The sequence below is a fragment of the Cornus florida genome, unplaced genomic scaffold (assembly GCF_030987335.1).
Source record: "Cornus florida cultivar Cherokee Brave unplaced genomic scaffold, ASM3098733v1 CherokeeBrave_3.0.0_Hap2_Chr02, whole genome shotgun sequence".
NCBI lineage: Eukaryota > Viridiplantae > Streptophyta > Magnoliopsida > Cornales > Cornaceae > Cornus > Cornus florida.
Genome location: NW_026775572.1, coordinates 13899181 through 13971269, shown reverse-complemented (window position 1 = coordinate 13971269; position 72089 = coordinate 13899181). Strand labels below are relative to the sequence as shown.

The 72089-nt window shown below is 36.1% G+C and overlaps 5 protein-coding genes and 1 long non-coding RNA gene across 7 annotated transcripts; 4 read left to right on the top strand and 2 right to left on the bottom strand.

Moving 5' to 3' along the window:
- Window positions 1–11242: 11242 nt before the first annotated feature.
- LOC132293761 (uncharacterized) lies at window positions 11243–12195 on the bottom strand. Its single transcript, XM_059791372.1, has one exon. It carries the CDS (start codon window positions 12031–12033, stop codon window positions 11608–11610), a length of 426 nt encoding a protein of 141 aa, XP_059647355.1. The 5' UTR covers window positions 12034–12195; the 3' UTR covers window positions 11243–11607.
- Window positions 12196–21570: 9375 nt separating this feature from the next.
- Window positions 21571–27377, top strand: LOC132293760 (uncharacterized). The gene is made up of 4 exons (XR_009477910.1): window positions 21571–21776; window positions 22369–22420; window positions 24883–25080; window positions 25359–27377. It is a non-coding gene; the product is annotated as an uncharacterized LOC132293760 (long non-coding RNA).
- A 9146-nt stretch (window positions 27378–36523) lies between these two features.
- Window positions 36524–40928, top strand: LOC132293758 (cysteine protease XCP1). Its single transcript, XM_059791370.1, has 4 exons — window positions 36524–39756; window positions 39872–40107; window positions 40263–40403; window positions 40536–40928. The coding sequence occupies exons 1-4, from the start codon at window positions 39300–39302 to the stop codon at window positions 40749–40751; spliced, it is 1050 nt and encodes a 349-aa protein (XP_059647353.1). The 5' UTR covers window positions 36524–39299; the 3' UTR covers window positions 40752–40928.
- LOC132293759 (uncharacterized) lies at window positions 40853–44280 on the bottom strand. The gene is made up of 2 exons (XM_059791371.1): window positions 43842–44280; window positions 40853–41665 (listed from the first exon to the last, which is right to left on the bottom strand). Exons 1-2 carry the CDS (start codon window positions 44022–44024, stop codon window positions 41492–41494), a joined length of 357 nt encoding a protein of 118 aa, XP_059647354.1. The 5' UTR covers window positions 44025–44280; the 3' UTR covers window positions 40853–41491.
- Window positions 44281–46125: 1845 nt separating this feature from the next.
- LOC132293757 (pentatricopeptide repeat-containing protein At2g03880, mitochondrial) lies at window positions 46126–48444 on the top strand. Its single transcript, XM_059791368.1, has one exon. The coding sequence runs from the start codon at window positions 46500–46502 to the stop codon at window positions 48438–48440; it is 1941 nt and encodes a 646-aa protein (XP_059647351.1). The 5' UTR covers window positions 46126–46499; the 3' UTR covers window positions 48441–48444.
- A 2718-nt stretch (window positions 48445–51162) lies between these two features.
- On the top strand, window positions 51163–71191 carry LOC132293756 (brefeldin A-inhibited guanine nucleotide-exchange protein 1-like). 2 transcript variants are annotated; one of them, XM_059791366.1, is made up of 11 exons: window positions 51163–52446; window positions 56226–56543; window positions 58208–58541; window positions 58833–59255; window positions 59785–60074; window positions 60430–60703; window positions 61298–61800; window positions 62502–62823; window positions 68281–68632; window positions 69022–69701; window positions 70390–71191. In XM_059791366.1, exons 1-11 carry the CDS (start codon window positions 51407–51409, stop codon window positions 70990–70992), a joined length of 5139 nt encoding a protein of 1712 aa, XP_059647349.1. In that variant the 5' UTR covers window positions 51163–51406; the 3' UTR covers window positions 70993–71191. The 2 variants fall into 2 exon arrangements, with proteins under 2 accessions (XP_059647349.1, XP_059647350.1); XM_059791367.1 differs by lacking the exon at window positions 51163–52446 and having other exon boundaries at window positions 56367–56543; window positions 58198–58541.
- The last annotated feature ends 898 nt before the right edge of the window (window positions 71192–72089 follow it).

Sequence of the window (72089 nt, the reverse complement as noted above, 5' to 3'; positions counted from 1 at the left end):
ACCTGATCCCTAACCCGAAACTCCAAAGCACGAGTGCGACGATCAGCATAGCTCTTCTGCCTACTTTGGGCAGTACGCATGCGATCTCGAATAAGAGCAATCTTTTCAGAGGTATCCTTGATGAACTCAGGACCTAAGAATCGATCTCGAACTTCCATCCAACAAACAGGTGATCGACACGGTCGACCGTATAACGCCTTAAAAGGTGCCATCCCAATAGTCTTCTGGAAACTATTGTTACAAGCAAACTCCACAAGTGGCAAATATTCCTCCCAGTGGCCCTTGAAATCCAGCACACACGACCGAAACATATCTTCCATAATCTGATTCACCCTCTCAGTCTGTCCGTCGGTCTGAGGATGATAAGCAGTACTAAGGTGTAACTCCGTACCTAAAGCCTGCTGAAAACTCTTCCAAAATCCAGATACAAAGCTCGAATCCCTGTCCGATATAATAGAAAATGGAATGTCATGTAGCTTCACAATCTCTGAAATGTAAAGCCTCGCCAACTGCTCCGAAGTGTAGTCAGTGCAAATAGGCAAGAAATGAGCTGACTTGGTCAACCTATCCACAATTACCCATATGGAATTATGCCCCTTGAAAGAATTTGACAACCCTTCCACAAAATCTATAGATATGCTCTCCCATTTCCACTCCGGAATTGGTAGTGACTGTAGAGCTCCTGGTGGCCTCTGATGATCAATCTTAACCATCTAACAAGTACTACACTGAGAAACAAAAAGAGCAATGTCCCTCTTTATACTTGCCCACCAAAACTGCCGCTTCATATCTTGATACATCTTATCGCCTCCTGGATGAGCAGAGAACTCAGAGTGGTGAGTCTCAGTCATCACATTCTTCCTCAAACCATCAGCAGAAGGTACCACTAACCGTCCCTTATACCTTAAACTTCCATCAGCCCCAACATAGTAGAATGGAACCTCTCCGGAAGCTATCTCTGCGACTTTGTCGACACACTGCTGATCGGTGAGTTGTGCTTGTAAAACCTTGCGAATGATGGAAGGTGTAACCACCATGCAAGCCATAAAAGCATCCGATAACTCATCCACACTCTTCAAAGCATTCCACTCAGTAGTGAATAGAGCAGAAAGACTACCAACAGGTCGGCGACTGAGTGCATCCGCCACCACATTCGCTTTCCCTGGATGGTTCTGTATAGAAAAATGATAGTCTTTTACAAACTCCAACCACCTGCACTGTCTCATATTCAGCTCCCGCTGAGTGAACAAGTATTGCAGACTCTTGTGATCACTGAATAATCTGAAGGACTCACCCAACAGATAATGCCTCTAAATACGCAAGGCAAAAACCACTGCTGCTAATTCCAAATCATGTGTTGGATAATTAAGCTCATGAGGCTTAAGTTTCCGAGATCCATAAGAAATCGGTCGTTCTTCATGCATCAATACACATCCAAGACCTTGTAACGAAGCATCCGTGTAAACAAGATACTCTATCCCGCTCTGTGGAGTAGCCAGAACAGGTGCAGAAGTCAGCTTCCTTTTCAGCTCATCAAAAGCTCGCTAACAGTGTTCATCCCACACGAACTGTACACCCTTCTTGGTCAGATGAGTGAGTGGTCCTGCTATCTTGGAAAACCCCTGGATGAATCTCCTGTAATATCCTGCCAGACCGAGAAAACTCCGAATCTCAGTAGGTGATGTAGGTTGTCCCCACTCAACCACCACTGAAACCTTGGCCGGATCCACTGCTATCCCCTTTTCTGACACTACGTGACCCAGAAATTTCACCTCCCGCTGCCAAAATTCACACTTCTCGAACTTGGCATAAAACTGGTGCTCACGAAGCGTCTGCAAGACTATGCGAAAATGTCTAGCATGATCGTCCTCCGACCGAGACTAGATCAAGATGTCATCAATAAAGACAATAATAAACTGATCCAAATAAGCCCGGAAGACTCTATTCATTAAGTCCATGAACACTGCAGGTGTATTAGTCGTCCCAAACGGCATAACGCGAAACTTATAAGAACTATATCTCGTGAGAAATGTTGTCTTAGGAACATCCTGCTCCCTAACCCTCAGCTGATGATACCCAGAACGCAGATCAATCTTGGAGAAGTATGTGGCTCCCCTTAACTGATCAAACAAGTCATTAATCCTGGGCAAAGGATACTTGTTACGAATCGTAACCTTGTTCAACTCCCTGTAATCTATACACAGACGAAGCGAACCATCCTTCTTCTTCACAAACAGAACCGGTGCTCCCCAAGGTGATATATTCCTACAAATAAAACCCTGGCTGAGTAACTGTTGAATCTGATCCCTCAGCTCTCTCATCTCTACCGGTGCCATCCTATAGGGTGCCCTAGCAATAGGCGCAGTGCCTGGAGCTAAGTTTATCACAAAATCAATCTCGTGACTAGGTGGCAATCCTGGAATCTCCTGAAATACATCCGGGAAATCCTGTACAATTGGTATGTTATCCAATGACACAGTAATCCCCTCATCCTTTTTCTCCTCCACATGGAACAAATAGGTGCTACAGCCTCCTTTAGAACGTGGCATAGCTACTACATACATATCCTGACCAGGTATGGTAAAAATAATAGATCTATCAAAACAGTCAACTTGGGCATGGTAGTGAGATAACCAATCCATCCCAAGTATCACATCATAAGTGTGCATGTCCAGGACCAGTAGATTGGCTAGAAATCTGAGTCTGCCAATATCTAGTGTCACAGGCCCATCACTCTCATGTAAAATAACTGTATCACCCAATGGTGTAGAAATACCCCGAAGTCTAGTGCATTCCCTCGTCCTCATCCCAGATAAAACAACAAAAGTCCTAGTTACAAATGAGTGTGTAGCACTTGTATCAAATAAAACACGTCCATACAAACCATGAATAGGAAACTTACCCTCAATAGTCCGAGGTGCCTAAACATCCTGTGGCATGGGGTTATACACCCGGCCATAGTGCAACTGCTATGGTGCCTGTCCCTAAGTCTGCGGCGGTGCTGGTAAAGCCAGATGTGTCTGTCCCTGAATCCGTGGAACCTGTGGAGCTGGTAGAGGCACTGGTGCCCTCTGTCCCTGCTGCACATACTGTCCCTGTCCTGTTTTAGGACACTGCCTGGTGGTATGACCACACTCTCTACAAGTGTAACAACTACCCTGGAAAGTACCAAATGGCCTCCTTTGTCGGTTCGCCTGTGGCTGACCCTGTCCTGCCTGTGGTCCTCCATTCTGTTGCCTCTGAATAGGTGCCCCATTCCGGTGAGCATCTGAACCACCCTTGTGCTTCTTTCAAGGCTGTTATCCCTGGAACTTGCCTTTGTCATTCTGCCGGTGACCATTGCCGTTCCCCTTTTCAGCTGACTGATTAGTAGAGTCTTTATCATCCCGCTTCTCACCACGAGCCTGTCTGATGTCCACAGTCAACTAATACTGTTGCAGAGCGGCGTCTACCACCTGAGCATAGGTAGTATAGGCTGGACTACCTGTAATAGCTCTTTTGATAGACCACATTAGTCCCTTAACGAAACTGTTACGCTTCTTCTCCTATGTATCCACCTCCTCCGGTGCAAAGAGAGACAAGCGTGTGAACTGTTACTCATACTCTGCCACTGTCATGTTTCCCTGCTGCAGATTTAGAAACTCGGTCTTCATAGCTGCCCTGACTGCATAGGGAAAATATTTCTCATCAAAGCGAGCACTGAATTCATCATAAGATAATGTCATCCTCTCCTCTGGGGTGATAACTGACTCCCACCACTGTAGTGCATCCCCAACTAACTTGAAATTAGCAAGCATCTGCTTTTGAACCTCCGTGTATTGAACCAAACGAAGATGACGCTCAATGTCCTGTTTCCACTGGTGAGCTACTCTCGCATCGGTTGAGCCTGAGAACACAGGTGGACTCCCCTTTGTGAAAGAGCTCCTAGCCTTTCCCCAAGAATCCGTCTGAACCACTGGTGCTGGTACAGGTACCTGCTGAACCTGTGGTTGGCTTCGGAGTGCAGCTATTACCCCAGCCTCTATAGCTCGAGCAACAAGGTCATTGAGGTGTGGAGGAATCTCTGGATCTCTGACCCGACCCTGAGCTTGTTGAACTTCCTCCTGCTCCCCCTGAAACCCTGGCATTTACTGCTCTTTTTCCATTTGCCGACGTTGTAGACGTTCCTGCTGTCTACGTGCCGCTCTCCTCTGTCGACTGTTCATGTTCTGTCCTCTTCTAGTGTTAACCATGCTGTTAACATAGAAAGACAGACATCAGTACGAGTTTAAACGAACTATAAAAGAATTCAACGAATCCTAAACATGAGCTCTATATATACAAAACAATACGCAGAAGTCTTAATACAAAACGTCCTAGAGACACTTGAACCCAGAGTGCTCTGATACCAACTGTGATACTCCTCGGATCCGAGACACGGGTTGATCAGGCCCAGGCCCAAACTCGAGGGAATATCAAACAATTAAAGTATTTTAAAACGAACACAGATGACAAAATGAAATAATAAAGATGGAAAAAAACTGAAAGAACATTTAATTATAAAACCCTCCATGCATAACTGAAAAATAAAACTTCAATCCTCCAAAACTCCAAGGTTACAACTTGGGAATCCATTGGTGGACCCCTAACCAAAAAATTTAACTGAAATTGAAAACTGGAAAAAGATAATGCTAGAAACATCGAGAGAAGTCCTACGTAGTCAGATGGATGTGAGACTGTCCTCGACAAGCACGATCAAGCTCTAAGGCTGGAACCGTCCTGTACCTGAAAAGAATAATGAAGGAGTGGGTCAGACCCACGAGCAAGTTCTAATCTAACTGCAATCCATACAGTGACCCGATACGCAGATACACCGTAGATACCTCACAATATCTATCTAGTCCATACGTATAAATATATCCACACTAAGGGACATTCACTAGTCTATAATAGGGGTCTCAACCTGAATAGAAGGCAACATGCGAATACGCACCCAGAGGTGGGCATGAGTACCTAGACCTAACAGGGTACACCTCAACCTATTATAACCAGCTACGCATCCACTGCATATACGCACCCTAACCAACGAGTCTGAGACTCAAGCTTAACTCGTGGTACCATAAACATATATATAAAGTCCGTCCAAATCCAGGGTATGCAGTTCAACTATTTATTAAACTGACATACAATACACCAACTAGTTAGTCACTCAACTTATGCAGTTGATATGACTTAACTACCATCCGTTAATCCAGGAAGTCATCCAACTTGGTTACAGCTGATCTGACTTAGTCACAGTTAGGATTCAATATCTTTTAATCCATTCCATTAATCCATTAGGTTAGGTTTATGCGTTTTGAGCTAAACCGTCCCTAGTATGTCACCATCCCATACCGATACATACAATCCTCCATATCCATGTAAATTATAACTTATATAATAGTTCAATAATTTACAGACCCAAAAACCACCACCCAAATAATTGCAGAAAAATATTTAAAACTTCAGCAATTTAAATCCAAGCATTTAACCATATAGTTGCAGGAGACGATTTAATAAATCAATAACTAACATCCAGAGCATGCATAAACCAAATTTAATATGTCAGGGACTCCATCATGCATGTGAATAGGTTATATAATCCTATTATTATCCAATAAATTGCTAAAACAATTTCAGAAGTTTGTTTAATATTTCAGCAATTTAAATCCAAACATTAACCATATAGTTGCAGGAAACGATTAAATAATTCAGCAACTAGCCTCCTAAGCATGCATAGATCAAAATTAATAATTAAATGACCTTATCATGCACTTGAATGCATTCTAAAACAAGTTTTATAAACACATTATATTCCATCAAATTGTTGAAATTTAATTCAACAATTAATTTATCTTTCATTTGTTAACAACATAGGGAGTGTCTTAATTTTTACACTATTTGTCCCGACAATTTAGAATTAAACCCTAATCAATTTAAGGTCCTAATAACACCCAAATTCAGCCTTCTAAACTCTCTGTGGAACCCCAGACCCAACAGATTTAAAACCCATGCTCCAATAGTAAGCACAGTACGTAGAAAATTAAAAAAAAAAATTAAAACAAATCATAAAATAAAAAGGGAGCCTGCTCCAAAATTTGGAGCAGGCTCTTTTTAGAGCATGGAGCCGGCTCTAAACATCATAGAGCCGGCTCTTTTAGATGGGGGAGCCGGCTCCTTCCATTGTGGAGCCGGCTCTCTCCTCTTTGAGAGCCTACCGTCCGTCTGTTCTTCGTTTCAGTTTCCCTGCTTCGTCACTGGGTTACTCCTATCACTCTGTGGGTTATTAGAACAAATCAAGAAGCCTTATTTAAGCCTAGAATCATCTCCAAGATTTGTTTACAATATTGGAAACAGTTACTGAGTTTAAACCAAACCATTGAACTAACATGCTTGAAGAGCAACACTGTAAACAATTTGCAATATCAGTTATGATCCAACCCATCTGTTTCTCTTCACCCCTGCACCCAGGAGTCTTATATCATCCCAACAACATCTCCATGATCCGTTTACAGAAGATAAAAACAAGTATGATAATTAAAACTACAACAGAGTTTAACATACTTTACTGAATAGAATTGAAACAAACACGCACAACCTGTAAACATATTTGATTTTCAAGCAACCAGATCACCAACAGAGCATATAATAAACACGTAAGTTTCAATTATTAATTAGTTCATCCCTAGAGATAATCTAAGTGCACAGAACACGAGCCAAGGGAAGGAGGAAGATAAGAACTTGCCTTTGAGTTACAGACTTGAAGTTCTAAATTCCCAGTTTCTATAGTCTTCCTTGAACTGCTCTGCCAATTCCCCAGTTTCACGCTCTGTTTCTTAACAGCCCTTGGTGATACAGACGTAGCTTTACGTTTTCTAAAACCCTAAACCCCAGTATGTTCATATATATATAGGCTTTAATTTACCAAACCCTATTCCAACTCTGATTATAAATCGGCCAACGATAAATCCTAAAACCCTAAATTTAAATAAATAAAATAATTACACCGTGAAAAATTAAACATTTAAATTAAACCAATTAAGTTAAATAAATTAAATAAGTCAATTTAAAACAACCCATTAAAAAAATAAGAAACAAAATAAAATTCATAATTAAACAATTAAAATTCATAATTAAACAATTAAACACTTCAACAATAAATGCCAATTAAATACATGTCAAATAGATAAACAATTAAATAAAATCATTAAACCAAATAATCACGCAAAAATACAATAAAAATAATAAATAAATGCCGAGACTATCCTTTTAAAATTAGGAGTATTACAGGGGGTGAGAACCTGACGTGGCTTTGCCACAGAAGATTCGGTCGTTTTTTCGGGAATACCTTTCGGTTCCCTTTTCACTGCTCTTTTATATAACATCTTCAATACTTCAATTAACACATTGAAGTGTAAAACTTCCAGTGAGTACACTCACTTTAACTACTTTGCAAATTATTTATTTGTCCTTCCGTACCATAGATGTAGCTGTTTGCGTCTCCGTGCCTAAATATTAATTTAATCACGTCATATTCATTTATAAAGAGTATAAAATAATATTATTCATTTTAATATTAAATCCTCACCGTGGTACATAAGTGTAATAAAAATTTTATATAAGATTTCTTGATAATAACTCGAATCAAGTCAGAACCATATTACTTCACCCAATTTATTAATTCAATTAGAAGAAATTTAGTGAAAAAATGATATTAATTAAGAACAGCACAATAACTCAATTATTTGAAGAATTAATTTTTTTTTTTGAAGAATTAATTCAATACTTATAATATAAAAATCTCAAATACAAAAATCTCTTCCTTTAAAGTTGGTATTCCGTAATTTCTCTAACTTTATTTATTTATTTCCTCCTCTATTCCTCCTTTCCTCCCTTCTCTGCCGAGCCCACTTCTTGGTTCCCCACTGATTTCTTTCCCTTTTCTATTCCCGTTTTACCAAAGGCAGCCTAGTTGAAAATCTTCTAAAGGAAGTTTTGCTAATAAAAATACATACTCATCTAAAAGTACATGTGTCATGTGTGTGTAAGTTTATTAAAATTGTACTTCTATATGACCAAGCAGTCGGCCACCAAAGCTTCTAGAAAAAAACTTGGAACAAATACAATTCCATATGTATATGAAAGTCTCCAGCGCGCGCTCTCTCTCACACGCGCACACACACAGAAAAGTCAAAGTCCACAAATTTTCCAAAGAAACTTCAGCATGATATAATATCTGCTGTAATATATATATATATATATATATATATACACACACATATCCACTTATAGGTGGTTCGAGTGTAGTTTAGTGCTGCTCATACAAAATGTTTATATATAAATAATTTTAAATCAAAACTAAATTATGCTAAATAAAGTGATTATGTATTGGGCTTACAATAATTATTCGTATTAAGCATTAAACACCAATAAACAAGCTATAATTTTTATTTGTGTTTTTTTCATTAGTGTATATATAATTGATGAAAATATGTAGTTTTATATAAGCAAAGGGACTACCTGTTTCCATTATAACCCTAATATCTACTTTCTATTAAAGTAAAAAATAATTAAGAAACACTTTCCTAGTAATTAATTATAAAAAAAAGGTAATATCTACTTTCCATGTTAAAGAATAAATAGGACACACTTTTGGGAAAATTATATTTTGGTGACCAACATTAAATATAATTACTCTATAGTGACCTTAAAGTCAAGAAAAGGTGAATAGTGATTAAACTTAATTGATACTATTAAGTGACCATTTGATGGTTTATTACCTAAATAGTCTTCTTATAATATATTATTATATAAGTGACCAAAGTTACCCTCTACATTAACCTAAATAAATACTTACTTAAATTGATTAACAAAAAGACGACATATTATTAGGGTGAGTTTCTGAAGAGAAGACTAAGATAGGAGACAACTGAGGACGGATATTCTACATCATTTTCTTCAAGGTTCTAAGAGGTAGGATGAGAAAGTTGTAAATTTTCTTCTTATTCATTATTTTCAAGGTATAGTTATTATACTTTACGAGTTAATTTGTTTGAGAGATTTTCCTTAAGATATAATATTGTAATTTTTAGTACTTAGTTATAGTTTAAGAAATAATGACCATTGTTAATTAATTTCATAATTTTGCCAACTATTAATGGGTGTTTCAAAAGTATGATTTGCCACTGTAAATGTTATGAGATCTTAATTTTTAAAATTGGTTAATTATAAATTAAAAAGGAAAAAAGAAAAAGTTGAATTAGAGAAAACGTTGGATGAGAGAGAGAGTAGATTAGAGAGAGAGTAGAAGGATGACTTCAATGACTTATTATTTGTATTTGATGGTAGTTTTGTCATCTGAAATTTATTTTTAAAATGTTTATCAAACCTTTGAGTGTTTTTGACCAAATTATTCTCAAATGGTCACTTAATATCAATTAAATTTCAACATTAGTCACTATTCACCTTTTTCTTGACTTTAAAGTCACTATCGAGCAATTATGTTAAATTTTAGTCATCAAAATATAATTTTCCCAACACTTTTCCAGTAATTAATTATAAAAATAATAAGTCACTATCGAGCAATTATGTTTAATTTTAGTCATCAAAATATAATTTTCCCAACACTTTTCCAGTAATTAATTATAAAAATAATAATTTAGAAGTTGACCAAATAATATAATATTAATCTGATCGATATCATCTGATATTTATTTACTTAACCATCTGAAATCTATTTACTTAACCGCTAACTAATAAAAATATACCACATGTTCAACATAGGACACATTAGTCAATAAAAATTTAAAAGAAAAAATGAATACTCATAATAGTGTAGAAAAAATTGCACACATTACTTCAAGGCTACAAAGCATCCGTGTTGTGTCGTACACCGATACTCGTTCAACACTCTTTGAATACGCGTTCATAAATAAAAATAACACTTTCAAACACAAGCCTACCGATAATTCCAACACTTTCAAACATTTCTGACAAAACCTACCGGTAATCTTTAGAATAATATGATCACAATCAAAACATTAAATGATATCCGTTCATTTAAAATAAAAATATTGTTATAACAAAGTGGTGAAATAACTGTATACATGATATAAAAATCATTATAACTATCTGTATAAAAATAAAAATAAATTAAAATTTTATAATACTATTACTCAATACATACATATATATATATACATACATACATGTATATAAATAAAAATTTATATTTATATACAGGCATATTATAATACCGTGTCCACACTAAAAATTATAATATGTTGCAACACATTACTTTGACCTGGAATAAATGCGTGAGAAAATTCGTACGCGCAGCAGTGATTTTTCATGTGCTGAATGGCATGTATGTACGTACATTGGTATAGACCATTGGACTCCATTTTTTTTTTCTCACCAGCACCGAGAATCAACTCTATACCCATTTTCTCGCTTTGAAAGTTTGAAGCCACCAATTTTTCATCGTCCAATTTTGACTTGCCACAACTTTGTCACGTTTTATTATATATTATATTGTCTGTTGCTTGGCTGTAATACAATGAAGCCACATCACATGGTCTCCTATGATTCGGGAACACATGAATCTCCATATCATCACCATTTGACCATACAACTTTAAAATCATTTACTTTGTCGGTCACCATAATGCAAATCATTGGAATCCATGTACGCTACTAATATATATATATATATATGTGAACTATATAAAATGCACCGACACTTTGTGATTTCTAATATATAATTGTTGGAGTTAATAAAATAAAGAGCTCGTGGGACGTATGGTACCATTCAATAAATTAGGTGATAAGAAACATCAAATTGCTTTGATAAAGAGTTTTCTCACACAAAAATAAACAAGCACCACCAACCTCAAACTCAAAACAAAACCATCTGAAAACTACCCTATAACTAATGGCAATACTTACATTTTCCTGTGATCCTTTTTAGACCATTTTTAAAAAAAATTATATATATATATATATATATATATATATATATATATATAGCTTACCGTTGACGCTTAGCCCCACTTTGGAGCATTAATTCTTATTGATATATATATATTAGGTTGGAAAGTTGCTGTCTAACAAGTTTTATTATGACAAATGAGAATAAAAAAGTTACAACTGCCAATAACTTATAAATTACAATTGCATAATACAATACATAACATACTTATACGTTGAACCAAACACCAAAAAAATAAAAAAATAAATATAATCATCATAATAATGCTAACAATTAACAAATGATACTAGTTCACTGTATACGATGTTCACCCAATTAATATCCCCTTTTCCAGCTAACGGCTCACATTAGCATGCGACATTGACATCCTCACAATCATCTAAACAAACCCACATCATACATACACACATATGACATAGTCTAACACATAACATCATCAACATGACAATATAACAATAAGAAATAAAAAAATAAAAATAAAAAAGTGAAAATTTTACAAAAAAGAATTGAGCTTGATCTGAGATCATTGAACCATCTTTCGACACGTGTCACTTACACACTTCATCTTCTTTCTTCAATTTCTCACCATTTTTTCTTGAATCAAATTCTGTCTTTTTTGAATGAATCGTACCTGAAAGTTTGTGGAAGAGTCAAATTATCAGAGCCCACGAGCCGTCTGATCTCTGATCTGACCTTGCAGAACACGTGTCTCAAGCTGCCCTTGTCATGGAAGCCCAGAGCGGCTCTTTCTTCCTCGTTCATTTCCAGATCTCTGGCGAACGTGGGCTTTCTGGATAGGATCCAGGCCCAGCCCCAATCCCACCATTTTCGGATCGAACTGCCGGCGTATTCGCCCATGGAGGAGACAGATTTGGAGCGGCGAAAGGCCCATGAGGCGGCGGGGGAGGCGGAGATGGGCTGGATCTTGAGAGAGAGGGAGGAGAGTCGCCGGCGGATCAGGCCCTGGTCTTGAGAGTCCGGTTGTGAGACTGGAAGTGCTGTTTGTTTGAATATGGAACTTTTCATGGTGTCGTGTGAAGAGCGAAGAAAGAGAGAGAATGAATGAAGAAATGTCAGGGACTTAAGAGGTGTTGTTTGCGTTAAAAGGTAGGAGGAGAGAGAGACTTGAGGAGAGACTAGAGAGAGAGAGAGTTGTCGAGGTTTGATATCTACGCAGTGTCCACAGCTATATTACAGGCTGTTTTATTCGCCTTTTAGAGAATAAGAAGGTGGTGGGTCCAATATATACAAGAAGTGGTCACCAATTAATAAATTGCAAAATTATTATTTTTTTCACCGATTATTTTCTTGTTACATTCTTTGTTATTTGATGTGCTGTGGGTCTTGCTTTTCAATTTCTGAAAAATTTGAGTTAAAAGATTGATCGGCCATGTAATAGTTTAAATCATTAATTTAACAATTTAAATTGATAATATAATAACTATTTAATAAATATATTAATAATATAATGTATAATATTATTAAAGATTAAGTGTAAAAAAACTCCCGTTATATAAAAATATACAAAAAAATAATATTCTTATTAGAAAAAAAAGATGTATATAACCCCTGTATTATCTATTTTTTTAGTAAATTATATCTTATTGAATAAATATGTTAAAATATAGTTGTTGGTGATGTCAATTTTTTTTTTTAAAAATCCAAAAAGTACCTCTTTTGTTTTGTAATAAAAATGCTCCTACCAATTTTTGTATATATTTGAACAGTCAATGAATTTGTTTGCACGTGCTCAAAGACCTATCCAAAAAAATCTCTCTCTAATATATGTTTTCTCTTTCTAAAATATTTCTATGTTGCCGTTTAGCAACCGGTTACCAAGAAGACGTCCTTTTTTTTTTTTTTTTTTTTTTTTTTTTTTTTATATATATACATATAGAAATATAATTTTTCTTGCAAATATTCTTTTCTAATTATATAAATTCTTTATATTTTCCTTCCATTCATAAAACTCTCCTTTTATAAGAATATATAATATATATCTTTCTAAAATTTCTCTGCAAGTCGTTGATAGTATCTCTCTAAAACAGCTCAAAAAAAATCAACAATCCAATTCAAATCTCTTTAAAACTATTAAAAGAAAAATTAAATTAAGAACCAGTTACAAATTTTTGGTATATATAGATAGAAATCATAAAAAAGTGATATATGGATAATAGAGAGACAATTAGATAAAAAATTACTTCTTGTATTCAAAGGAGGCCACATAAAAAGCAATATTACGAAGTTTGGATCAATTCTATGAGTATTTTTATTTGTGTGTACTTATTTATAAATAGTTGGATTTATATTTGTGTGGACTTATTTATAAATAGTTGGATTTATTTATGGGTATGGAATAGCATGGAATAAAAGATAAGGTTGATTGTGTATGAATAAAGTGTACATATACATGAAAGATGGATTGAGATTGAAGAGAGAGACCGTGTGTATATATATTTATATAGAAGAGAGAGACCGTGCGCGCGTGTGTATATAGATATAGTATTGTTAAGTTTCGCAGGTAGAGAAGGAAAATTATATATGAATTTAAGGTTAATTTTGACATTTTGTTTTTTATTTTATTATTATGATTAATTTTGGTTATTGATAAAGTAATTTTATTTAGTAATTTTAATGCCAAAATTATGATTTATCCTTATTTGCACAAATTGATAAAAGTAAGAATTTTTTTTGAACAATAGAGGATAATTGTACATTTTGTATATTATGAATATGAAAAATGATTCTTACACCAAATAATTTTTTTGAACAATAGAGAATAATTGCACAATTTGTATATTATGAATGTAAAAAATGATTATTACATAGAATAATTGTAGTGAATTGATAAACCTGTTTTTTTTAATTGGTCAATTATATAACAAATAAGAAAATAAAATTTTTCATTTAATTATATTTGATATAAATAACAAATTAAAAATTATTCGATTAGATCATTCATTACATTTATTCTGTCTATGAATATTGATTCGAATTCTTTACACGGTTCACAAACCTCTCATGTTTTTTTTAAAATAATGTGAAAAATTTGTGAGTCATCAGATGTAGGAAAACACACACATGTTCCACCCACATAACCATTACCTTTCCTTGAAGCATGGAAACCTCTTCATTCACATGGCGAGGCAGGAAGTCATAAATCATCCCTTTTTCCGCCAAAAGACGTGGATGAGAATCAAGCCATTGATGCAATGCCTTTAGAGGGTGGGAACCACATTTTATATACTCCGAATACACATATATACCACATTTTATCATTTTTCTATGTATAATTGTTGTGTGTGTGTGTATATATATATATATAGCTGTCGCTTGTAATGTCCGGGTCTACCTTCGTTTCCCGCTGTTTGCCGACAATGTAATCGAAGTACAACCCAAGTAATTTAATTAGAGGCTTAATTAGGTGTGACTATGGGTGTTAAAAAAATTTGATAAACTGAAAAATTAGACCAACCGAATCAAACTGAACTAGGCAGTTTTACCTAGTCGTATAGCTATTTGTTCCGGTCCTAGATTCAAAATTATGAAACCGTAAATTTTCGATTCGGTCCTGGTTTGGGGTCCTGTTGGACTGCCCTGACCCGGACCGAATAGTTATGTAACTTATATTATATATAGAAATATATATTTTTAACTTCATAGTGAATAGTAAACTAAGTCTATATATTTTTATTAATGACAAGAAATAATTATGATAGCTGGGGACTTCAAACATTAGCTATTCTGTACTTGATCTCTCTTGTTTTTTGAAATTTTGTCATAAATAGTAAACATGGAATGTTGTATTTTTTTCCTTGTGGTCATTTGGTCACTGTCTGTTTGTTTCTTCCACAGGTGCCTAATATTATTGATAATGTATATGTGATTGTCATTTGGTCAGTGTTGGTTCCCTGATGTATTATATATAGGAAAAAATAAAAGATTTTGTTTTTAAAAATAAAATAAAACAGACAAACCGAACCGAACCGAACCACGTCGGTTTTTCACGGTTTGGTTTGGTTTGGTTCCATAGACATTATGGTTCGGTCTGGTTTCAAAAATAATGGAACCGTTATAAATGGTTTGGTCCCAAAAAACTTCCAATCCGATCAAAAACGAACCGTGTACACCTCTATGTGTGATAAAGGGGGTTCTAATCTTACAATTTCTAAAAAAATTCATAGATGGCAAAAAAATAAAAATTAATAGATTTTAATAATCAAGATCTTGTGATTTAAGTGATATTTTTGCTACCTTTTAAATAAATGGTGAATGTTCAAGTATTCAAAGTAACAAAATGATTATGTATAAAATTCTTGCTAATAATAACAATAATAAATTATAATATAGAATATAATTCAAAGTTGAATAAGTACATATGTGTGTGAATTTCTTCTCAATAATAAAAAATAATAATAAATTTTAATATAGAATAAAATTCAAGGCTGAATAATGTATAATACTTAGAGCCAAAAATAAAATTGCTCACCTTCTTGGGAGCTGGTGTCAAAAGAATATTCCATTCTTTATCGAATTTGTAAAAGAGAGTGTGACGCCATGGGATGGGAGCAAAAACGGTTCTAATTAACATTTGCTTTTAGAATGCCCAATCCATTTAAGTTTGGATGTTGCCGTTACATTATATTATGTATTATATTTTAGGATTAGGGTTAATCGTTTTCACTTACTTTTATTATTTCATACAATATTACTTTATATAGTATATAAATGACTTGCTCTCCTGACCTCTCCTATTTTATTTATAAATATGTTCGTCTTTGTTCTTTTATTGCTGTATAGTGTGAAGTAGTGCTGGGAATGCCTTTAACATGTACATGGAATCTGCTCCTGTACAATACTGATATTTGGAAAACAGAGATCCTTGTTGAGATATTGAGATGAAATTAATTTTATTCAACGTCTGTCTCTATATGTATGTGTTTGTGCATTTTTTAATCCAATTATGTGTTGGAAAATACTGGGACCTGAGTTTATCCTTATCATAAAGTAGTATTACATGATTTATTATTATTATTATTTTTCTTTTTCTTTCCAACTCTCACCATTTAAGGTCAGGTGACACTTTTTCTTGGCATGCAGAATGTGGGATAAATGATTCGTTGCTCTGAGACAGCACTTGCAAATCTCAAAGATGCTGTCCTTGTTTAATTTAAAGGCAAGTGTAGGTTATGGATAGCTGACTATAGAGCAAAAAATTCAATTTCAATTAGAGAATTGTTACCAAAATAAAGCCGCAACAGCAGCGATAGAGTTCATTTTTATTTAAATTAATTAAAATCTAAAAAATTCAATTTCAGTTGGAGAATTGTTACCTCACAACGGCACCTTCATTGTAAAAGGTTTAAAATGTAAGAGAGGTTAAGGAAATCTTTTGATGTGATTTAATTTAGTGAGAACGTGAATGTAAGAGAGGTTAAGGAAGTCTTTTATCTAAGTAACAGTCAGAACATGGAAAATAAGAAACTATAAAAATATTTAAACATTACCATCCTTAAACTTTGTCTCCAAATTACACACTACATCCAACTAAAAAGAACTACCAATCAACACGGTAGTTGCTGCTGCCGCCACAGTTTGGTTTAGGAGAAGACGTCCGTCCCTCCTCATTGGAAGTAAAAGAAGTTGACACCCTAGGAAAAGACATTGCCGCCACATCTGTAACAAGTGGGCTCTGGTGTATTTTCTTGTTCAAATATAAACGCATGCCTTTTTTTTATAATGATTATGATGAAATAGGTGTAATGCTGGACTCTAATACCCATTCATTTCTTCTGTACATGAGCCGCAGGAACATGTACATACGGAATACGAGAATTTCCACCTTGTTGAAGATCTAGTGGTGCTACCCGAAGACTTAAATGAATAGCCATCGCTGTTAAGAACAACCGAGATCCAATGAGAATTTGCGTGTAGCTTCGGGTCTTTGACATCAAAAAAGAAGGTTGTAATAACGAAACGGACATGTGAGAATTTGGTCCTAGCTAGTGGAACAAGAAAGACATGGATCTATATTCAATACGCAATCAAAGGATTACATCTCCAACATTCCATTTCCTTCAAAGCAAAGTTCATTGTCAATCATACATACGGTGAATTGGTACCTATGATCGGATATCATACATACGGTGAATTGGTACCTATGATCGGATAGATCATAACCGGTGACTTCCATTCCATGGTGACCGAGTTGATTTTTTTCTTCTTCCTTAGTAAATATCCTGGAAATGATATTAAACTGGTGCTTATTAAAGTGGAGAGTTTCTCCTCTCTCTTGAGTACCCAAAAGTTGATCAATGCGGAGGAGGTCTCTTGGGAGATGAATGCCTCTTGGGAGATGAATGCCTGCCATAGTTTATTTTGAAGGGGTGAGAAGATATATGTGGTAGTTATATATAGGACTCATTCACATAATTCTGGGTTTATCTCACACTTCTGTTTTTTTGGAATGCAACACATGACTAAAGGTACATGGACTATTAAGTTTTTTTTGGACTAAAGAAGGTAATGGAATTATAAGTTTGCTCCTAAAAATTCGAGAATAATGTCGTTTAGAAATTGGTAGTTATATACAAGTGAAAATTGGTGTTTAGATATTGTCTCATAAAATAGGATTAAATTAATAAATCAGCTGTCAAACAAATAAGAAAGATGTCTGTGGTTAATAATATATTCAACTGTACTAGATGTGAATTTGGATAATATTTGAAAGGAATACGGTAGAAAAATGTGACTTTGAACAATAATTGAAAGGAATAATTTGTCAAGAAAAAGAAATTTTTTATTAAGTAGTACTAAACTCTGCATGTCTTTTGTGTGTGTTGGGAAGTACACTATTATAATACTTGATGATACACATTAAATATATATGAAGTCTTGTTCTTTAATGATATATATATATATATATATATATACCATTTGGTAACTTACAGTTTTGGCGTCTCTGTCCAACAAGAAGTTAGATTGGTTCCTTCGTTTCTTTCTATTTTCATAACCAATAATTTTGGCATGTTTGTCCAACAAGTGTGTTACTGATTCCTTTCTATCCTATAAGTAAATTGTAGAAGTTATGTTAAGAATACTGCATATAAACATAAAATGCAAATATAAATAAAATGCAAAAATAAAATAAAATAGTAATAATAATAATAATAAAAGACGACTTAACCCAGTGTTTTAATAAACTCTTATATACTCTTGTATATAATACATATCACATCCATACAATATACAACCTCTCTATCTCTCTTTCTTCTCTAACAATTGAGTCCCCTAACACTGTTACTTTCCGAGTTTTATCATTATTCACATTCTTCTTGTTCCTAACAATTAAATTAGTGAAAAACATTAGACATTCCATCTTTTGAAGTTGACACTTTTAATGTTTATTTAACGTAGAGTAATATTATGCATCCGTGGCGCGCAACAAGTATTTTATGTAAATTTAATCATTTGATGACCAATCATTCAATATTACATTCTTTAATATTGACAGTGAATTTTCATAAGCTGGCATAAAAAAAGGGGATATTCTCTTGAAATTAATGCCGAGTTACATATATCTGCAACGATACAGATATAGAGAGTAATATGTTCCTTTTATGCAATGGAGGGCTGAGTTTGAAGAGAGGATTTTGTGACTTATTTATGTTGGAACCAATTGAGAAGAAGAAACAAATCTTTGATTTAGGGGAGGGTTATGAAACAGATGAGATAGTCTCTTGTTCCTATTATCATTATTATTAGTAGTTAGATTAACACTTTAACTAGGTATTTATTATAATGCCAATTTGAATCATCTAGAAAAATAAGATGGCCAATGTTGGTTCATCAAAAGCTTATGAAAATGATGGATTAACAGGGGAGTAATTGAAACTTGTAGATCAAAGGTTGTTGACAATATTATTATTATTATTATTTTGCATGAATGAATTTTCAAATTTAGACTTTATTTTGAATAAAAGAAGTTTAGTTATTAATAGTGAGTTAGGGATTGAATTAGTTAATTACCGAATTCAATTTACGTTTGAGGGGTACGTGGTGATTTTATCACATAATGTAATAATGACATTATACAGTGATCCACCATTACACTCTCGTAAATTGAATTATTAGGTTCTTAAATAATTATTCTTAGGTTGTGTTTGGTTGTATGGCATTAGAGTTTTGGAATTGAAATTGGTGAAATTTGAAAAAATTTTGATTCAATTTTCTTAATTATATTTCTAAAATTTCATAAATTCTAGTTCTAAACTATAATTCAATATAACTGAATATACCCTTAGTTATTTTAAATAAAGATAAATTGGATTTCTTAGGAAAATATAGTACATTATTTTTGAAACATGACAAATATTAGAACAGCTAAGATGAATATTTTATATATATATATATATATATATATATATATATATTATCACAATAGTAAAAGGGAGGCTATATTTACACTCTACTTTTGTACGTTTGCATTCTAATCTTAATGAAATACACCTCTACCCCTAATTTTAAATTTTAATAATTATTTTTTAAAAATACCACAATTACCCATTTTAGTTGTGGTAATATATTTTTGTCTTTCTCTTTTTCGATTATCGTTTTTGGTATCTTATGTGTTTTTTGTTAACCCATTTTTTTTCCTCTTACTTCCTATATCTTTAAACTCTTTTTTTATTTTGTATTAATTTTCTCTCTCTCTCATTAGAGTTTGATATTTGATCTTTGTAAATAACAATGAAAGATTTCACAAATGAAGAAATAACATAATTGAACGAAGTAATTGATCTTGCATAAAAAATATTAAATAACTATTAAAACTTCATGAACCATTAAATTTCTTTGAGATGAAAATGGTAATTTGTTTCGTTTAATTTTATTTTCTTGTGTTATGCTCTGTGACTAGGTTTAGATTTTTTTTCCTAATGTGATTTTTAAGAATTAATTTAGATGGTAATGGGAATGGTAATCTTTAATGGAAGAGGTCAGGTATTGCAATGGTGTAGAACTGAGAATGGAAGGTCTTTCATACATGCAATTGGTGTAGAACTGAGAATCATTTATGGCTTTAGGTCCTGATTTTCAGGAATGAGCTAAGTTACTCTGTTTGGTGACTTTGATCTGAAAACCTTCCTTTATTTGCGGTTGAGATGTGATCCTAAAATCAGTGTTTTAATCTCACTACATCAAAGCACAACATACTACGTCACGAGATACAACACTCATGCAACACATTTGCATTGTATTGCAATGCTACAACATCATACTCCTTGTTGTGTTTATAATATGAAGTAGTGCGTTGATGATGTAAATGCGTGTAACACAGATACAAAGAGGATTCAAGAAATGTCTTAGTTGACGGTAATTGGACTATAACATTAAGGGTCATGATACAAAGTCCAACAATTGGACAATTTCGACTGTTTTTATGTGCACTGATGTGATCATAATGTCAGTTCTTACCCATATAAAATAGTCTGATTATTAGACTACACATCATTTTCCTAACATCAACACGCCTTCTACCATTGCCTGGTCCACGTTCTATTCCTGTAATGTTTAATATCGGAGCAGCATCCGTCAGTAGCAATACAATTATCCCCAAAAGTTGAAAAACAGTTTCAATTTTAAGTATGAATTTATTAATTAGATACGATATAAAAAGTATATAATGGAAGAAAATTAGTTAGAAAGACAATACTATGAAGTACCAGTTGCTATATAATATGCAAGATGTCAATTCCATCAATATTGGGGCTTGTTCCCGGGGCACTTAATGTAGAGGTTGAAGATGATTGCCCCATAACAATGGAGATATGGTTCTAATTATTCTCGTTAAACAGTCTTCCAAAATCCATTTCAAATTTATTTTGTGAGATATGGTATAAACTGTCAAGGAATAAATTGAGTTTTAATCATAAATCTAATTCAAATAGAGTTCATTTACTAGGTTAGCATGATTTTGAAACTAAATCATGAATCTATTTAAGTAACATATTCAATTATAGAAGTAACATTTTAATTTTTAGCACAATCATTCACAGTAAATCAATTTAAACAATTTAATAATTTATAGATATCAATATTAAATTTAAAATATTCTACAATAATTTTCAACTATAAATCACCTCAATATTTTACAACATGAACCAAAAAATATTGTGTCCCCTACTTACCAAAAAATAAAAATAAAAGAATATATACCTCCACATATTTAGCTCAACAATTCACAAATAAAAATAAATTCACATTATCTTTCATTGGATCACCTATATGTGAATAATTATTTCTTTAATTATATATTATTAGATATAAAGTAAAAAGAATTAAAAATACTTATCAAAAAATAAAAAGAATTAAAAATATTGTATTTATTAATAATGAGTATGTACAAAATATATATACATATTCTTAATTAAGAAAAAACCACTCATTATTAGCTTTAAAAAGCGGATAATCCTATATTAACAGTATTAGTTTTAAAAAAGAAGCGATAACCCTTTTCAGCTTAAAACGAACGCAGTTTAATCCTATATTTAAAGTACCTGAGTCGATTAAGCTATAGACAGTGAGAGAATGGAAGCCCAAAGGTGCGATGCCTAGGTATGCAAGGAGAGGGATTCACAAGCCCTCTCTTCCTCAATGGCGATCGCGGCCTCACCCTACTGGTTCTCTCTCCACTCTTCTACCGGCGCATCTTGCTATTATCTCTTCTCCGAACGCCTGTCGTTCCTAAATCCATAGAACGAATCGCAAAGGTAAACCCTAATGACCACTTGTGTGCCGTTTATGTGTTTTATAGCCATTCACTACCAACCCTAACCCTCCTAATCACAACTACAAACGCCACCCTTCAACCCTAACTTTAAACGCCCACCACAGCCACTGGAAATTGGTCGTTAATGTTAGTGTTCCCCTTCTTTTCTCTCCCTATATAGACGCATACACCACACAAATCTGAATAGGAAGATTTTTCTGCTGATTTTTTGAATTTATCTAATACTTTTTTAGAATTTTTAGTGGCCATTTATCATGCTTGTATAGTAAGTTTTTTTCAAACATGTATTTATGTATGTATGTGAATGCATGTACATTTATAAGTCTAATACTTCTGGGTAAATTTTCCATTTTAGGTTGGTGAGATTTTAATCAGATTTGAGAAAAAGGATTTCTCATTGAAATGTATGATTAATTTTTGATTGTTTATATTTTTTACTATTTATTTCCAATGATTGATTTTGAAAATTTTTAAATTTCATGGATTCATTTTTTCTTATTGCTTATTGTTGGAACAGTAGAGGGGTACATTCAATCCTTGTTTGTTTATTAGTTCTCAGTTTTTCTCTTCAGTGCGGAGTTGAGCAATTTGGTAGCTTGCAAGGCCATCACCTTGAGATCACGGGTTCAAATCCTGTCTCCGCTACATTTTCATTTTATTCTCGGTTTTTTATTTATTTATGGTGATTGTAAGAATTTCATGCAACAATGTTGATTCTTAATTTTTTTGATGAACATTGGTTAGCTTGAGGACATTAATACTGTTTGGTTTAAAGTATAATTATTGCTACATCATTTGACCACTCTATCTGGAGGAGGTGTTGGCAGTTTTCTAAGTTTTGTTTGCTGTTTTGATAGCTGGACTCCTGCGTGGAGAAGGTATTGGGATTGTAGGTTTTGTTGTTTGCAATTTTTATGACTGGTGGAAAATATGTACATAATCTCCATTAGCCAGACTGCTAATTTGGTTGGCTTCTAAAAAAATTGGATATTTCATTCTCTGCAGTTATATTTTGCAAAGTGTTGAATGGTCCTTGATAGGTCCTTATGCAGTCTTGTTTCTTTTAGTTTTCCCCAGCTGTTGCTATTCAATGATCTTAACATATTTAATAGTTTGAAAGGAACAGTGGGGTCATTTATTTATTTTTATTTTTTTATACATATTCATCTCACGCGGACTGTGTACTTCCTAGATTTACTTTCTTGTTTTTTTGTTGGACAGTGTAACGTTCTTTGAATGCGTTGTAGTGCTCTTCTTGCTCTTGTTATATTATATAAATGTGAATAAAAAAATAAAAAATATATATATATATACACACACACAATTGATGTTCTATTTAGAAAGCCCTCCTCTTACACATCATTGATGATTTTAGACTATCCTAGAAGAGTGGCTGAAAAAATCATTCTGAATCTTATCTCTTTCCATGTCTAGTTTCCTTGTAGGAGAGACATTGGAGATAGTTTTGGTGGTTTAACGAATTACAAAGTCTGAATGCTTTAGAGTGCCTGCTGTCCAGCTGGATGTGAACCATGAATGCTTTCTTTTTCATTCTTCTCTTTTGATTTCTTGGTTGTAAATAAGCTCTTGACTATAGTTTATAACATTAATACGGTACAAAATTAATGAATTTTCTGCTTTGTAGAGTTCCATATGAAGGCTTCGTTGTGATAGAACTCATGAATGGTTGTGCTTTGAAAGGTTTCTTGCAAAGACTATGCTATGCTCTATTATTTCTTTCTTTCCTTTTTTTCTTCTTTGTCAATTCTCCACTTACAGTGCCATTTCATGAGGTAATTCTGTGTATTTTGGGCTTGATGCATTATCTTTACACTAGCATTTCCAAAGAAGAGGGTTGTAGTAGGTGTAGTAGCTTGACAACCCGCGTTTATCTTCTCTATGACAAACAGTTTTCTCTTCTAACATACTCATGAAATATAAAGGAACATGTTTTTGCATGTTGGAGAGTTGTTGGTGAGGCGAAGAATAATGATTTATTTTCTTGGGAGGTTGAAATCTTGTAAGAAGCTTCTTATCATTTTTTTGTTACTTTTTTTCTTTTTGGAGTTGCTGCCAGATTGCTTCCGTTGTTTGCTTGCATCTAGTTATTTGATTATGTTTTTTCCCCCTCTTTTCCTTTGTGGCATTACTGTGTACTTCAACTTTTGAGGTTGTTTGCAGTTTATTACAGGTTTACATATAGACGCATAAGTAAAGCTCCTGCATGGATGGTTTGTGAACAGTTAGGCAAAACATTTTGAAATTAATTCTGCATGGTTTATCATAGAGAATAGATTTGATACTTCTCTGTATTCCCCCCACCCTAGACACAATGAAGAAACTTTGAATTAGACTGGGGATAGTTATATGGGGCCACTTTCTATTCAATCATCCTAACTCCTAGTATGGGTTGGTATTTTAGTATTGTTGATTGAATTCCATAATTTTAATGTTATACCCAGGCAAAGAATACTTAGCAACATTTGGAATGCAGAATGAGGATCGACAGTCTTTTGTCATCTTTTCTTTCTTTACTTTCACACCCCCTTCTGTGTTTTTTTTTTTTTGGGGATCTATCATCCCTATATTTGTCATTAGCTGTTCTCTTTCTCTGATAGGTCACCCTGGCATATCAGCTGTCAGCTTTGGTAAATTTCGATGTTTGGTATATCAACTCTCCATTTTTGTAAGGTAGGAGGAAGGAAAAATACTAATTAAGAGCTTTTGATTCATGAGTTTTTGCAAAATCCAACCCCCAGTTGATCCAGTGTTGGGTATTATATATATATTTTTCTATTGTATATGGAATTTCGGTATTATAATGTCTGTTAACATTTTTTCTTTCTTCATTTTTTTCAAATTTTGATGGGGATATCATGATTTATATGTTTTAACAAATTACGAAGGCTGAACTTTTTGGAGTGCTTGTTGTTGAGCCGCCAGGCGTGAACCATCAAATATTTATACATGATATATTATATATTTGTATTTTTGCAAGAATGTGGCAATTTACAGAAATCTTTTGTTACCTCATTTGACGTCATCATGTATTTAATGCTGTAGTCATTGACATATTAATGTTGCAGAGTTCTGAAGAGGCATCATCATTGCACTTGGGATTATGAAAAGCTTGTAAGAACTCTGGTGTCCTTTTTTATCCTTGGTGGAGCTGCTTAGCCTTCTGGTGTTTGCTTGCAGCAGTTGTGTGCTAGCTGTTTGTTGAGTTGTTGACACAACCTACTGCATTAACTTCTATTTTTCAATTGAAAACTTCTGCATAGTTGGTAAGAAAGCATTTCCTGTTTGGTCTGAGCTGGACTTTTGGATGATCGACTTCCGTTTCATGTTGTATCATTTATGAAATTAGGCCATTTCAGCAGCTGAGTTGTTTTGTGTGAGTGTGCATATATATATTTGTCCTTTTGTTCTTGATAGAATTTAGGCAATTTACATGCATCTTGGTTGACTAGTTGTTGCCATTTGCCTAATTTATTTATGCAGCAATCATTTATATATACATGTTGAAGTTTTGGTGTTTAATTGCTTGTGGTTTCATTTCCAGGATTTCAGTGGTTGCTTAGTTTTTTATGGGATCTGAAGAGTCACTATACCTGCACTTGGAAATATTAAGGCTTGTCAGTCATATTGTCCATTTTGTGGGTGGTGGAGCTTCTGCTCGCTCTTTGCTTCCTGGTGTTTGCTGGCAGCAGTTCTCTGTTTGCTGGTAATGCTTTCCTTTTCTGGAGCATGCTCCCTAGTCCGTACTTTTTGGGTGATGTGTATTCTACAGTTTCTACTTTCAGACTGTAAACAGTTGCCAACTAATTTTACCCAACTGCTTGTACAGTTAGCAACAAAACAGAACTAGTTCATTGAATATTTCTTTGTGTACTAACTTTTTTATTGCATTTTTTCTTTTCTGCTCTTCATTCTAGATGCAATGGAGCAGACTATCGCTAAAATAAGTGGGACTTAAAATACCTCAAGTTTTGCTGTTGCCATGTGTCATTTACATACATACACATACACATACATATATATATACAGTAGATCTCCTTTTGTCATATTTGTGCGTGTCTTTATAATGATTGTCTTATTATATTTGGTGCTGGAGGCATCATCTTTTTGGTGCATGCGTATTGATATTCTATTTTAAGATGATCCTTCGTCATTGTTGGGGTGGGGCCCTGGGGCTGGTCTTACAATTTTGTATTTTGATCACGGAATAACCATGGAATACAAAAAGCACCATCTTCTTGGGTAATCGTCTGCATCTTGTCTAAGTTTCTTAATTGGTTCTTTTGCTAAAAGTGGTTTTGAGTTCTTCCTTTTCAACCTTGGCGATTTGAACTGAACGTTTAATTAACTTACCCTGTTTTTGATGTAGCATTGTTTATGCACAACATGTTCTTTGGGCCATTATGGGTGACCTTCACAGTTAGTATTGAGGTGAAAATATAACGCTGAACAAAATTTCTAGAACCCTCGATGCAACTTAGATGAAGTGTGATACTTGTCTCTTTTAGTACTGAGTCACGGTGAGCACCTGTAAGTTTATCCTTGCTTATGATTGGGGCTTGTTTTGCTTCTTATTCTTTGCTGTTTGTAATATGACTAGGAGTGGATATAAGAAAGAAATTTATAGAGTTCGTGCTGGCCATATCTGTGTGTTCTTTGTGCAGTTAATAACTTAATAATGATACTACTGTATTTGTCTGTGAAGATTGTAGACTTTCACCAATTCAAGAGGAAAAATAAAAAAAAAAAAACACTTTCCTGCTCTTCTCTTTCCTCTTTTCTTTTCAGTCTTCACTTGTTCTCTTCCTTAACGTAACTCTGCCTGTGTAGTGCTTAGTGTCATATCTTTATATATTCGGTTCCTTCCAAGTAGAATGTTATTCCAGGTACAGTTGCTTGATGACAAGCGTAGAACTTGTCTATATGATTTTTCACAATTTTCTTTCCTGACATGCTCGTGCAATAGCTGGGAACATGTCTGTGCGTGTTGGGGTGTTGGTGGTGACGTGAAGAGGCAGTGTTGTTTACTTGGAGGATATAATATTGTGAGAAGCTTCTGATCCCTTTTTTTTTGTTTCTTTTTTCTTCGTGAAGTTGCTGCCATTCTCGTTTGACCTTTCTTTTTTTTCCCCCCTTTTTCTATCCATTTCTATTTTTTCCATTGTTTAGTTGCACCAGGTCTCTCCTTTTTGGAGTTTGCTGTCTGCATTTACTTTTAAGATTGGCTGCAGTCTATTTCATGCCGATGGGATGGGCAGAGCTTATGCTCCTGCACAAATGGTCTATATGAACAATAATGAATTGTTTCTATTATTTTAGTCTTTTGGTTTTTTGATCTCTCATCCCTGTATTTGTCTCTAGCTCTTCTCCTTCTCTCTTAGGGCACCTGGCATAACAGCTGTCAGCATTGGTCAATATCGATGTTTGGCATATCAACGTTCCATTTTTGCAAGGTACAAGGATAAGAAAAATGCCGATTTAAGTGTTTTTGAATCATAAGCTTTTGCAAGATAGGAGGATAAGATAAATACCTACTACGAGTTTTTGATTCATGAGTCTTTATCGTAATAGATACTTGTAACTCACTAGAGGCCCGGGAAACAAAAGGAAGACTCGTACGAATGTGATATCCTGCAACAAAAAGAAGTAATATGATTGAATAGATGTGTACGAACCACCTTGGAGACAGTTTCGGATTAACAGATGGAGCAGGGGATTTCTTCCGCCCCCAATTGATCCAGCGTTGGGTATTCTGTTTCTTTTCTATTGTCTATGAAATTTCGGTGTTCTGATGTCTGTTAAACATTTTTTTTTTGGTAGGGATATCATGATTTCTATGTTTTAACAAATTACAAAGGCTGAACTCTCTGGAGTGCCTGTTGTCGAGCCGGGCATGAACCATCATATATTTATATACTCCCTCCGCTCCAGATTAATTGTCCATCTGTATTAGAAGTTTTTAAGGGGACATGCAATTAATTCATTTTACCCTTTTAAATTTACCAATTTCTGCTTTTAAGTTTAAATATGTATAATAACAAGTTGGAAGATTATCAAAAACTTGGAGGGTAATGATGGAAATATAACATATTAGTAGTAAATGGACTACTGATATGTGACAGGGAGTATGATATATTATGTATTCGCCCATTTGCAAGAATGTGGCAATTTACAGAAATCTTTTGTTGCCTCAGTTGACTTCATTCTGTATTTAATGCTGTAGTCATTGACATACTAATGTTGTAGAGTTCTGAAGGGGCGTCATCATTGCACTTGGGATTATGTAAAGCTTGTGAGAACTCTGCTGTCGTTTTTAATCGTTGGTGGAGCTGCTTAGCCTTCTGGTGTTTGCTTGCAGCAGATGTGTGCTAGCTGTTTGTCAGTTGTTGACCCAACTATGCAGATACTGCAGTAGGTAAGAAGCATTTCCTGTTTGGTCTGATATGATCGACTTCCATTTCATGTTGTATCATTTATGAAATTAGGCCATTTCAGCTGTTGAGTTGTTTTGTGTGTGTATGCATATATATTGTCATTTTGTTCGTGATAGAATTTGGGCAATTTACATGCATCTCGGTTGACTAGTTGTTGCCATTTGCCTAATGTATTTATTCAGCAATCATTTTCGTATACATGTTGAAGAGTTGGCTCATGGTTTCATTTCCAGGATTTCAGTGGAAGCTTTGTTTTTTATGGGATCTGAAGAGGCACTATACCTGCACTTATTTGGATGTTAGAGTTCAGATATGAACATATGGAGCAGGGGATTTCTTCTTCCCCCCAATTGATCCGGCATTGGGTATTGTATTTCTTTTCTATTGTATATGTAATTTTGGTGTTCTGATGTCTGTAAACGTTTTTTTTTTTGGTAGGGATATCATGATTTCTATGTCGTAACAAATTACAAAGGCTGAACTCCTTGGGGTGCCTGTTGTCAAGCCAGGTTTTAACCATCATATATATATGTACTCCCTCCGTCCCATATTATTAGTCCATCTTTGGTATTAGAAGTTTTTAAGGGGGGCATGCAATTAATGCATTTTCCCCTTTTAAAATTACCAACTTCTCCTTTTAATTTTAAATATGAATAATAACAAGTTGGAAGATTATTGAAAACTTGGAGGGTAAAGATGGAAATATAGCATTTAATTTACTTTGACTTTTCAAATGGGACAACCAATTTGAGACATCCCAAAAAGGGAAAATGGACTACTAATATGGGACAAGGGGAGTATGATATTTTATGTATTTGTCCCTTTTCAAGAATGTGACAATTTACAGAAATATTTTGTTGCCTCAGTTGACGTCATTATGTTCTTAATGCTGTAGTCATTGACATATTATTGTTGTAGAGTTCTGAAGAGGCATCATCATTGCACTTGGGATTATGAAAGCTTGTGAGAACTCTGCTGTCCTTTTTTATCCTTGGTGGAGCTGCTTAGCCTTCTGGTGTTTGCTTGCAGCAGTTGTGTGTTAGCTGTTTGTTGAGTTGTTGACTCAACCTACTGCAGTAATTCTATTTTTCAACTGCAAACTTCTGCATTGTTGGTAAGAAAGCATTTCCTATTTGGTCTGAGCTGGACTCTTGGATGATCGACTTCCATATTGTGTTGTATCATTTATGAAATTGCGCCATTTCAGCTTCTGAGTTGTTCTGTGTGCAGATACATACATACATACATACACATATATATATATATATATATATATTTGTCTTTTTGTTCTTGATATAATTTGGGCAATTTACATGCATCTTGGTTGACTAGTTGTTGCCATTTTCCTAACGTATTTATGCAACAATCATTTACGTATACGTGTTGAAGAGTTGGTGTTTAATTACTTGTGGTTTCATTTCCTGGATTTCACATTGGTTGCTTGGTTTTTTATGGGATTTGAAGAGGAACCATACCTGCACTTGTCACTATATTGTCCATTTTGTGGGTGGTGGAGAAACTTCTGCTTTCTCTTTGCTTCCTGGTGTTTGCTGGCAGCAGTTATCTATTTGCTGTTAATGTTTTTCTTTTCTGGAGCATGCTCTCTACTTTTTTGGTAGTATGCATTCGGCAGTTTCTACTTTCAGACTGTAAGCAGTTACAAACTAATTTTGCCCAACTACTTGTACATAGTTAGCAACAAAACAGAAATAGTTCATTGATTATTTTGAGTCCAAAATCTTAAATTCAAGTCCCTTTTTTGGTTTTTCTCCGTTCAATCACTTCATCAGTTTTGGATTTTAGTTTGAGGTTCTTTTGGCACAACTAATTTTATGAACCCTTTCCTTTTTACTTGTAGTTGTTCGGATGTGATAGGAACCCTTTAGTCAAGTTTCATTTTCTTTGTTAAAACAGGAGCTTTCATCTATAATTTTATTTGTGCATTTTGAAATTTAGCTGTGTGTCAATGGATTGTATATCTTGTATTCAGAACTATTTGAATTGCAAGGTTGATTACTTTGATTGGATATAGCTTGCCCTCGTGTTTCAATTAATAAATGTAACTTCAAAGACAAAGATGGCTTGCAATTCGGGAAAATGTATATATCTTTCGTGGGAGAGCTCTTTGAGGTGGCACCTTCTTCTTAAAGCTCAACCTTTATATTTTATTTATAAAAAATTCTCCTTGATATAGGTCAATTGTCCCATTTGCATTGACCTTTTTTTTTTTTGGTGAGTTCACAATCTATACTTATTGTCTGGTCAAAGAGAGCTGGAAAATACGAGTTTAGTGTTACAACTGCAAATTTCTTGGTGAGAAATAGTATTCTGTGATTGAGATAAAATGAAAGGCGAGAGGTAATCTATAAGAGTAGTGATATGACAGTCTCAAAATTTTTAAATCTACAATAATCATTCATGTTTCAATACTAAGTTTGTTACAGAATCGATCTTAATTGAATTTTATATTGACCTTCAGTTTCCTCCTTTTGCATTTAGGTGGAGACTTTGAAATGTGTGTGCTCTCTCTTGCAACCTTGGGAAGAATTTGGAGAAATGAAGGTGTTACAGATGATAACAGGTTTCTTATATCAATTTTTTATTTGTCCATTTGTGCTCTTCTCCATTGAGTTCGCAGGATACAGTGAAATAAGATGCTTTGACTAAAAAATTTGATCTAACATTTAGGATGACATGGTTTTATATATTTGCAAACCTATGATGGACTAATTAGATTGTGGTCTAAATTTTAGACAATTATATGCTGGAACAAAGTTTCACCATCGAGTATATTGTCTGCTTCTTTGTCATGCAGGTTTCAAGGGACATCACATCACACGGTTAACACTGCATTTCACATTTATGCAAACACAAAACAATTTAGGCTTAAAATCCTATTGGTTAGAATACATCATGGAAAAAATTCTATCATCCTGTGATTCCAACAATAGTATACTAAAACTTTTTTTCTTCCCTGCCTTGCGCTCCATATTCTTTATGAACTTGGAAATAAGCTAAGAAGCACGGACACGGATACGGGACACGGATACGACACGACACGGACACGGCGACACGGCAAATCCAAAAAAATTAGGACACGGACACGGCGAATAGTATATATATATATATATATATATATATATATCAGCATTAATAATTTTAAAAAAAAACACTGATATGTTTAGGTTGGAATATATATATATATATATCACTGATATGTTAGTATATATATATATCAGCATCTTTAGGGTAGTACAAAACAAAAAATAGAACATATCAGCATTAAAAAATTTAAAAAAAAAAAAAAAAAAATTAACATATCAGCATTAAAAATTAAAAAAAAAAAAAAAAATTCCAGAAAAGTGTGTCCGAGCCGTGTCTGAGCCGTGTCCGAGCTGTTTGAGCCGTGTCCGAGCCGTGTCCGAAAATTAAAAAAAATAAAAAAATTCCAGACACGTTTTTTGGCATGTCCGACACGTGTCAGGGCGTGTCCGACGCTTGTCCGTGTCCGACACGTGTCGGACACGGATTCTTCGCCCATTTTGGAGTGTCCGTGCTTCCTAGGAAATAAGCCATCAAATGAATGGTGTTACTGTTTTGAGTTGCATTATCACTGTTCTAGGAGTTCAGAATAGTGGGATTGTTCTTTTGTTGTTCCATCCTTGTATATCTGAATTACATTGCAATTTTAAACTCTGATCCAGGTTCACTATTTTATTAATTGTGGAACTGTTCATAAATTTAGATCTTTTTTTTTTTTTTTTTTTTTCCTCTCATGTGTAACTATTATGTAGGTTGAGTACAATGTTTACTCATTCCTGCTGCTTTTTACCTCGTAAAAAACTTGGTTAAATTTGGGCTCTTCTTTGCTTTTTTCTTTTTTCAGGAATTAATTACTTTGCCCCTCTTGTATTCTGAAACATGACTTTATGTGGAAGTATTACATCTTTGCATATGTGGATGCTCCTGGGTACCAGATACTGAAGAACCTGACTTTATGGGGAAGTATTACATCTTTGCATATGTGTTTTATACTGAATTATCCTTAAGAAGAAGTCCTTCCACCATTTACGTTAGATATATATATTTTTTATGCTTATGAAAAAATATGTTTGATATGTTCCTGAGACAGTTCCTCTATGCATTGTTTGTTTATGAGGAAAAGTTAAGAACCTTTCAACAAATGACTTCTTGTAGCAAAGGAATGTGATATTACATGGCTGTCCCATTTGTTCTCCTTCCGTACAAATAGAAACAATTTTTTTTTTTTTTTTGGATAAGTATAGTTTTGTTGTTCTTTCCATCAATGTTTGACATTTATAATTGCATCTGTGGATCTTGATCATAATCCATGAATAAACCACGTAGTAGCTGTGTTATTTTCATGCTATTTTTCCAAATGGATGGTGAAGTCAACTACTATATAATCTGGAAGAGCAATTATTCAAAATTTTACACATGTAGCATGAAGTAACTCCTAACCGAGCAGGATGTAGCAAGATTTTAGATGTTTGCTCTGATTATAATTTTATTTTTTTCAGGTTAAGTGAGATTCAGTGGGCTGCTTTCGTTCTATTGTGTACAGGGTGCACCACAGCACAACCTAATTGTTCATAAGAGTGATAGTCAACAACTTCTATCGCATTCTTGTGCAAGCTTCATTTGTTAATCTAAGCTGCATTGCTTTCACAATAACTTGGAAATTTGAACTATTCATCAATTTTTCTAGTCATGATACTCTGTATAAGAAGAGAGGAACATTGTCCCTCACTTTCCGACTTTGATTGTTTTCTTTCATTTAGAATTTTATATATATATATATATATATATATATATATATACATATTTAAGTACATATAAATATTACAGAATGACATTGGTTGTTCAATTCTGATCATGTTCTTCAAACTTCTTTTCAAGGTTGGGTGATGGCCATTGTGAGCTTTACTTATTTTGAGGCTTGATCTGTTAAGTTGAACTGAGAATTGATCTTATAAGATACTGCTTCTTACTGTAATAATCAGTAATTCCTTTGCAGGTCATGGCAATTCGGAGTGGCTTTCCCGGAGTGTACATACAGGTAAATTCTTAAGCATGTATTCTGCTCTAACAACTTAAAGTATCAATTGCTTACATGAGTTCTACATCACGTATTATATACATTGTTAGGCCCATTCTCTTACAGCTTAAGCTTCTGGAGCAATTGGTGATCTAACATGGTATCAGAGCCTTGATTCTGGGATGTTTTGAGTTCCAAGTCTCCATCTCTGCAATTGTTCTCGGTTTGGTGCAAAGTTTGCACTTGTTATGATATTAGATTTGGTTTGTTTGCCTCATCACGTGCAAGATGGGTTGGTCGAGCTTGATATACATTGTTGGGTTCATTCTCTAACAGCTTAACCTTCTAGAACAATCGGTGATCTAACAATCAGGATTTGGTTTATTTTAGTCATACATAATTCTGTTAGAACTCCCCATAGACGATTTTGGTTGACGCAATATAGACAGTAGACAATCTCAACCGAGTTGTCTAGATATTTAGTTCTGTTTACAAGTTTGTTAATGCATTCTGCAGGCTATAATTAAAAAGCATCCTTCAAGGAACATAAATGTGCAAAACTTCTAGTTGGATTTTTTTGGAATAGCCTTTCAATGCAATTGCAATAGTAATTCACGATTTTAATGATGTTATGAATAAGTAATTTGAAATTATTCTTTGCTTCTAATTTTCTCATGTTTGTCTATGGTGAAATTTGATTTACAGATGATTGAACTTGTCTTCAACATTCATAAAAAATGGATGATGTTAAAAGTTGACCGTAGTTGCATTTGCATCATATGATTCAATATGGGTGATGATTGGATATTGATGGAAATGTACGTATTTTATCTATGTCTGGCTACATATTTTTTCTATGTGGAAGGCGCTCCTCTGAAATCAATTAAATTAGCTCCCCACTGCTTTGTATATATATATATATATATATATATATATATATATTTTGTAGTTTCCCAGCTTTTAACTTTTAGAGATGATAAGAAGAGAAACTGATTTGTCAATTCCTATTACAAAAACAGGATAAGAGTTTTAAATTTTTTTCCTTTGTTTGCAGATTCAATATGTTTATTGAAATGGAAAGCTTTATCTGTCATTGGCTTTTTATCTTAAAAAATCTTGCTCTCCTCTAGAGTTGTTTGGATGATTTCATCATCCTGTATCTTTTACTTGCTGTCTTTTCTTTTACAGGGGCCAAGGATCCTCATTAAGTACAGTCCAAATGACTCTAAACCATGTGCTTAGGTAATTTATTTATCTTGAATTTATATAGTTCAGCAGCTTATTTGCTTGCAACTTCCTCATTTCCTGTTTTGCAAGATATTTCACTTATAACAATGTGAAATCTTGTAGAGTTATGTTGGTTTGTTTGATCGTGCTTCAAACTGTGTCATCCTAGCCATACTTCTTTCAAAAGGTGTACAAAGTATCTGAAGTGTTTCACGACATGTTTGTCAGTTGCATCATGTGCAAGGTATCATTGTCCTTGATGATGTTCAACAAACTTTTTTCACGGCTGTGTCAACAAACTTTTTTCACCATTGATGTATGATGTTCTAGTTAATCTCAAGTAATAATTTCACTTCTAAATTATTATCATTTTTTAGTTTGCGGTAATAGATGAGAGTCAAATTGGTTGCCATGTAGATTAATGGTTTTACATCTTCAAGGAAGGTTAGTGTCGGAGTCGATTGGAATGTGACTAAAGTGAATAACCTTTTCCCCCCAAACACGTCCGAATTAGTTTGTATTACAAAGCAATGCCTTTTAATAAATTGGTAGGTATATGATGAATCAAGTGTTATAAATATATATATATATATATCGATGTTTTCCTTCACATATCAATGGTAAATCTAGCAATGTAACTTTTTATTTGCTCATAGATGTTACATTGCTAGATTTACCATCGATATGTGAGGGAAAACATCTAAATCATGCTTGGGCATATTTCAGCAACAAATTTTTTTCTACTGAATCAAAAAGAAGAGCCAAGATGTTTTGGCAGGGATGTATATACAATTTATTACTTCATCTTATGTCATCAAATGATATCTTGATATCAAATGTGGACATTGTTTTATTAATTAATCAAAGGAGGAACCCGAGGAGATTTAAAAATAAAAAAAAATGAAAGTATTTTATAATAAATGGTATTATTTTATGTAGACCACACTATCTGCAAGATTTTTTATTTTGAAAACTAGCTACTTTTTCTCAACATTTTTGTACAAACAAAAATAGAAATAAATAAATAAATAAGAAAATCAGTGACAAGGACATTGGCATTGCTATGCTATCTGGTACTGTTCAATGCAGCAAAAAATTGAAAATCATAAAGTTGGTGTTGTTTCTTAGAGATGGTGTTCAATCTGTGTCAGCATTGATGCGCTAATATAGCATAAATTGTTACATTGGGATTCTTCATGCTTCAAGGATGCTTATGCAATATAGAAAATGAAAAGGAAAAAGAAGAAAGGATAAACTAACAAAGCAAAAGTCCCATTGGGCACTCATTACACACTTCATAAAAGGTATTAAAATTCTTATTCAGCTGGGCAACAATTTGCAGGTGCATTCTACTTCTGAGGCAATGTTGCTGACTGCAGTCGTTTCTGTGTTCCGATTTGGGTTTCATCTCTCGCTTGCTTTCTTCTTTGACTCCATGTAAGTACCTTCAGATTTATTTTCAGGTCCTCTTTTTTTGCTGTTCAATAGAATTTGGGCAAATCAGGCCTTCCTGCCTGTTTGAATAGCATTGCAATTTTGCAGTCGTGGACTGTGTAGGGTAATATCTAACAGTGCTCGAATTACAAGTTAGATGTTTGTGATGAAATTTATACATCAGTTTGCCCACAATTCTGCCCATGAATCGTGTTTGACATGCCTTTTTCATTGTGTAAAGGCATCCAGAAAAATGGTTATTTCCAATTAAGGTCATTACTCAATACTGAAAAGAGTTGGCATAGGTATGTTTACATTTACTTCTTTCACTGATTTGGTTTTTGCATGTGTACAACACTGTCTCTGTCTCAATATTTTTACACTCAGTTGGAAAGTTGCAAGGATAGTGATGACATTTCCATTCATTAGTTAGTTTCTTTAACTTTTTTCTATAGTATATCTGCCACAAATGGGTTATCTTTTTCTAGTGAGCAAAAGTTCAATATGATTAACATGTAAATTAATTGATATGATTGGTCTTTATTCATAAAACCTTGTTCAGTTGATTTACTAGATTTGAGATTTCTGATCTCATTTTGCTGGTTTAACTGATTGAACTGTGGATGTTCCTTTCATAAAAAGCATCCCCTTCGCTGCATCAAAAATTAAAGTTTGTCTTCCAGCCTCTCCGGAAATTATCCAATCGTTCACTAACATTTCGTTTTAGGTGGATCCTACTTTCTTGTCATTGGTGTGTTGTGCTTTAGAATTATTAATGATATACGATGATTTCCCCGGAATTCTTCTTACTGACTGGAAATTGCTAGCTGAACTCGGAATGATATATGATGATTTCCTCGGAATTCTTCTTATCTTCAATGCAGTATTCAAATAGAGCACTAAATCATAAGATGAAGAATAATCCATCAGTGGCCCCCAATTAGGTCTCCTCATAATATTTGCAATGTCGGGTGAGATACTCAGAGGTCTTAAAAGCATGTGGTAGATGCCCATAATGCTTAAAAGTCTGCTTGCTTGAAGGTTTATGGTAGGAAACTTCTCATGAACTGACAAATTAAAAAAACAAAAAATCATGTGGGAGTTCCCTTAACTAAATATATGGGCATCTACTCTGGTCTTGTCATTTCAGTTCTTCATGCTTTAAGGGTGCTTATGCAGTACAGGAAATTAAACAGAAAAAGTCCCATTGTGCACTCATTACACATTTTTTTTTTTCTGGCTGTACAATGATTTGCTGGTGTATTCAACTTTTGTGGCAATGCTGCTTACCGCTGTAGTTTCTGTGCTCCTATTTGGGCTTCATCTCTCGCTTGCTTTCTTCCTTGACTCCACGTAAGTACCTCCGGATTTATGTTCAGGTCCTCTTTTTAGCTATTCAATAGATTTTGGGCAAATCAGGCCTTCCTGCCTGTTTGAATAGCATTGCAATTTGCAGTGGTGTACTGAGTAGGCTAATATCTAACAGCGCTAGAATTAAAAATTAGATATTTATGAATACAATTATACACCAGTTTGCCCTTAAATCTGGCAACGAATCATGTTTGACACACCTTTTTCATTGTGGACAAGTGTGTCATGGTGCGAAAGCCATCCAAGCATGGTAGCAAAGGCATCCAGAAAAATGGTTATTACAGTTGGTCCAAAAATAAATGCATCCATTTAGGCATGGCAATTTTCAATGTCATTTCGGATGTGATTTCTACTTCTTTCATTGATTTGGTTTTTTCGATTTGCATGTTTACAGCATTGTCTCTGTCTCAATATATTTACACTCTATTGGAAAGCTGCAAAGATAGTGATGACATTTCCCTTTTTAGACTATCGAAGCATCTGTGTAAATGCAATATAGGCTAATATTCTGTAATTTTTTTTGTTTTTGTTTTGTTTTGTTTCTTCAGTTGATTATTTTGAAATTATTAATTCACTAGTTTCTGTAACTTTTCTCTGCTGTAGATCAGCCACAAATGGGTTATCTTTTTCTAGTGCGCAAAAGTTCAATATGATTAAACATGTTACATTAATTGATATGATTGGTCTTTACATATAAAACCTTGTTCAGTTGATTTACTAGATCTAAGCTTTCTGGTCTCATTTTGCTGATTTGACTACCTTAACTCTGTGGATGGTTTTCTCTCGTAAAAGCATCCCCTTCGCTGCATCAAGAATTAAAATTTGTCTTCAAGCCTTTCTGGAAATTATCCAGTCGTTTCACAACATTTCATTTGAGGTGGATCCTACTTTCTTGGCATTTTTGTTCTGTGCTTCAGAATTCTTAATGATATATGATGACTTCCTCGGAATTATTCTTACTGACTACAGATTGCTAGCTGAAATTTCGTAATTCTGGGTGATTCAGCTTCAGAATTCTTAATGATATATGTATGAATTTCCTCGGAACTATGCTTACCGACTAGAAATTGCTAGCTGAATCCGCCGGGAGTTTCGGGTTTAATTCTCGCAATTCTGGGCGATTCAAAATGAATTTGTTTCAGTAATATAGTTGGCCAGCTTCAATGTCTGATGAGATGCTCAAAAGTCTTATTTTTATCACTCACATGGTATATAGAATGCTCAAATGTCTGATTGCTAGAAGGTCCGTGCTAGGAAATTTCTCATGAACTGCCAAATCAAAAAAAATAAAAAATCATGTGGGAGTTCACTCAACAATATATGCCAGAATAATTTTATGGTTATCTATCTAATCAGGTCATCTGGCCTCTTTTTTTCATTCTAGCCTTCGAATTCTTTAGAATGTATGCCATTTATGCCCTGTTAAGGCCGTGTGTCCGATTCATATGATTTCATTCTTAACCTTGAAGTTTTTAATGAAGACTTGAACTCTCGACCTTCTACTTTCAAGAGCGAGGAAGAACCAGTAGACTACATCCTGGATGGTTTCTTAACCTTGAAGATGACCATATACGAAATGAGAAAGGAAATAGTAATAACATTTGTTCCAATGAATGGTAGTGTTATTGGTGCACCAAACATTTTAGGAGAGACAGTCAAATCTGGTGACCTCATGCTGATTAGGCTGCATTTTGATCAGTAATGCATTTTACAGATTTTTCTCTCTCATCTAATACTTTTACCAAACACCTAGGTTAATTCCTCTCCAATAAACAAATGAGCATGCTTGGAGCAAAAGCCTGTTTAAAACAACCCTTGAAGACTCAGTATGCTAGAAACCACTTTACTTGAAAGCAACCTATGAAACCAAAACTATATATAAACTTCCTCATCCCTTCTTCGTATCCACCCATCTTCTTCTCTTCTTACCTTTGTCACAACCAAATTCCACAGCAGAAATATGGCGGTCTCCACTTTTTCCAAGATTTCCATTCTTACCTTCTCTCTGTCTCTCTTCATTTGCTCTGCTCTGGCTCATGATTTTTCAATTGTGGGTTATTCTCCGGACGACTTGACTTCGAGAGATGGACTCCAATATCTCTTTGAGTCATGGATATCAAAGCATGGTAAAATCTATGAGAGCATTGAAGAGAAGCTTCATAGGTTTGAGATCTTTGTAGATAACTTGAAGCATATTGATGAGAGGAATAAAAATGTCAGTAGCTACTGGCTTGGGTTGAATGAGTTTGCAGACTTGAGCCATGAAGAGTTCAAAAGCATGTATTTAGGATTAAAACCTGTGTTTCCAAGGGAAGAGTCTTCTGGGAGGTTTAGTTACAGAGATGCGCCGTTGCCCAAGTCCGTGGATTGGAGAAAGAAAGGAGCTGTTACAAACGTCAAGAACCAAGGTTCATGTGGTAAGCACTACTCTCTCTCTCTCTCTCTCTCTCTCACACACACACACACACACACAATTTGCATCTTCTTGGGTGATGATACACTAAAATGATGTGATGGTATGGACGAATGCAGGCAGTTGTTGGGCATTTTCAACAGTGGCGGCTGTTGAAGGCATAAACCAGATTGTCACCGGAAATCTAACTTCCTTGTCCGAGCAACAGCTGATTGATTGTGACACAGCTTTCAACAGTGGTTGCAATGGAGGTTTAATGGATTATGCATTTGCCTTCATAGTCTCTAATGGTGGACTCCATAAGGAGGATGACTACCCATATATCATGGAAGAAGGCACTTGCGAGGAACAAAAGGTATACCACATCTTCATGCGTAAAATATTTGTATTTGGCAGTACCATACAAAGATCAAAAAGAATTTCAAGTCCTAGCCAGAATATAACAGAACAAGTTTTAAAGCCCAAATTATGAAAATTAAGTTTTTTTTTTTATTTGTTTGCTGCCTATAGGAAGATGTGGAGATGGTGACCATTAGTGGTTACGAAGACGTGCCACGGAATGACGAAAAGAGTCTCCTGAAGGCTCTAGCACACCAGCCTATCAGTGTCGCCATCGAAGCTTCTGGAAGAGACTTCCAATTTTACAGTGGGGTAAGTTGTTTTCCGAACAGCGAGTTGTTTTTCATTTCAAGCCCGTGACTTTCAGGTTGTATTGCAGACTTGCAGTATGCATCCATATATATGGAGGACTGTACATATAACAACACTGTTGTGGTTTTACAGGGAGTATTTAACGGGCATTGTGGAACAGAATTGGATCATGGAGTTACAGCCGTTGGATATGGATCATCAAAGGACGTGGATTACATCATTGTGAAGAACTCCTGGGGTCCGAGATGGGGAGAAAAAGGATACATAAGGATGAAGAGAAACACAGGAAAACCTCAGGGAATATGTGGTATCAACAAAATGGCTTCTTATCCTACCAAAAAGAACTGATTTATGGATCTCCGTTTCTCTATCAGATGTCATGCTTCATTCTTTTAGTTGTGTCAAGCATACTGGTGTAACATTATCCTCAATTAATAAGGGTACAAGAATAATCAACAAATCTTGTAGTAGCTTTTTCATTTTGTAATGTTGACAACTACTGCATTTATTCGCACACAGAGACAACGCATGTATCGAGAGACAATGGAATTAAATAAAACATAACAAAAACTGAAATTATGCATTCGAATTTGCTTGCAACAGCCCAAAGTCAAACTCAAGCTCGACCTTCCACTGCTAGACAAATCTGTCTAGACTAAGACTCGATTGGTTGATCTTCAATCCTATAACTGGGAGACATTGTGACTCCTCTCTTTCCAACACAATGGAAGCACACTAGGTTTCTCGCATGCAGATCAATGAAATTATTACGCAAAGAAGAGTATAAGAATCCATAGAGTTGCATTCCATTCAATCAAGGACCCTTCAGTTTTTGCTATGATATTGCAATGAAAAGAATAATAGCTAATACTAATTTTTTCCATCGAACAATGCTCGTCCTTCTGTGTGAAATTGGATTGCAAGCATGGGCATCATCAGTTCATATTTTAAGGCATTGTACGCCTTTATGTACATAACCAATGCACTTAATGTGAATGAAGATTTAATCAGAAAGTAGCCACCGCATGGTTCAGAAGGACCAGTATTCAAAACCATGTTCACTTTGCTAAATCCATATCAATAGAACCTCATTTCTTTGCCTTTGCAAACCTGAGGCATCGGTACTTTTCGCCACTTACAGTGATTTCAAGCGCTCCATCTTGGTTATCTTGATTGGATGCAGTTCCCATTAACACACTTTTTTCTTTCTCAAGATTCTCTCTTTCCATCTTCAGCCTTGCTTCTTGCCGGGCAATCTCTGCCTGAAAGATGGGTGCAAGGGAATAAAATTGTAAATAATAAATATAGATCACACTTTACCTCCAGCAAGGCAGGAACAAAATAAAATTCAGTTAACAGATGGAAAATTTTGGTAAGCTACAACATTAAATTGCACAGGAAGCTGTTCATTGGTATCCATGTTAGCCACATCCAAGCTTAAAGATACAATTGTACAGCCAAACCCCAGTTGAGTCGGTCCATCCCCAGCGCAAAACCATTGCATTCTCTATGGGCAGGAATATGCAACTCAGGTATGAAAACTCAAACACACACTCCCTTAAATCTGTTTGAATATAATATTTTTTTTACGACATGGAACTTCCAACTTCATTTCAAGTTTTTTGGGATCATCTCAAGTTTCCCCAATTTAGCACACATTCTATTTAATGCTCACAGAGTTTCAGAATGCGCTCATAAGAAAGCACTAAATTCCCTACAAGCTTCTTTCTCAGAGAATGTGCAAGAATATGAGGAGGAAGAGATGGGCCTCGAACAAAGCTTTATGATTACTTAATGCTTTAAAAAGGGAGGAGGGGGAAAGCAGCAGAGAGGAAGAAGGCACTTTCTAAGGCCTCGTAATTGTGGATCTCAAGATCCAGAAGGAAGGCCACACCTGCCATGATTGATACTGTGGCCACCAGTAACTTTATGTTGGGGATCAAATCAACAAGATTGCACTTGAAGTTATAGAGACCAAGGCTACATAGAAGTGTTGAGCTTGAAAGTTCAACCAATAATGGAATAACGAAGTCCGTACCTGTTAAAGTAAGAATTCGGCAAGGACATGCCAACTTCATTGTCGTTCCCATGGATTATTTCCAAGTAATTTTAAAGATGTTGTTCTTACGGGAGACTGAAGGCCATCCCAGTGCCTTTTGCTCTCTCTCTGTATATTCAATTGGTGAAAACCCATGCATTATCCTATCCTACTTCATAGAGGATAGAAATTTCTTGCAACTAAATGAATTGTGAGAGTCAGGCCTTATTAGGTCATTAAGAGCACCTTTAGGGAGCCCCATCGCTATTGCAAAAGAAGCAAGATGAATGATGAAGACTGTATGAAGATTACAGCTTTCCCAATAAGGTAATGCAGCAGAGCAAGTACCCCATTCAGCTCACAGTGGGCCTTTCTGAATAACGAAGTCATACCAAATACATACAAAACTTAAAGTCGGGCCTGTATCTAATCCTCATAGCATAGGGTATGAAACAAATACAACGTGCAGCTAGCTATGGGTCCAAGTTTCTCGCCCAGGAACCTTTTGCACTCTAATGAACCGAGTCTTCCACAACTACCCATATAAGTTTCATGATAGTATACCTCAATGATGTGGTGGTGCATAGCTCAAGTCCAGAATAGACCCTTAAGCACTTGAAACTTGTATTCCAGAAGCTAAGAGAAAATCATCATTTTGTGAAGGAACAAAAATGCTCTTCACAAGACCACATTATATTCCTGAGACATACTGTTAAGTCGGGACATGAACGGTGGGTACGAATTCGTGCACCAAATGTGGGCCATTTAGACATGGAACACTCCCAACAATGCCATTGTGGGTGCTCAAGCCAGTATGAAGCTTTCCCGTGCGACTCTTACGAGTTTCTAATTTGAATATACAGGGAAGGTCAACAAAAGCAAGTTTGAGTCCCCTGCTTCGAGTTTTTTTTAAGCATATTTTAGCTCTCATACAATTTTAGTCTGGTACCCTAGTTAGATTGCCTTATTTGATAAAAGTGATATTTGTCCTTCATTTGTTCTTACTTAGCAAGGTATTAAAGTTCTTGCTCGGTTATCATCCAACGCAATCACAGGCAGTCCAACATTTGTCCTTATTATGCAACAGGAGCAAAAACCAAATCAATGATTTGTGGTGAATAATCATATTTTCTAAAATTAAGAGTATGAAATAACACAAACTATTTGCTACTGTGGTAGGAATAGGACGCTCTCACTTCCACCAATGAAATGAATATTCATAAGAAATAACAACACCATCAAGCAAGTCAAATCAAAACCCTAACATCGACAGAGACGATGGAACTCTAACTCAAGTCTATGCTAATGATCGAGAATACGAACAAGTACAATTGATTTCTGATAATTACAGTAGATTAAAACATTGAATGAAAGAATCGTTGAAAGAAAAAAAAAACTACCTCGCGACGAGAGAGGTCGGCTTTCCAGGCGGCTTCACGCTCGGCGACTTCGCGTTCGCGCTCCTCGATGTAACTCTGCATCTCTCTCTCCTTCATCATCCTGTCCTGTATGTCGGCGTCGAGCGCTTCCTTCAACTCCTGCACGAACTTCTCCACCACTGCCTTTATTCTCAGCTGAGACATCACTCTCTCTCTCCACCACCACTGCGCAAAACCTAGAGTTCTATCTTCAGTACAAAACAATGTCAATAAAGGGTTTCAGATTTAGTAGAATTATATCTGAAAGACTCCATTTTTGATCGGAGAGGTGACGATGGCTCTCTCTCAACTCGTTCGGTCCCAGTATAGTTCGTATGCACGGAAGGAATTCGAACACAGGGGAAAGAGAAGTCCTTTCCTTTCTTGTCACGCGAAAGAAGAAGAATCCGTGAAGTAAGGGAAACCAAACTAGGCCTTTTATTATTCGATAATTAAATATTGACACGTAATTAGTACTACTGTGTGATATTTTGGCATAGTGCACATGTGAAGTTTATTAATTTATTAACAATATTTGAAATTTTTTTGGAGAGAAAATTTTCATGTCAAAATTAGCCGTTGACCAAGCAGAATTTAAAGTATCAATTAGAGATGCTCCGGCTTTCAAATTAAGTTTCGCTTTGTCCTCAATCCTCTGAATTTTAGTTTTCCCGTTCCTTTAATTGAGAATAACAAGGTTACGAATCCAGCTAGCTGAATGTAGTAATTTTTTTTTTTTTTTTTCCCGCTTAATGTGTTGAAACATGTATTATTGGTGTTGGATTATGGCAAATAGACATTTCAAATAAATGCAATTTTATTTATACACAAGATATAATTAGTTAGTGACATGTATTACCATTTTATTGAAGCTCATTTTCTTCTTGTGATTTAGTTAGAATTAATTTTAGCAGCGTATGATTGATTTTTGCTTCTTAATATCTTTGTCTAGCACAAATGTATTCATTTAAATGTGTTTGACAAAACAATTTGAATATTACTGAAAACAGTAAACACAATTTCAAATTTACTAAAATTTTAAGTGATATAAACCAACATTGAAAAATCAAAAAAATTATAAAAAAATATTTGTTTTTCAATTATCACTTCCAAACTTGGGTACTTAAAATTCAAAAAATTAATTTTTTTAGTACTTAATTTTCAATTTTATCAAACATCACTTGAGTATTATTTTTCTTCTGCCAAAAATTTAATACTGGGTTAAATGAAAAATGTTAATAAGAAAAAGACATGAGATGTAATAGTGAAATTAAACAATTTTTATCCTTTCTTTTTTCTAAGTATTTAACGAAACAATTGAATACAATTATAAAAAGAATAATGATACGGCAATTGAATTTAATCACCGAATAACACCCGAAATTGTCACATCACTCACTCATTCATTAAATGGAAAATTCTACCATTTTAAAAAGATTACTTTATCCTCAAAAAATCATCCAAACCCTTCCACATTTTCTCTCTCTCAAATAATCATCCAAACCCTTCCTTATTTTTCTCTCAAAATTCCTCCATCTCTGTCACACTGTCCTACCCGCCTCTCCACCTCCACCGTCACCATCTCTGTGTTGCCCTCACCCCTCCACTGTCACAATCCTTTAACTTCACATCTCTCCCTAAAAGTCTTTCAAATTTGTTCATTCTCAATCACCCATCAAACTTTTCAAATTATCTATTAATTTCTATTGTTTTCTTCATTCAAAGAAGACCCAAATCAACAGTACACCATGACATAGATGAGTAGAGCCATTTTCCTTCACAAAGCCCTAATGAAGTTAGAGATTAGGGCATATATGTGAGAGATGCGAAATTGAAGAGAGAGAGAGAGAGAGTCAGAATCGGAGAGAGAAGAGAGAAGAAAAATTATGATTTATTTGCTGGTTTGATGGGGTCACCATTAATTTTTCTAGTGAATTCTTAAATTGAATGTTGGATGATGATAAAGTCTTCCTTGTTCATCGCTTGACCCAATCGGATTAACTAAAGATTGTAGATCATGGAAGGGAATTGCATCCTTATTGATGAGATAATGGGATTGTGGTTGATATATATATATATATATATATATATATATAGAGAGAGAGAGAGAGAGAGAGAGAGAGAGAGAGAGAGAGAGTCATTTTGAACACAAAAATACTGGATGATTATTTTGAGAGAGAAAACGTGGAAGGTTTGGATGATATTTTGAGGGTAAAGTAGTCTTTTTAAAATAGTAGAATTTTTCATTTAATGAATGAGTGAGTGATGTGGCAATTTTGAGTCTTAATCGGTAATTAAATTTGGTTGTCGTATCATTACTCTTATAAAAATGATTGAGTTCAAACTCTCAACCTTCTCTTTTTTATTTTTCTCTTTTTTTACCATTTAGAATATGGAGGGTGTTCAAGAACAAAGTGTGTTTACCACAAAACAAAACAAAACAAAACAAAACAAAAAACCTTCTCAAAATTAATTGCACATTCTCATTCATTCCCTAGTCCCTTTCCTTCCTTAATTCATTTTACAGTTCAAATCATTTTAGAACCAAACAAAATAATACTCGTAGTATTTCTTAACCTTATTTTCTCTTGTATTTTTACTTTCTTTTTCTTCCCTCTTTTCCCATTGGTCTGGTGAGCCATGAATGCCATTTCAAGGTTGAAGCGCACACCCCCACCATTCGCTGGACCTCTACTCCTTCCTCCTCTGCTACCTTTTCGTCCACACTCGTCCACGCCCGCCTGCTCCAGCATCGTCACAGATTCATCTTCTCTGGTTGATGAATTCACCAAGTACTGTTATCAAAGAGATCTCCCAAGAGCCATGCAAGCCATGGATTCCATGCAAAAACACAAAATATGGGCCGATTCTATCACCTATTCCGAGCTCATCAAGTGCTGCTTGGCTCGAAGAGCGATTTCACAAGGCAGACTCGTCCACAAGCACGTATTCTCTAATGGGTACGAGCCCAAGACGTTTCTGATTAACATTTTTCTGAACATGTATGTTAAATTCAATCTATTGGATGAAGCGCAAGCACTGTTCGATCAAATGCCTGAGAGAAATGTTGTGTCGTGGACGACAATGATAGCGGCTTATTCTAATGCTAAGCTCAATGATAAGGCCTTGGAGTTCTTGATTTTAATGCTTAGAGATGGAGTAAGTCCTAACATGTTCACTTATTCTTCGGTTTTGAGAGCCTGTGATGGGCTGCCCAACCTTAGACAGCTTCATTGTAGCATATTTAAGATTGGGTTAGATTCTGATGTCTTTGTTCGGAGTGCTTTAATTGATATTTACTCAAAGTGGGATGAATTGCAAGAAGCTCTGCGAGTTTTCAATGAGATGGTGACTGCAGACTTGGTTGTTTGGAATTCCATCATTGGTGGGTTTGCTCAGAACAGTGACGGTCATGGAGCTTTAAATCTTTTTAAGAGCATGAAGAGGGCTGGTTTTTGGGCCAATCAGGCAACGCTTACCAGTGTTTTGAGAGCTTGTACTGGTTTAGCACTGTTGGAATTGGGGAAACAAGTTCACGTTCATGTACTAAAGTTCAACCAAGATTTAATCCTTAATAATGCACTTCTTAATATGTACTGCAAGTGTGGCAGTTTGGAAGATTCGAACTCTACTTTTGCTCGGATGGTGGAGAAGGACGTGATCTCTTGGAGCACCATGATAATAGGTTTGGCCCAAAATGGTTTCAGTCTTGAAGCACTGAAATTGTTCGACTCAATGAAACTCTCAGGTATAAAACCAAATAATATCACTATTCTTGGTGTTATGTTTGCCTGTAGCCATGCAGGGCTTGTAGAAGATGGACAGTACTACTTCCAATCAATGAAGAAGCATTTCGGGATTGACCCAGAAAGAGAACACTACGGCTGCATGGTGGATCTCCTTGGAAGGGCCGGGAAGCTTGATGAAGCAATTAAGCTAATTCATGAAATGGAATGTGAACCAGATGTGGTTACCTGGAGAACTTTGCTTGGCGCGTGTAAGGTTCATCGTAACACCGATATCGCTATATATGCTGCCCAAAAAATTCTAAACTTGGAACCCCAAGATACAGGAACCTACATACTTTTATCCAATATTTATGCAAATTCTCAAAGATGGGAAGAAGTTGCAGAAGTGAGGAGGACCATGAGGGATAGAGGAGTCAGGAAGGAACCAGGATGTAGTTGGATTGAAGTAAATAAACAGATTCATGCTTTCATACTGGGAGACACGTCACACCCACAAATTGGTGAGATCGGCAGGGAGCTGAGCCAGTTGATTTGGAGATTAAAGGAAGTGGGTTATGTTCCAGACACAAATTTCGTCTTGCAAGATCTTGAAGGGGAACAGAAGGAAGACTCCCTCCAATACCACAGTGAGAAACTGGCAATTGTGTTTGGCATGATGAGCTTGCCAAGGGAGAAGACTATTAGGATCAGGAAGAACATCAGGATCTGCGGAGACTGTCATGTTTTTGCAAAACTCTTGGCAAAGATGGAGAGTAGGAACATTGTTATCAGGGATCCAATCCGGTATCATCATTTCCATCATGGAGTTTGCTCCTGTGGCGACTATTGGTAGCAGAATACGATTATAGCTATCCTTTGCTGTGCAGAGGTGAAGGCAGGTGAAGAGGAAAAAATTAGATGGAATCATGATTATAGTAGTGATGAGTGTATGCTCAGGGTTCGTTAATGGTGCAATTGAAGGAGTTGTTCTGTGTATTGGCTGGTGGTGGTGAACATGCACAAAACTGTGGCAATGGCTGTGTTTAATTGTGGGATGCAGTGATAGACGGTGGATGGGGTTGTGTTGATGGGTTTCATGGTTTGAGTGGAAGTGCAGCTCGAATTCGGGTGAGGAAAAGAGAAAGGAAAGAAGAGAAGATTCGTTGGTATTAGAATGGTGAGAAGAGGTGGTGGTGTCATATAATGGCAAGAAGGTTTACTTTCCTCCATTTAACCTCTATTTTTTGGTGACACCTCCCCACCATCCACTTCTTTAGAAATTTTGTGGTCATGGAGCTGTGACAATTTCTCTTTCTTTTGGGGTACAATTTGGAGGCAATACTAATAAGTGTGTTTGAGATGGAGAAAGGAGTAAAGATTTGAAAAGAGAATGTGAGGATCCTCCAATTTGGAATCAGTGGCATGGTGGTGACTGGTAATAGCAGCGTCCTGGTTTATAGTGGAGAGAAAGTGAGGAGAAATGGGACTCAGAAGGCTTTTTCCAACCTGGTAGAGGCCTGAGACAGGGCTGCCCATTATCTCCACTTTTATTTACTTTACTAACTGAATATTTCTCTTCTTTAGTTGAAGCTGAAGTTAATGCAGGTTATCTTAAGCCTATTGCAGCTAATGCAAAGATAAAGTCCAATCTATGCCATCTCTTTTATGTTGATGACTTGCTTGTGGTCACCAAGGCTGACCTGAGTTCCGTTTTGGCCATTACAAAGATTCTTGCTGAGTTTACTGATTTATCTTGGTTGCATCCCAATGAGAAAGTCCACTGTCTATTTCTCAAAAGCTGTTCGAAGGAGGCAATGTATTCTTAGAGTTTTACAATTCAAGGAAGGCACTTTTCCTTTCAAATATTTGGGTGTCCCTTTGAATTATAATGCTCATCTCTTTCAACTATCTTCGATCTTTGGGATAAGGTAAAAGTAAACTAACTACTTGGTCAAATCTTAGCCTTTCTTTGGCTAGCAGGACTGAATTAGTTAGCTCTGTTATCTACCCCCTAATCTTGTATCGGTGTTCTGCTGCAAAGCTTCCTGTCAACGTTTCCCATATTATTCAAAGGAAAATTAATAATTTCATCGGGGGTGGTTCTGATTCTTTTTCTAAGATGCATTTTCTGAAGCGGGGTCTTATTGCTAGGCCTAAACCTGAAGGTGGGTTTGGTCTTAGACGTGTGGAAGATATTCAAACTACTGTTTTCTGTGGGTTGGCCTGGGATAAAACTTGCGGGTCAGATTGTTTCGTGATAACTATGCTAGGGGTGTTTCATATTGGAATGCAGTTCAATTTTCCAGTGCTTCTCCCATGTGCATGCTTTCTGTTAAGAATGTTATGCAACAAGCTGTTACTTTCCATATTGCAGATAGACATAAATTTAGCTTATATAAGGACCCTTGGTGTGGTGGTGAGACTTTGGTTCAGCTGTTTGGCCACAGGCTATTCAGAAGTTTACCTTTTCGTAGGGATTCGTCTCTTTCTGCTATCATACAGAATAACAGTTGGTGTTTTGATTTGTTTGATACCCCTGATTTGCAGATGGTTAGCACTATTCCAGTTCACTCTAATACAGATATATTGTTATGGAGGATGGTAATTTCAGTTTTAAAAGAGCTTGGGAGGGTTGTAGGTCCCATGATGTTTCTGTGGTGTGGAGGAAACTGTGTTGGAATAGAGCTAGACCGGGAACAAATTTTACCACTTGTATTGTTCTGCATGACAAGCATCCACTGTTTTCAAAATGAGGATACCAGGCATCATCTATTTTTTGAATGCAATTTTGCCAGAAGCGTCTGGGATTGGCTTAATAATTCTTTTGATTGGCATATGGATTGTCAAACCTTTGATGGCTTTCTTTTGTGGGCTATACACAAGGTTGCTTCTTCTAGTCGATTTTCTATGATCGTCTCTACTACTGTATGGTCTGTTTGGCAGGAAAGAAATTTGAGGATGTTTCAAGCTACTACAAGAACTTCAGTGGAGGTTGCTAGAGCTACTGTTTTTGAGCTCATGGATGTGTCTGCTCTGTCCTTGAATGATGTTTGTCATTGGCACTAGGATTCTGTCTTTCTTGTCTTCTGGTTGCTTCCATGTGTATTGGTAGTGGTAGTTTTCACTTTTTTGTGTGTATTGGACAGGGAGGGAATGCCCTCTCTTTATCCATTGTACTGATTTGATTATTTTTCAATGGAATTTACCCCGCTGGTAGTAAATAAAAGTTATTTTTAATTATTATTATTTTTTTCCAGATGAACAGAGTTACTTTTTCAAACTGGCAAATGGTCTCTTTTATTCTTTATTCTATATATATTTTCTAATAAATTGCAAATTTACCTTTAAATTTGTAACTACTGTCCTCACACTTTGAACCACAATCTCTCCTCTTGATAGGCATAATTATGTGCAGATTCCTTTACTAATGAATGAGATATGTATAGGAGCAATATTAGCCATTTACCTTTTCTAATAATTAATTGCAAAACAGGAATTAAGCCTCTTTTTTTTTTTAAAAAAAAAAAATGAAAATGAAAATGAAATAAGTTTGACATAGGTGGCTTGGATCCCTGTACATGTTCACTGAAAAAATAAACGGTGGATCCCTGTGAGGCTGTGTCTGTCTAGACTCTACGGTCTCTACCGTACAAAAGAATGAAAACCGGACAATGAATTCTTGTCAATGTTCAGTTTCAGCTCGTTCACAAGACCATCGCATTCCTCTCTCTCTACAATTTTCACTCGTCTGCATTTTATGATTCTTTAAGACCATACATATACATATACATGTATATATATGTATAGCTTCGAAAAAAGATGTCAGTTTCGCAAACCCTAGGCGGCACGTCCCGCTGTGGCCGGTTGTTGGGGCCATCGCTCGACAAGATCGTCAAGAACGTCACCTGGAGAAAGCACTCACACCTCGTCGCCGCCTGCAAAACCGCGCTCGACAAGCTCGAAACGTTCTCCGACTCCTCCGATCCAACCTCGTCTTCTCCTCTGTACGGTCTATCTTCCTCCGACGCCGATTTCGTCCTCCAACCCTTAATTCTCGCCCTCGATTCCGGCGCTCCCACGGTCATCGAGATCGCTCTTGATTGCGCCTTCAGATTATTCTCACATGGTCTGATCCGCTGTGAAATCGATCGTCCCATTGGAAAGGACCGCCCTCCCTCTGTATTCCGCCTCGTCGACAACATCTGTAAGTGCAGTGGTCTCGGGGAAGAGGCGATCGAGCTTGGCGTGCTCAGGGTCTTGCTTTCCACCGTGAGATCTCCGTTTATGTTGATTAGGGGTGAACTCTTGGTTCACATTGTTAGGACCTGTTACAATTTGTATCTTGGTGGGTCGAATGGGACGAACCAGATCTGCGCAAAGTCGGTTCTCGCGCAGATGATGATTATTGTTTTCAAGAGGGTTGAGGAGGACTCAATGCTGGTTAATTTTAAGACGGTTTCGGTTGCAGAATTGTTAGAGTTCACTGATAGGAACTTGAATGAAGGGAGTTCAATACAATTGGTTCAGAACTTCATTAATGAGGTTGTGGAAGTAAATGAAGGGGTTTCAGATTTAAAACCGTCGCAAGAATTACAAAATGGGAATCTTTCAGAGGTGAAGTCAGAAGGGAAAGGTGTATTGAGTGATGGTGAATCAAATGATGGGGCTGATTCGAGTGGGGGCAGTAAGATTAGGGAGGATGGATTTATGCTTTTCAAATATTTGTGTAAATTATCAATGAAGTTCTCTTCACAGGGGCATTCCGATGATGATATTCTTCTCAGGGGGAAGATATTGTCTCTGGAGCTGCTTAAGGTAATCATGGACAATGCGGGTACAATTTGGTGTATAAATGAGAGGCAAGTGTTCAAAAACTCATTAAGGGTTTAGCCTCATGTTTGAATTTGTTATTTGAGTTTGATTTTAGATGTTATTGTGACTATTTTCCTTTTCGTTATTTTATTTTGCAAATGGTTTTGCTTGATACCTGTCAGTGTTGGTCAGTCACTAATTATGTAATTTTGTACTATGATAATCAAATCATTACAAGTAGAGAAAAGATGCTGAGAACAGACCAAAGAACAAAAAATTGAGTGATCATTCAATAAATGGTATAAATGTTTTTGGAGAATAAAGATGCTGAATCAGGGTTCAGTGTGTAACTGTCCTACAGGAGTATGTGTTGATCATATGGATGATTGGGTGCAGTTCTCTTCTTTCTATACCTTGTTACATGCCAATGAACCTAAATTACGATTTGGTTTTGCTAAACTATCTCTTGGTCAGGAAATTTTATTTATTTTCATTTCTATTCTTATTAAACTATATGATGATTTTCACTAATCCATTATTGGTTTTGCATGATAAAAACATTTTCGAAACCATGCTTGGAAGTTATTATCACTCTACTTTTCTTAAATTGTTGAACTGAAATATAGATTAACTAATAATATACACTATGGATGTTAGGTTTCATGCAGTCAACTTATTGCACAAATTAGTCTTATTGGCGAATAAACAATTTTAAATTTCACCTCTATCACTTTTGGAGTTTCTCAATTTAATTATTTTTGTATCCTTTAAATACTTGTATTGAAAAATAAAAAGGAAAAATCCAAAATTCATATGAGCTGCACACTATTAATTACAAGCAAGAAAATCCAAAATTCTAATGAAAACAGAAAGTTTCCACAATCTCCTCTGAATGTCCATACAAAAAAACTTGACATCTTCCCTTTTATGTCCTTTATCTTCTTGCGAAACCAAAGCTCTTTGAACCTGCCACTTCACAATGATTCTATTAGAATTAATGAAGAACTTGTATCACATCCCCAAGAAGACATGTAGTAACACTTTAATTCCTAATACTAAACTTCTATATAAAAATGAGTATCCCAAAAGACCATCAAAAGAATTAATGGAGAACTTGTCCCACATTCCGAAGAAGGCATGTTCCATCATTTTAGCTCATAATCCTAAACTTCTTTACTAAAATGAGTATCCCAAGTGACAATCACCAGGGAGAGTGGCACAAATCGTCAAGAGTTGATATATGCTACGCTGTCAAACGCCAAGGCAAAAAAAGAAATAATAATAATAATAATAATAGAATAAGATCCCATAGCACCTTGAAATGTAAAAAACAAGTGATCCATTGACTTTGCCACCTTTTTGCACATACCTTGCAATGTGAAGACAATTAATCCACACACCGTGCTGCCTTCCTTGCAGGCTTGCACATAATGTAAACATTTTGGATCTTCTTTCTACGCCTGAACTGATATACCACACAAGCATATCTTTTGCGACCATCTTATGTAAAAAGAACCTACTTTTGTTAGCAGCAAAAAAGTCCAAGGGAAATCGGAAACTTGCCAAACCTTCATCATAGGAAACATGATGTAACTGAGAGTAAACTATTATAACTACCGTCTTAGATGTCAACAGTAGTCAAACACCTCACTTAATTTTTTACCCAATAATTTTTTTGAAATAAAGACAATCCATTCTCCTAAGCTACAAAGTTTAATTGATATTTTTTTATTCAATGATTGTAAAAGGATTCAAATAATACTGACGCGGAAGATCCCCACACTAAAGAACCATTAAAAAATTTATGTTTTAATAATGCCCACAGGTAAACTTAATTCTATGAATAAATATTGCTTACCTTTGATTCACATTCCTCCGAAATTGATGTGTTTGTTGCTTTGCCCTATCCAGCCGTGATTCCCAGTAAGCACCTTCTCCAGTAACAACTCTTCTCAACAGCAAATCAACTTAGATGAATTTCTTTACCTCAGAAGGTACTCTTCCCATACCAAGCTGTTTTGCATATGAATAAAACGTCGACAAGATAAAACTTAAATTATTCCCCAAACTGTGCTAAATGGAGTCTTATGGAAGCTTTTCCAACTTCATGGCTAAGGAAATCAGAATATTAGGTAAAGACAATATATTTTTCCAAATACGAGAGCGTATTGTGGATCAATATCAACTTAACTCCTTCAGAAACATAACATCTTTTCCAATCACACAACACTTCTTACATTTTCACAATTGCACATCTTACACCACTTCTATATTCAAATAATATACATAAAGCAATCCAGATACCAGGAGGAGGAAGTATTCCATCTCTACACCTACAATTAATTAAGAGAGAATCCATTTCGTCCATGTTTTCTTCTGGCACAGTTTCACTCTTAACCATGTTTACCTTTGACCCTAGATCTTAAAAACAAAGAACCCCTTTTAAATAGTAATCCATATTTTACCCAAAAATTATCCTTGTATCCTTTAATAATTTTTTTTATTACAAGTCTTTTGAATCACTTTTTTAATACTTCCATTGCAATAATAAAAGGTAGAGTATATAATGATATTAAAATAGCAAAGCATATAATAGAGAAGCCATTTTTTGGTGCACTAGTAAAATTCTCAGCTATCAAGTGTGAGAACATGGGATTGAATATTAAGAGGAATCACTTTGTGCAGATTGTGCCAAAGGTTTGGTCTGTATCTGCTTCACTCCTCCCAACACTCCCGATCAACGGTGATCACATTGGGTAATGGCCCTTTAAGAGATATAATGTAAGGATCCCCTTGCTTAAGGCTTTTGAAGTCTTGAAAAGACCATGGGGCTTTGATTAACCATAATCGAAAAAAAAGCATTGGAAGCTCGAAAAGTACACACTTTATCCACATATTCTACTTCAAGAAATTCATACTTGTGCAAAAAATAAAATAGGAACTTTAAATTATTATAGTCGTAAATAAGTTTTCTCCACATTTCGTTTATAGCACCATCATTGTAGTTGTCCATGTAAGGTTTGTTTCCAATCATTTATTGCTATAAGTACCGGATCTAAAATTTGAAAAGGCCATAAAAAGTCATTACCTAGTATGGTTCTGGTTTACCGACATTGTTGAGAGGGGCAGACTAGGTACAAACATAACATTTGACATTGGTTTGACAAAGTGGCCTATTTTCATACTCAAACCAACTTTCTCACACTTGACAATCTGAACTTTTTTTCCATTGCACCAAGCAATGGTTAATGCTTCTATGCCTGAAGTAATTTACCATAGCTCTGCAAGAATTGGGATAATGTAGTTGGATTAAATAGTCAGACAGTATAATGGTAAATTTTTCTTTTCAGTAATATCCTTACTTAGTTGACAAAAGTAACTATGGGTAATAGTTAGATAAAAAGAATGTCAGTAACAAGTAATTGGTGATACATAAAAGGCCGGGAGCTCATGTATCTCTCAGATTACCTTAAATTTGATTATGAATTCATGCAATAGAATTAATGTATATAAGATGTGATTCAGCTTCAGGCCAATTTATCATCAATGCTTTATGCCAATTTAAGCAGCAGGTGGCATCCATAAAACACGGAAGGAAGAAAAAGGAAGAATCTTTTTTGGACATCCTTATATTAATTGTCTGGTTTCTGATGTCGGATGTCCCTGGAGTGTTTTAGCTTTTTCCCTTTATTTGTTGAGCAGATGTGTCAAATTTTTTGTATTGCTGTTGTTAAGTAATCAAATTTTGGTTATTTTTTGAATAGTCATACAGTTATCTTGTTAAAATTAAAAAGAATATAATATTTTTTATTTTTTATTTGTACAGGTTTATTAATTCCATCAAGCAGCATCTTTGCTTATCATTGTTAAAGAACAGTGCACTTTCAGTTATGAGTATATTCCAACTTCTTTGTTCAATATTCATAAGCTTATTGTCAAAATTTAGATCAGTGTTGAAATCAGAAATCGGAATTTTCTTTCCGATGCTCATCCTTCGTGTGCTTGAGAATGTGCTTCAGCCAAGTTTCTTACAAAAGATGATTGTCCTCAATTTAGTGGAGAAGATCTCTCAAGATTCACAGATTATCGTTGATATATTTGTCAACTACGACTGCGATGTGGATGCTCCTAACATTTTTGAAAGGTATTGAGAATATTTATCGTATCTCTTCCCTTCCCTTACGTCTTGAATGTGATTTAGGCTTAGGCAACCCTCACAAGCTTGTGGAATATGACATCTTTCCCCTTCCTTCTCTTACATTTCGAATGTGGCATGTTGATATATATACAAGACTATCATGGATTACTGATGGTGAGCCATTGGGATAACTTTTCATTGATCTGATTTGCCCTAATCTCCTGAATTTGATTATTGCTTATACTTGTTAGAGACAGTGACTATGCTTCTGTATGAAATAAAAAGTTTGAACTAATATTAGAGTTTTATCCAATTTGTGTGGTGGTGTATGTAACACAGTTGAGTTCTATATAAGCTGATGATGCCTAGAGCCTAGGGTTCCTATATTCTATGGCTGAACCACAAGGGGTTCTGATGGATTATCAAAATAAAAGGGATATGATTAGGGTTTGAAAACCATTGATTTTGGGCCTTGGGTTCAGATTTTGATAATCAGCCTAAAATGTGCTCCATATTTAGCAAACAAGAAAGATCAAGAGAAAAAAATATTAAAGTACCCTACTCCATGTGGGATTGTTTGTGACCACACTCGAACTTAAAAAGAAGTTTTGCACTCATTCTTTAACCAAGAAAAACCTTTCTTTGAACCCTAATCTTAATTGTAGCGAAGGGCCTTATTTATATTTACTGGAAAACCATCAAGACTCGTAAACCATATAAAATTTGACCCACTTATACTGTAACTAAATATGACTCAAATTGCATGAAAAAATAGAGTTTATAAGCTACTAATGGGCCGGATTCCAACAAGAAGTTGGACTTCAAGAATCTGAAACTCTGACCAAGAGAAGTAACATTGGAATATAGAAAGATTTAAAAATAGAACTTATTAAACTTCTGTATGACTTAAATAATCTTAACTGTAATAAGAAATAATAACACCCATAACCAAACAAACAGCCCTAATATTTAACATACTCGTACACTAAAACTAATGCTGTATCTTGATTGCTTGGGTTTGGCTTTTCTTTCTTTGTTGCTCTTGCATCGGGTTATGTCTCTCTATCCCTATGGAAGGAAGCCATGCCTCATTTGCCTTCTGATAGGATTTGGGGTACAAATGTGATGTATGTGTCTAGAAGGGGCAGTTACCTGTTTGAATTAACTCTTGTCATTTGTTCATATATACAGTGGCTTGACTAAAATGGGATGTCCAGTTATATTAAAATTCGGATATGTTTACACCCAAATCCATTTAAGATAATCTTCATCATTTTTGCAAAAGCTATAATTAATTTGCTTTATTGAAAACTAGGACCAAGATATATCTGTCAAAAAAAAAAAAAAAAAAAAAAAAAACAGAAAACTAGGACCAAAATATACTGAATTTTGTTTAGTAGAAAAGACATATTTGATTCATTTCTTGAAGAAACCCCAAGTGAGGATGCGGAGAATGCTGTAGAATAAGTTCTCTGTTTTGTGACGGTTGATAGTCCTCCATCTACAAATGCTGTAGAAGTCACTTATTTAATTATGCCTCCCCCTCTCTCAAAATGCACATTAGTTTTTTTTTTTTTTTTTTTTTTAATCTTTGTAATTACTATAACATTGTGGCAATGCAGTTTAGCAAGTTGTATTAAAACCCTTTTAATTCCATCAGATATTTGCAGGACTGTCAATGGCCTTCTGAAAACTGCTTTAGGTCCACCTCCTGGGTCCACTACCACTTTGTCTCCAGCCCAGGATATTACATTTCGGCTTGAATCAGTTAAATGCTTGGTTAGAATTGTTAAGTCAATGGGATATTGGATGGACCAACAGCTGAAAATAGGAGATTTTTATCCGCCAAAGAGCTCTGATTACGAAAATTCGATTGAGAATCAGACATTGCTGAATGGAGAAGAAGGAATTGCCCTTGACTATGAGCTGCATCCAGAAGGAAATTCTGAACTCTCAGATGCTGCAACCCTTGAACAATGTCGAGCTTATAAATTGGAGTTGCAGGTTAAGTTACACTTTACTTGAAGAGTGATAATTTTTTTATTTTTTATTTATAAATACTTGGAAGAGTGATAATATGATCATTCCCTTGTCATTTTAGAATGCCTAGTCATTTCTTGTGTACCCATACTGAGCTCACCCATCTGAATATGGTTGCCTTTTGGGTGACATGAGTAGTTACTATGAGTCTCAAATGCCTTATGTGCCATGATATAATTCTCTTTTTTAAGTTTATATCTTGACTTGGGAATAATCTAGTTTAACCTGTACTGGCAATTTTTGGGTTCAATGCAGAAAGGTGTTTCACTGTTCAACAGAAAACCCTCAAAAGGCATTCAATTTTTTATAAGCACGAATAAAATTGATGGATCTCCTGAAGCAGTGGCTTCATTTCTTAAGAACACTGCTGGGCTAAATGAAGCTATGATCGGTGACTATTTGGGTGAAAGGGAGGATTTTTCCTTGAAAGTTATGCATGCTTATGTGGATTCCTTTAACTTTGAAGGAATGGACTTTGGTGCAGCAATTAGATTTTTCCTAAGGGGCTTCAGGTTACCTGGAGAACCACAGAAAATTGATCGCATCATGGAAAAATTTGCCGAGCGCTATTGTAAATGCAACCCAAATTCATTTACTAGTGCAGATACTGCTTATGTTCTTGCTTACTCTGTGATATTGCTCAACACTGATGCCCATAATAGCATGGTAAAAGATAAGGTGAGCCTGCTGAAATTTTCCCCATTTGCCTTCTACCACAGTCATGACAAGTGCAATTCTATTGGCTGTGAAATTTTTTATTGAATATTTAATAAAATTAATTTTTATTTTTTGCTCGTCGAAGTTGGGGAAAAAAAAAAAAAAAAGTTTCTTATGTAAGAATAAGTATATGTTTCAATTCATCTTTTCGTCCTTTCTTTAAATACCTTCTGCACTTGAGCCACGGACAAGTTACCTTTTTCAAAGAATAATTGTTTCAAACAACTTGGGTACTTCAATATTGTTTTGTTCTGTAATACTTATAGATAATTAGAGTGGAGGTCGGAACATGGAAGTATAAGATATTATAAAATATGTAATCAAATATAAGTATATGATGATATATCATAATCATCTTCCCATATTTATTATTCAAAATTACATTGATACTGCAAATTCAGGAAATTTACAATTTGTAGACAATATTGGTAAATGGAGGATTGATTGATTATGTTCTAACTTCCACTCTGCATTGTTCTTGGCTATTAAGATGAGCAAGGCTGATTTCATCCGGAATAATCGAGGGATCAATGATGGAAATGATTTACCTGAAGAGTATTTGGGCGCCCTCTATGATCAAATTGTGAAAAAAGAGATCAAGATGAATGCTGATTCTTCTGCACCACTGAGCAAGCAGGCGAAGAGTCTCAATAAACTATTCGGCTTGGATGGTATACTTAATCTTGTTTGGAAGCAGACAGAAGAAAAACCATTGGGTGCAAATGGGCTTCTTATAAGACACATTCAAGAGCATTTTAAGGCAAAATCAGGAAAATCAGAGTAAGATATAGAACTTGTAAAGATCAATTAGTAGTGTATTCATCTTATTTGTCTGTCAATTGTAAACAAGTTCTACCTGTGACAAGAGGGCTGATGTCATTCTTGCTCTAGCGGGAGGCAGTTTTAGTACACAAAATGGTTCCAGTTGGGAAATCTCAATGGTTTTACTTTATAAATACAGTCATGACTTTTCCTCCTTCATGTGCTACAGATTTTGGTACTGGTGTTGTGTGTTATATAAATGGGTGATAGATAATCCAATCTCAAAGATGCTGGTCACCTTCTCTCTCTTTTTCTTTTGAACCTTTTTTGGGAGAAAAACATAATGGAATTCCAATCCTATGTGGTGTTGCAGGTCTGTTTATTATGCTGTCGCAGATGCAGCTATATTGAGGTTCATGGTGGAGGTCTGTTGGGGCCCAATGCTTGCTGCATTCAGTGTAACTCTGGACCAAAGTGATGACAGGGAAGCCACTTCTCAATGCTTACAGGGATTCCGACATGCTGTGCATGTTACTGCAGTGATGGGTATGCAAACCCAGAGGGATGCCTTTGTTACCACTGTAGCCAAATTTACTTACCTCCATTGTGCTGCAGATATGAAGCAAAAAAATGTTGATGCTGTCAAGGTAATTAGGCTTACAATTCCTTTCCCATTCCAACCATGCATTCCTCATGAAAATGATTATCCATTGCATGAAATCAACATCAAGTGGATATTTCTTTTCCAACTCTGCATGATGTTTCCCGTTCGAGCATTTAGAAATGCTTGCATCAGAAAGTTCACAAATAGTACCCAGGCCCGTGTAGACACCTCAACGAACTCATGTGGAATCTCCTCAGCCCAAGGACAATCTCTGAGTCTCTCAAATACATATTAAGATGTTGACCCCTTTTTCATTTTTTTGCTGATTCCTCTCACTGAAATTTGCTATGTTGCATTAAGTTACTACATCATTTACTACTTGTGGATTTTATTCGATCATCCTACCTCATATCCTTTTGCTATCTATTTTAATTTCTGATTATTAGCCATCTGTTTCTGATCATATATATAAAGTGATTTGGTGGGTGGATTCCCCAGTCGGTTACTTCTCTACTTGTCAGTAAAGAATCTTGCATTGTGGTTCCCTATCCTCAAATGCATGTAACATGTGTATTCTGGAAGCAAGTCCTTATTCATCCTATTGTAACACTCATCCACATGTTTCACTTTAGTGCAGGCAATAATATCAATTGCTATTGAAGATGGAAATCATCTTCAGGATGCTTGGGAGCATATTTTGACTTGTCTCTCTCGATTTGAGCATCTCCAACTGTTGGGAGAAGGTGCACCGTCTGATGCATCGTTTTTCACTATATCTAACATTGAGGCTGAAGAAAAGAAACCGAAGTCCTCTGGTTTTCCATCTTTAAAGAAGAAGGAAACGCTCCAGAATCCAGCTGTGGTGGCTGTTGTCCGAGGAGGTTCGTATGACAGCACCACTGTTGGAGCGAATACCTCTGGACTGGTAACCCCAGAACAGATTAATAACTTCATTTCAAACTTAAATCTGCTCGACCAGATTGGAAATTTCGAGTTAAACCACATCTTTGCTCACAGCCAAATGTTAAATAGTGAGGCGATAGTAGCTTTTGTGAAGGCCCTTTGCAAAGTTTCCATGTCAGAGTTGCAGTCTCCAACAGATCCTCGTGTATTCAGCCTCACAAAAATAGTCGAAGTTGCGTAAGAGTCTATTCTTTATCTGATTGAGTTCTGTCTCAGAATCTCTAATCTCATTAAAATTTTTATTTCTTCATGATAGATCCAAAAAGACATTAATATATTCTGTCCGTGGTTTCTTTGTCTTGCAATAATACTCCCTCTGTCCCAAAATTCTTGGGCCTCTTTGGAACTCCAACTTTTTAAGGGGACAAGCATTTAATGCTGTGTCCCCTTTTAAAATTACAAAAGTACCCATTTAAAAGTAGTGTTTGTTGGGGGTAAGTTTTCAAAAAGTTGAGGATAATTTGGGAAGTAAATTACCTTTTTACATTGAGGGACATCCTAAGATGGAAAGAAGGCCAAGAATTTTGGGACGGAGAGAGTATATATTTTTTAGCTATCGCAAAATAAATGAGTAGGTGGTTCAGTTCCATGATATTTTTAGTTATTATTGATAACTAAATGTACAAATATTTTTCATCTCTTTCTGTATAGGATTATGAAGTTCAATTGATTCTTAAATATTTAAAAATCCCAAATCGCTCCTTCTTCTTTTTACATAACTTTTTTCTTTTTAAAAAATTGATATGAAGATAGATCACTTAGTTGCTAAATTTGAAAAACTCCTGATGAGTTATCTATCTTATTTATTTTTACCAACAATGTCCAGAAAAAAAAAAGATGATGAAATATACAATCACACCATGGTTTCTCTTTTGCAGGCATTACAATATGAACCGCATCAGGTTGGTGTGGTCTCACATATGGAGTGTTCTTTCAGATTTCTTTGTCTCAGTTGGCTCGTCAGAAAATCTCTCTGTTGCAATATTTGTCATGGATTCATTAAGGCAGCTTGCTATGAAATTTTTAGACCGGGAAGAGCTGGCAAATTACAATTTCCAAAATGAATTCTTGAGACCATTTGCAATTGTCATTCAAAAAAGCATCTCTGCAGAAATAAGGGAGTTAATAGTTCGGTGTATTTCACAGATGGTCCTCAGCCGTGTCAACAATGTCAAATCTGGCTGGAAGAGTGTGTTTATGGTATGTAAATGTCTTTTATGTTTTATTTTTGGAATCATGCATGGTTCAAAATTCACTGGAATGGAGCAGAAGGCTGGAAGGTCCATATGCTAACCAGGAGCCTGATTGAAGTGAATATGTATGTAGACAGGAATATTTGGTCATGTTATTGACACTAGGTCCCCCTATGCTTTTTTTATTTTTATTTTTTTATCTTGGCAAGAAACTCACACACCCACATTGACCCCGATGGGGACTTGAACCCTCGACAATCTACTTTGGAAGGTGAGTATCACTAGGCTACAGCCCTTTGCGGTTCCCCCTTTCTTTGGGCTCAGCAAATATACAGCATTTAATTTTTTTATTCTTATTATTTATTTTTTTTTCCTGAATATTTGGGTAATCTAATTCAAGAGAAGATTTCTATTAATTTTAGAGAATATGGACCAAAGAAGTAAAATATTTTAAATTCAATAATTGCTTAAATTTGGCAAGAAGCTGCAACCTGGAGAAATTAGATTTGGGCAAGAGAAAGGCCTCTTGCAAATCTTTGAATTGAAAAACCATGGTATCAGTTTGTCTGAAAATTGGAATGGTTTGGGGAAAGTCTACTGAGGACACAATAAGAAGAGAGTTACTTTCACTATTAAAAGAACTAGTTTGGGGAAAGTTCAGGCAGAGGCTTTGAAAAGTTAAAAGACCTTTACACCATTTTTTATCTATTATTTTTGTTTAGATTTGTAAGAAGGGACATAGCTTGGTGCAATGGTAAAAGCTCAGATTGGTAAGCATGAGGTCGTGACTTTGAGTCCAAGAGAAACCACAAAATAATGGCAAAAGCCACAAAAGTTAAGTCTGTCTTCCGTCTTTTCCTCCCAAAAGCCAGCTTGCGAGCTTACATTGGGTAATGAATGCCCTTCTGTTTCAATTTATAAGCGTAATCTTTTTTTTGATAAAGTAAAATTTTATTAAAGCGCTCAAAAGGGGAGCGAATCCCAAGAGAAAAACAAAAGGCCACAAAGGACCTCTAAGCCTTCAAAGAGGCCAAAAAATCTACAATTTCCTCTATAAAACTATGATCTCTCCCTGAAACCCAACAAAAAAGAGTGGAGAGAATAAAGAATTTGAGAGTAGAAATCGACATCTCCTTCCCCTCAAAATATCTCTTATTCCTCCTGAGCCAAACAGACCACCACATATAAAGAGGCGTAGCCCTCCAAGCATCCTGAATGTAAGCCCCCACAAGGCAACCTCTCCAACCCTCAATCAATCCTTTAACGGATCCAGGCATAACCTAAAGAAACCCAAACAAGCTAAACATCAAATCCCAGCAGTCTCTGGCCATGGTGCAATGGAGGAGAAGGTGATCCACAGTTCCCTCATCCCGAAGGCACATATAGCAACGATTGACCACCACCTGATTCCTCCTCCTCAAGTTATCCTGGGTTAAGATCCTTCCCAGAACAGAGGTCCAAGCAAAGAAGCCCACCTTGAGAGGAGCCTTAGAGCGCCAAACAGCCTTTCAAGGAAAGCGAACTCCAGGATCATCTGTAAGACATCTGAAAAAGCACCTAACCTCGAAACGCCCCTGAGAGTTGGCTGCCTAAGCCCAACTATCTAAATCCCCAACCACAATCCTCTGGCGATAATACAACTACAAAAAGCGAATGGCCTCCTCAATCTCCCAATCCTGAAATAATTGTCTGAATCGAACATCCCAAACCAGTCTTCCGCTATCAAGATGATAACAGTTTACCACCATAGCCTGCCTATCCATAGCAATCCTGAAAAGTTGAGGAAAAGTGAGAGCGAGAGGAGAATCCTCACACCAAACATCCTCCGAAAAACTAATCCTCCTATCATCATTGATTCGAAAACGAACGTGTTTGGCAAAGTCATCCAATTTTTTTCGAATGACCTTCCAAACCCCCCCCCCCCCCCCCCCCCCCCCCCCCCCCCCCAACACCTCCAGAGAACACCACCCTTCTCTAGCCTCTCCAAAACGACTCGCAATGACCCTCCTCCAAAGCCAATGTCTCTCCACACCAAACCTCCATAACCATTTCCCAAGGAGAGCCTTATTGAAAGGCACCAGTCTTCTAAGACCCAAACCTCCATACCGAATCGGCCTACAAACCTAATCCCAACGAACCAGATGAAACTTGAACTCTTCACCTCTTCCCCCCCAAAGAAAATTATGTTGCAATCTCTCAATCCTCTCTGCAACTGAAGAGGGAATCTGGAACAGAGGGATAAAATAAGTGGGAAGGCAAGAAAGGGTGCTCTTCATCAGAGTGACCCGACCTCCCTTGGAGAGATACTGCTTCTTCCAACCTGCCAGCCTCCTCTCAAACCTATCCACCATAGGGTCCCAAACCCCCACACATCTCGAAGGAGCCCCCAGAGGCAGTCCTAAGTAAAAGAACCAGTACGACAACCAAAAATATCAACAAAGGACTCAATCTCAGGGACCTCTCCCACCGGCACCAAAACGCTCTTTCCAACATTCACCTTAAGACCAGAGACAACTTGGAACTAGATCAAAACACACCTCAGATATCTAAGCTGGCCACATTCACGTCACAAAGAACTAAAGTGTCATCGGCAAACATCAAATGGGAAACCTCCAACTGGGGAGCAGCATCCCTGCCCACTTGAAACCCTCTCAAAAACCCCAACTCAACAGCCCTGCTCATCAATTTGCTAAGGGTCTCCATCACAAACAGGAACAAGAAAGGGGAGAGTGCATCCCCCTGTCTCAAGCCCCTTGAGCTTCCATTCACAAGAATTGAAAAACGAGCACTGGAAATACAAAAAAGAATCCATCTCCTCCACCGATTACCAAACCCCATCCTCTCCATCAGGTAAAGAAGGAAGCTCCAACTCATGTGGTCGTACGCCTTCTCTAAGTCAAGCTAACACATAACTCCTAGGACCCCACTACGCAAACGGGAATCCACACACACTAGCAATAAGAACTGAGTCCAAAATCTGACGGCCTCCCACAAAAGCATTCTGAGAGTCAGAAATGATGCCATCCAGGACTTTTCTTAATCTTGAAGCAAGGACTTTGGCAATCAACTTGTAGAAACACCCCACCAAACTAATAGGTCCTCCTCTTCGGAATGAGAACAATGAATGTGGCATTCAAGCTCTTCTCAAAAGAGCCCCGAGTATGGAAAACATGAAAAGTACCCATCACCTCCCCTCTAACCACCTCCCAACGCTCCAGAAGAAATCTCATGGTAAAACCATCTGGCCCTGAGGCTTTATCCCCATTACAGCTCTTCAAAGCAATCAGAACTTCCTCTTCAAAAAAAGGCTCCTCCAGACCCGAGCCCTCCTCACCAAAAATAGAGGCAAACTGAAGTTCCTCAAGCAAAGGTCTCCACCCAACAGACTCATTGAACAACTTCTCATAGAACTCTGAAATGCCTTTGTTGACCTCCTCCTCCTTACAAAAAAGCTCCCCCTCCACCCGAATCCTCCCACTATGGTTGCCCTTTTCATGGGCATTGGCCAATCGATGAAAAAATTTCGTGTTACTGTCCCCCTCCTTAAGCCACAAAGCTCTAGACTTTTGCCTCCATGAGATCTCTTCCATGATCGCAATCTCAGCAAACTCTGCCTTACACTCCACCCTCCTAGCCTTCAAGGGATCCACCAGATCCTCTTGACCCTCCATCTTGTCAATATCAGCAATCTCAGCAAGGACCCGATTTTTCCTCCACACAAGATTCCCGAAGATCTCTTTGTTCCAAATCTTGATACTTTCCTTCAAGAGACGCAATTTTCCTGCAAGTGAATGACTTGGGGTGCCAAACACTCCAAATCCTCCCACCAGAGTCGGACCTTTTCCATAAAAACCCTCAGCCCGAAGCCACATATTTTCAAATCTAAAAGGAGAACGCCTACTTTGCAACCCACCACAATCCACCATCAACGGAACATAATCAGAGATAGGACGAACCAAAGTAACCTGGACAACGTTAGAAAACATCTCCTCCCACTCCCCGGACACAAGAAACCTGTCAAGTCGCGAGAGAGTAGGGGGAGAGCAGCCGCTAGACCAAGTAAAAGGCCCTCCATCCAAAGGCAGATCAATCAACCTAAACTGATCAATGAACTCCGAGAAGGACTCCATATTTGAAGTCCACCTACCTCCCGTTGACCTCTCAAAACGAACACATTAAAATCCCCTCCAACACACCATGGAAACATCCAACGTCTTCAAACCTCCCATAACTCCTCCCAAAGCAAATGACGCACGGTGTCCTCTGTAGGCCCGTAAACACCATCAAAAACCCAAGGAACACCATCCTCCACCAAAGAAAGAACACATGAAACAAAAAAAACTCCCAATATGAGAATCCACCATAGACACCCATCTGTTATCCCACATGATCAGGATGCCACCCGAAGAGCCAACAACATCCAAAGCAATCCATTCCACAAATCTCCCACCCCAAAGACAACGCACAATCCTATCTGACATCGAAGCGAGCTTGGTTTCTTGCAAACACACCACATGACCTCCCCCTTTACGAATAACCAACTTCACCACTTTTCTCCTGACCGAGTCATTGAAACCCCGGACATTCCATGAAAGAATTTGTAGCTTCATAGGGAAACACCTGAATTAGCAAACCCTCCCCTCCTTCCACTATCTCTCTCCCTGGACCCCCATTCCTCCTTTCATAAGTGATAAAATCAGTGAGACTCTGCATCAACATCTCTCCCACTCCGTCCTGCCTTCTTCCCCTACCTCCCACCCTCTCCCTGAGATGAGAATTAAGAACTTCATGGAACAGCCTCATTGCCTCCTCCCCCCTCCCCTCGAAAGACACTCCCAACAAAGAGCCCACCCTTCTCCCTCACCCACTCCTCCTCCAAAACATTCACTCCTTGAGGATCAGAAGGACTTCTCATCCAATCCCCCTCCGGACGAACAACAGCTAAAGGAACAGCCAAGTCCACTGTCTGCCCAAGATTCTCCCACGGAACCAACCCCAAATCCCCATCAAGTGCAGAGCAAGGAGCTCCCTCCCAATCATCAAAAGCAGAAGAGAAAAGGGAACAATCAGTCGTCTGTGTTTAGGTTCCTCCTCACACTGAACTGCATCGCTCGTTGAGCTTTTAATCTTTCATGATATCTTGCTCAAGGATTTTTCCAACATTGTCCAGAAAGTCAGAGATTTTGAATTGCATATAACCATGATATCTCCTTTTAGAAGTTTTTATGCTATGAGTTCCTGAAGTTACACCATCATGGGCTTGTACCTTGCACAACTCTCAGGCTGCTTATAGACCTATGCCTGTCTTCTGCGCATGGAAGCTTGGAAAGTAGCTAAATTGGCTCTTGCAAATATCACACTTCTGTCATAGTTTTCATGTTTATTTTCTCTTCCCAGGTTTCTACAGCTGCAGCAGCTATATCACACTTCTCTCATAGTTTACATGTTTATTTTTTCTTCCCAGGTGTTTACAGCTGCAGCAGCTGACGAAAGGAAGAATATCGTCGTGTTGGCTTTTGAGACCATGGAAAAAATAGTACAAGAATATTTTCATTGCATAACTGAGACAGAAACGGTTGCCATTACTGATTGCATTATATGTCTCCTCGCTTTCACAAGAAACAGTGATGTTAGCCTCAATTCCATTGCTTTTCTACGGTTCTGTGCTGTCAAGCTTGCAGATGGTGGTCTTGTTTGCAATGAGAAAAGGAAGGTTGATGACCCACCCATCCCAGTAGCATATGACGCCGCTTCAGATGGACAAACTTTTGCTGATAAAGATGATTGTGTATCTTTTTGGGTTCCTTTGCTTACAGGTAAACTCACTTTCAACTTAAGATACAAGGCAGGACAATGTACATGTTGAAAAGTTGGATGGCAGACTGTTTGCCTGCACCTGACTAGAAGATTTTTGGTAGTGGATGAAACCAGCCTAATTTTATAATCTATTGATTTTTTAAACAAGTACCTTTTCTTTTTCTATAATCTTTCTGATCTCTGAGACCGCTGCAAAAAAGCCTTAGAATTTAATCAAGCCCCTTGCAAAGATGCTAGTTTTTGTACTTGGAATTCATTGACAGTTACCATTTTGGCACTTGAATTTATAGTGCCTGCTTATTGGTTGGTGGGATTTACTCTGCAGTGTTATGTTTAATGAACTAATAAGTTTAAGCACCTTTATTTCATTCTGAAAATGTTGTTTCAGGGTTGTCAGAATTAACATCAGACCCTAGATCAGCTATTCAAAAGAGTGCTTTGGAAGCTCTCTTCGACATTTTGAAGGATCATGGTCATCTTTTTTCACAAGCATTTTGGATCAGTGTTTTCAGTTCTGTAGTATTCCCCATATTCAATCGTGTGCATGACAAGAAAGAAACACAAATGAACGATGACCCGTCTTCACCAGCTTCTCCTTTACATCCTGGGGGAAGTACATGGGATTCTGAAACTTCTGCAATGGCAACTGAATCTCTAGTAGACCTATTTGTGTGTTTCTTCAATGTGTTGAGGTCTCATCTACCTGGTGTAGTTTCAATACTTGCGGGTTATATAAAAAGTCCTCGTCGAGGTCTTGCAAGCAGTGGGGTAGCTGCATTGATTCGTTTGACAGGCGACTTAGGAGGCAGATTTTCAGAAGATGAATGGGGAATTGTCTTTCTTGGCTTGAAAGAGGCAGCTGCTTCTGTTCTGCCAGGATTTCTAAAGCTTTTGAAATACATGGACAGTGTTGAGGTGCCTGATATTGGTCCTTCCTATAATGAGTTGCAAACAAGTTCTGACCCTGGATTGACCATTAGTGATTCTGAGGATGGCAATCTGCAAACTGCGGCATATGTCATTTCAAGAATGAAGTCTCATATAGCTGTACAGTTGCTCATTATACAGGTTCTTTCTCTCTCTCTTTCTCTCTCTGTCCCCCATTTGTGCTCGCGCACGCATATTTGTGTTTTTGTATTTACATGCATCCAAATATAATTATGCCATGTGTTCTTGAGCACTCTCAGAATAGCAGCGTGTTTGTGTTTAGCTATTTGCGTGCATATTTGTGTTTGTAAATATTTACATGCATCCAAATATAACACCACAATGTATTATTGAACACACTCAGAAAAGCAATAGGGAATGAATTAGGCACATAGATCAAGCAACAGTTGAGTGCAGGGCTTGCTGCCTAGTTTGCCCCTCATAAGGAGATCTCACATTGGGTAGTAGTTTTTTTTTTTTTTTTTTTTTCAAAAAAAAAAAATAGAAAAAAAAAAAGAAGAAGAGTAGTGGTGGTTGGAAGGAACATTAACGTGGTAATTTTTCTCCATTATTATAAGGAAGAAGAATGGTGATCCTGTGGTCATCCCATGCCATATGTTCCTTTATCTCACCCATTTTAATATTCTTTTGCTCTCCTTATATATATCAAATATACTAAAGTACAAAGTTCCATTCATCATTTAACAAATAAAAATACAATAACCTAATAAAAGTGGCATCTTTTTTTTTTTTGGCCAATAAGATTCCTATAATTTTGCCATTGATGCTCAATATGCAATTGTCTCTTGTTTTCATTTTTCTGTCACAGATCATTGCTGATCTGTACAAGGTGCACCAGCAATCCTTGTCAGCAGGCAATGTTGCGATCCTTCTGGAAATATACTCATCTGTTGCATCTCATGCCCACCAACTGAACTCTGAAACGACCCTACAGCAGAAACTACAGCAAGCGTGCACTATTATGGAGATCCCTGAGCCACCCGTGGTTCACTTTGAAAATGAGTCTTACCAAAATTACCTCAACTTCCTGCATGATTTACTACTGAAGAATCCATCTTTGTCCGAGAAGTTGAACATAGAACAGGAACTTGTGTCTGTATGTGAAAAAGTTATGCAGATATACCTAGACTGTGCTGGGTTGCACTCTGCCCGGGAGAAATCAGTTAATCGCTGGGTTCTCCCATTGGGTTCTGCGAAGAAGGAAGAACTGGCGGCCAGGACTTCTTTAGTGGTTCTAGGAGTGAGTATTTTGAGTGGTTTGGAAATCGATTCCTTTAGGAAGTATATTTCTCAATTATTCCCTTTATTTGTAGATCTTGTTCGAAGTGAGCATAGTTCAAGAGAAGTTCAGCGTGCTCTAAGCTACATGTTCGAATCATGTATAGGTTCGATAATAGTTAAAAATCTATAATTTGTAACTTAAGGTGCAGGCATGCAAGTCATCACCAATTTCTGTTTTGATCCTTTTTAGCTGGCTAAGCATTTTTACCATCATTACCATCTATTCCAATTTTGGTTGTATATGAGGGATTGTAACATATTTTACAAATGTACAAGCTGTTGTACTGTTAATATATATTGAAAAAACCATTTTCAATGCCTTGACATGCAACATTTTTGTTTTTCTGTGAATAAGTTGCTATGACTTTCATTGATGTGTGTGTGTGTGTGTGTGTGTGTGTGTGTGTGTGCTTGTGTTTATTTTGAGGTTGGAAAATTGCAGAATTGGTTCCTTGACGAGAGAAGACATTTACCGCTGTTAAAGCTCGTGCCAAACAACACTTAACAAAATAACAAAAATGGGAACTCTACCAAGCCTCTGCCTTGCTGATGATGCATATGTTTATTTTATCATAATTAAATGAGCTATTATATAATTAGGCTGTTGACTGCCGTGTGAACGTTAAACTAAAAATTGACTCTTGGAATGTATTACCATATAGTATGATCCAGTCAACCAATGGAAGGAATCAAACGAATAATTAAATTTTGTTTTTGATGCTTTCTTTGAAATATAAACTCATGTTTATTATCCAATTTGTCACCTTCTGCCTAACATGTCTGTAGCGGCAGCCATATTTTAATTATTATTGAACAAGTCTATAATACTGGGGTCAAAAGAATAATTGATTACGTTTTTTCAAATTGATTCATGCAATGGTTTTGGACTATTCTACGTAGACATATAGATAAAGAAATTAATTTCATTTTATATGATGATTAGCACTAACATTTATGTTTAGTTTCGATGGGCAATGGAAATCTGTGAATAATTGAAGGATGCTATGATGAACAAAGCCCATAACCGTCTTACTGTGTTTGGAATGCTGTGATTTGATGGGATATAGAATTCAAAATAGAATTTCAGTGTTTGGAATCTAAAGAATTCATAATGGAATTGGATTTCATGACATTTGAAATTTCAAATTATAGCTTCTTCAAATCCTATGAAGATGGTGGAATTTGGTGGGATTGGTAAACATATTAGTTGTAGGTTTGTAACTTTAC

Excerpts from the sequence above, each read along its gene's own strand:
- LOC132293759 (XM_059791371.1), bottom strand. The coding sequence starts at position 44,024 with ATGTCTCAGCTGAGAATAAAGGCAGTGGTGGAGAAGTTCGTGCAGGAG. Across the intron at positions 41,666-43,841 it reads CCGACCTCTCTCGTCGCGAG|GCAGAGATTGCCCGGCAAGA; the intron begins GTAGTTTTTTTT and ends CCCATCTTTCAG.
- LOC132293756 (XM_059791366.1), top strand. The coding sequence starts at position 51,407 with ATGTCAGTTTCGCAAACCCTAGGCGGCACGTCCCGCTGTGGCCGGTTG. Across the intron at positions 52,447-56,225 it reads ATTTGGTGTATAAATGAGAG|GTTTATTAATTCCATCAAGC; the intron begins GCAAGTGTTCAA and ends TTATTTGTACAG. Across the intron at positions 62,824-68,280 it reads GCTGGAAGAGTGTGTTTATG|GTGTTTACAGCTGCAGCAGC; the intron begins GTATGTAAATGT and ends TTTTCTTCCCAG.
- LOC132293757 (XM_059791368.1), top strand. The coding sequence starts at position 46,500 with ATGAATGCCATTTCAAGGTTGAAGCGCACACCCCCACCATTCGCTGGA.
- LOC132293761 (XM_059791372.1), bottom strand. The coding sequence starts at position 12,033 with ATGAAAAGTTCCATATTCAAACAAACAGCACTTCCAGTCTCACAACCG.
- LOC132293758 (XM_059791370.1), top strand. The coding sequence starts at position 39,300 with ATGGCGGTCTCCACTTTTTCCAAGATTTCCATTCTTACCTTCTCTCTG. Across the intron at positions 39,757-39,871 it reads CAAGAACCAAGGTTCATGTG|GCAGTTGTTGGGCATTTTCA; the intron begins GTAAGCACTACT and ends GGACGAATGCAG. Across the intron at positions 40,404-40,535 it reads ACTTCCAATTTTACAGTGGG|GGAGTATTTAACGGGCATTG; the intron begins GTAAGTTGTTTT and ends GTGGTTTTACAG.